At 37.9% G+C, this 72089-nt stretch overlaps 1 protein-coding gene and 2 pseudogenes across 1 annotated transcript; 2 read left to right on the forward strand and 1 right to left on the reverse strand.

Annotated features, from left to right (window-relative positions):
* The first annotated feature begins 18591 nt into the window (after nucleotides 1-18591).
* LOC124985308 (tyrosine-protein phosphatase non-receptor type 21-like) lies at nucleotides 18592-21149 on the forward strand (annotated as a pseudogene).
* LOC124985665 (tyrosine-protein phosphatase non-receptor type 21-like) lies at nucleotides 20972-21748 on the forward strand. The gene has a single exon (XM_047554341.1). It carries the CDS (start codon nucleotides 21158-21160, stop codon nucleotides 21746-21748), a length of 591 nt encoding a protein of 196 aa, XP_047410297.1. The 5' UTR covers nucleotides 20972-21157.
* Nucleotides 21749-34657: 12909 nt separating this feature from the next.
* On the reverse strand, nucleotides 34658-55496 carry LOC124985666 (putative taurine up-regulated 1 protein; annotated as a pseudogene).
* Nucleotides 55497-72089: the final 16593 nt, after the last annotated feature.

The following is a 72089-nucleotide window of genomic DNA, read 5'->3' on the forward strand; positions in this document are numbered from 1 at the left end:
TTTAACATTTCTATTTTTTTTTTATTGTAAACAAATGGGATACATGTTGTTTCTCTACCTGTACATGGCGTAAAGGCATACCATTTGTGTAATCATAAATTTACATAGGGTAATGTTGTTTGATTCATTCTGCCATTTTTCCCTTCTCCTCCACCCCTCCCACCCCTCCCCTCCCTGTATACAGTTCTTCCTTCTTCCATTCCTGCCCCCCTCCCTAAACCCCACTCTAACCCCAACACTAACCCCTCCCACCCCCCATTATGTGTCATCATCCACTTATTAGCGATATCATTCTTCCTTTGGTTTTTTGAGATTGGCTTATCTCACTTAGCATGATATTCTCCAGTTTCATCCATTTGCCTACAAATGCCATAATTTTATCATTTTTTATGGCTGAGTAATATTCCATTGTATATATATATGCCACAGTTTCTTTATCCATTCATCAATTGAAGGACATCTAGGTTGGTTCCACAATCTGGCTATTGTGAGCTGAGCAGCTATGAACATTGATGTGGCTGTATCTCTGTAATATGCTGATTTTAAGTCCTTTGGGTATAGGCCAAGGAGTGAGATAGCTGGGTCAAATGGTGGTTCCATTCCAAGTTTTCCAAGGAGTCTCCATACTGCTTTCCAGAGTGGCTGCACTAGTTTGCAGCCCCACCAGCAATGTATGAGTGTACCTTTCTCCCCACATCCTCGCCAACACCTGTTGTTGCTTGTATTCTTGATAATCGCCATTCTAATTGGGGTGAGATGGAATCTTAGGGTGGTTTTGATTTGCATTTCTCTTATTACTAGAGATGTTGAACATTTTTCCATATGTTTGTTGATTGCTTGTACATCTTCTTCTGTGAAGTGTCTATTCATTTCCTTAGCCCATTTGTCGATTGGATTATTTGCATTCTTGGTGTAGAGTTTTTTGAGTTCTTTATAGATTCTGGAGATTAGTGCTCTATCTGAAGTATGATTGGCAAAGATTTTCTCCCACTCTGTAGGCTCTTTCTTTGCATTGCTGATAGTTTCCTTTGCTGAGAGAAAACTTTTTAGTTTGACTCTATCCCAGTTATTAATTCTTGCTTTTATTTCTTGATACTAGACAAAGGTGCCAAAAATATGCAATGGAGAAAAGATAGCCTCTTCAACAAATGGTGCTGGGAGAATTGGAAATCCATATGCAACAGAATGAAACTAAACCCATATCTTTCACCATGCACGAAACTAAACTCAAAATGGATTAAGGATCTCGGAATCAGACCAGAGACCTTGCATCTTATAGAAGAAAAAGTAGGTCCAGAGCTTCAACATGTCGGCTTAGGACCAGACTTCCTCAACCGGACTCCCATAGCACAAGAAACATTTCTATCTTAAAACAGTGAAAATATCTCTTTGATCTACATGTAAAACTCTTCTATAAAAGGTGCTGTAACAGTTGAAAGAGACTTCTTTTAAATTGTCTTCATACTTTTAATTACTACCAAAAATTAATGAACATATTTTATATCATAAAGACAGGTCTCTCCTATGGAGCAATTACATTTGTTCAGAGAATAAAGATACCTGAGGGAAACATCAGTCATCTATATGAATTACTGCAAGGAATGTGACAACTTTATTAAGAGCAATGACTGTGATGTGGATGATGATGATAATATGAAAAATAATAAAGAATATTGATCACTAATATGTGCTATATGTTCTGCTTTGTATTTTATATACATCAATACATTCAATCACCAAAGCAACTTGTTGGGTTGTTACTATTGTATTTGTCCATATTCTCTAGAGAAACAGAACCAATTGGGTATATGTGTCTATGTGTGTGCATAGAGAGATAGACAGAGATTAATTATGAGGAATTGGCCTCATGTAATTATAGAGGCCAACTAGTCCTACATTATGTTTTCTTCAGGAGGAGACCCAGAAAAGTCAGTAATATCTTTCCAGTCTGAGTCCTACAAGGCCTAAGGTCCAGGGAAACCAATGGTGTAATACCAGCCCAAGGGTAGAAGAAATCTAGTGTCCCAGTCAGACAGAATGAAACAATGGGAGAATTCCTTCTCCTTCTGCCTTTTTGTTTTTATCAAATCTTCAAAAGATTGGGTTATGCTCACCCACTTTGGGAGGGACCCTCTGGTTTAGTGATCCCTTGACTCTAACGCTAATCTCATATGAAAACACCATTAAAAACATTCCCAGAAATAATGTTTGAACCTGGGCTCTCCTCAGTTTAAAAACTAAACATTACAACTATTATTTCCCCATTTTACAGATGTTGTCACTGAGGCAGAGTCTCAAAAAAGGTACAGGGATTACTCATGCTCTCAGTTTAGGGCAGTGCTTGCAGATTGCAAAGATTTTTCTTATGTAGGTTTGTTTGGTTGTTTTTGTGGATTACTAATGTATAGGATGCAATCACCAGAGTGCTTTGCATTTCTGTGACCCTCCCTAGCAACCCAAGGAATAAAGGAAGACATCCTGAACCTCTTCATACAGTGAGCATACTGCAGTATTAGTGGATACAGGCCCCATACAGTGTTTAGTAACCAATCCAACCTGGGAGACCAAGAGCCTAAGTCTTGGAGCTTTCAACTAGTAGATTCAGTCTGCCCTTAGCCTTTAAGGAAAAGAATACAATGCCAAACAAGAACAAGGTTTAGCCCAGACCTAGAATGAGAGTCTTTTGTTTCCAATCCCCAGTTACATATCAAAACATTAACCCACTTCAAGAGTGTTTATTACTCAAAAGCAAAATCCTCTACAAAATAACATGTTTCATTGATGACAAAGATAACACATGTTGACTTCAGAAACATTTGAAAAGTCCTTTAGAAAAAAACTCAAGAAACACTTGTTAGAGTTACTTTAAAATTACCCAATTTACTGTTAACTAACTTTTGGTGGTGTATCTGCTCATTGATTTGTCTCTGAATATACACAAATTTGAATTGCACTATATGGAGATAGGTTAAGAAAAAGAAAGAAAGTAAAACCAAACTATACAATGAACACATTTCCATGCTATTAAATATTTTTCTGCAGCATCATTTGTGATAGCATTAGTCCACAGATATAAACATATAATTTGAGGATATGTGTTCATTTAGCTCACCAGTTACTTACTTTGTCCTATATAGGTTCTTATTTTGAATTTTCTAGTGTTGTAAGTAATAATGAGATGAATATTCTTATTGATAACCATTTGATTGCATGTCTTATTACTTCCTTGGAGTGGATTTTGGCAATCCTGTACATTATAGCAAAAATGCATGTTTAGGGAAAAAGTGTCTCAATAATGTCCCAATTGACTTCACCAGTTTTTTCTCTGTGAGGAATGGTAAGGAAGATATTTGGGAGGTGGCAACCCCCTCAGGAAGTGAATTTTCATTCATTCCCTCTTGCTTTGAGTTCACACTTGCTCCTGTTTCAAGTGCCTCTGTTCTACAAACCCATCTGCCATCATCTTGCATGCTAAGGTCATATGAAAGCCATGAAATCTTCCTTAATGAGTTGTTCCTCAACTGGGGTTTCTTCATATTAATATACGGGACTTGAAGCTAGGGGCTGAGAATCAGTACCAACAGATTAAGGGGGCTTAATGCTATTTGGAAACTGCTGTTTATGAAGAAATTTCTTAGAAATAGTAACTAGCTAATGGAGAATGGTTATGAAAAACTAACATTTGCCACATGATATCTTTTGTTTGCTGCAGCTGGCCTGGATGTGGAAAGGAATACAGGAAATCTTGGTTCTACAGGTAGCTACTTTTGAAGTTTGAGGGCTTGATAAAATGAGGAATTGAATTAGGTTGTCCATACTTTTAGGGACTTTGAAGACCTATGATGACCAAAATCCCATTATTATACTATTACCTGTTGTATTGTCTTCCTAGCAACTGTATCTGAACTTACTCATTTAAATATTTGTTCATTTTCTCTCTCCTTTGATAGAAGATAAGCTATATCCAGCCAACACCTACTCTAATTTGTTTCTTTCTGTATACAACACCTACCATAGCTGGTTGCTGTGGCCTTAGACAAAATCTGCAAGATAAAATAATGAAAAGACTGTTATTTTTCTCTGACTCTTTGAATGTATACATTTTAAGCTATGTAATGTTTTTGCTGATTAATTAATTTGTGATATTGCCTAGGCTGTTTTCTCTGCAATATTCATCTGCATGCTGTTATGGTATGTTCTTGAATGACAAAAGGACATGTTTTAGAGAAAATTTTGCACCTACTAAATGTATATTTTATAAGCAAACACAAGTGACCATTTATCAAATAGTTTACTAAGAGGAGGCAAATTAACATTGTGTCAATTTTACTTTTAGTACCAGATAAATATTGATGAATATGATATTTTCAGAAAAGTTTTGTTGACACTTCATCTTGAAATACTCAAACTCAGCATAAACCCACGTCTATCTCAAGTTTGGTTAATCTAAGAATTAAAAAAAAAAAAACATTTGAGGGAAAAAGACTCAAAGGGTTAAAACTCAAATGTTACATTTCCATTTTGATTGAGTTGAATGGTTGGAATATGTTTTAATGGAAAAATAAACTAAATTTACTTTAAGAAATCTAATGTGGTTATATCAATAAGAAAAAGTATGGACATCCCACCTGCCCAGTCCTTCCTTAATTGAATGCATGTTTCCAAAGACTTAATATGAGAGTCACATTGCCAACTGTGTTATTTATACATGCCAAAGCCTGGAAAGTTAGAAAATCATAAATTAATGGAAGGTATAGGAAGCAGAGAGAAAATATATAATTGAGACATTAAAAAATGACTGAAAAACTATTTTCATTAAACATGACTTTACAACTTATCTACATTGAACCCATCTTAGTCTTTTTTCTGTTGTTATAACTAAATTATGACAGGATGGTTAATTTACAAAGAATAGGCATTTTTTTGGCTTACAGTTTGGAGTCTGGGAAATCCAATATCATGGTGGGGCTATGTACTCAGCTTCTGGCGAGTACCTCCTTCCTGCATTGTAAAATGGCAGAGAAAAACACATGGTGAGACAGGCCAAAGCATCTAGAGAGCTGCTTTCATAACAAAGCCACTCTTGCAATGCATTTAAGACATACATGAATGCAGAGTTCCCGTGACCCTGTTATCTCCTAGCGATCATAGTTCCAAATACCATTAATGTATGACTTTGGGGAATATGTTTCCAATACTTGAATTCTAATGGATAAACATTCAAATTATAGTAGACCTAAATGTCTTTCCAACTGAAATGTTTAATATTCTCCTTTCCCTAAATCTCCAGTAATATCAAGACTTCTCCAACAATATATCCATGTAGAGACCATTTCTCCTCCCTGATCTCTGAGAACATTGATTGTTCACTTCATGTAGCACTTTTTAACCTGTTGATCTGATGTTTTACCATATATGAACTAGGAACTGCTATTTGCTGGTCATTGTGATGTTGTTAAACCAAAGAAATCCCCAACTCATTGGACTTGCCTTCCAGTAGGGGAGTCACTAACGGAATAAGTGAAAAGATCCCTGATATGCTGTTGTAAAGAGAGAGAAATCAGAGTAAAGGAGCAGAGAATGATAGAATCGGGTATGATTTAGGACTGTCAGAATGGCATCCCTCAGAACATTTTATCAAAGACCTGAACTCAAAAAAGGAGCAAGCCATGGATATCTGAGGACAACATTGCAGACAGAAGGGTCCTGGAAAAGTGCAAAGACCCTAAAACAAAAGTATGCACCATGTATTTGAGGAAAGGTCAGAAGGCTTATATAACTACAGCAAGATGTATAAGAATCTGAGTAGAGGAAATGAAGCAGAGGAGAGAGAGAGGCAGGAGTTAGCCCTCAAACACGCATTAGTCTATGAACCTTATCCTAGGAGATGCGTCAGAGCAATCAGAGGTCCATGAACCTAGATGTAAAGAACATGCCATCTTATTTTCATCAACACTGACAAATATATAAAATTTTGACTAATTGTGAAGGTAGACAATAGTCCACAGTATTAGCAAGAGAATTTGTGATTTTATAACTAATACACTATAAATACTTTCATACCAAAATGTCATCATGCATATCTCAAAATATCCTCTATGTTTTCCACCACTTCAAAATTATAGTAGTTATTGCATCTATTGCTGTATAAGAGGTGCACATTGTGTGGCACATGGTAAACATAGCATGCACTAGGTATGAGTATTGTGAAACTTGCTCATGTGTGTGAGAGTGAGTGGGTGGTTTTGGGTCATGATATAAGACCTTCTTCTTACTATGAACCATATTCTGAAAAAAATTTGAGGGTCAATAGAGTAAGGTGAAAGCATTTTGAAGAGATAGGATTTGTGAATCTCTAAGTGAACAGCCCTGAGAAGAAATCCCTTCTTCTTTTTTGAATTTTAAACCTCTTTATGTATATATATGTAGTGTTTGTGTGTGGGTGTGGATGTGTGTGTGGATGTGTGGATGCTAAGGATAGAACCCAGGGCTCACACACACTAGTCTAGCACTCCTATTACTCAGCTATATCCCTGCCCTCTACCATTTATGACAGTGAGCCAATAAACATTCTTAGGAGTCTCCCTCAAACCATGCCCTCTCTACCAGAAGCCCTATATTCCTATATTCTTGCTTGTCTGGTATTTATGTTAAAATACTATGATTGTATCCACTAAACAGTAAGAAGTATTTACTAGGCCCCATCTGTGCCCATGTCCTGTCAGCTGGGCCTTGTTCTCCTGGGAAATACAGTCCCAGCAGTCACTGTGCTGTGACTTCAATTTCCTCCACTTCACTGAAAAAGCTGCTTCTCATATAACCAAGGACTTCCTAAGTCCCAAACTCCAGAGACCCTTTTTAGTACTTATCTTTCTTAACCCTTGCCTACTTCTCTGTTTCTAATTTTCATGTTGGTTCAGCTTACACCTTACTATCAGCATTATCAAATCCCGTAGTTACCTAATTTCCCATTTACTTTTTCTGTTTCACTGCCCACATTTCCCCACTCCCTGGAATGCTTTTGTCTCTGGTATTCCTTTAGCACATTTGTAACCACCCATGAAATCCCAGGTCAAGGGTGCCTCCTCAGTGATGTCTCCTTTCCCTCGTTGCCCTTTACAATCAGTTCTTTATTCTTCTAGAGCAGATTACTTCATTCCTTCTGCTACTCCTGTCACAGACCTTGTGTATTATACACACAGCTGTCTTGTTGCATGTTGATCAACTACTTTTTTGTGTATCATCTGCTGACCTGGGAAGTCTCCTTGTGTTAATGGAATAACTCAACACAATGTTTTGAATGAATGTGTGAATGAATGAATGAATGAATGACAAGGAAAAAACAGTTCTTCTACAATTCCATCAACCATTAATTAAACCCCAGATCTATGGAAGTGCCCAATGCAGAGTAGATTCTAATAACTTGTTCAATAAGTTATATTTAATTTAGAAGAGATGGGCATAAAAACTCTTGAATGGCATATAAAAATAATTCCTAAATTTGGCACATTTTGCTGATGTTAGACAGTTTCAATAAGCAATTATTATAATAATAATTCTTATATAATTCCTTCTATTAAATTCTTCCTTTATCTACATAATCACTCATGACAGCAATTGATAAATAGCTATTTTGCAAGTATATTAAAATGTTTATTTTTTCACTTAAACATTTGTCTTTTTTAATTAAATAAATTGATTACATATTTACTCTGTATGTATAGCACCATCTTTAGAGGAGCATTGATACTTTACTTTATTGAAGCCGATCCTTTAGTAGGGAATTTGTAGCTGTGCTTACCCAGGAAAGAACTAAAACAGTATTATCAACAGATGACAAGGTCTGAACAAAGTGGCAGTCATTCTCCCCAACAATTTGTCAGTAGTCACAAACCAAGGCCCTCTGTCAAAAACAACAATGGGGCAACGAACAGGTGATTGCACCCCTCAGAAGGGAACGTTGTTAACCTGCTCATGCTCCCTATGTGTGCCCTTATCTCTTGGCCAGCTTCTTTTTTTCTTATGATCGAGTGCATGTGCTTATCCATGTCTTGACATTGACCAAAAATTGGGAAAGTCAGGCATTTGTGCAACAAGTTCTAAACATTAGTGATACATAGTCTTGTGTTTCCACAAATTATTGATCTTATTTCAGCTTCAAGTGCCACTCACCTTCTTCCTTGCCTCCTGACACATGGCTTCCACCTTTGTCAAAGGAAGTGGTGGCTGAAGTATTATTCTCAAGAAAGAATAGCAATGTGCCTGCAAATGCACATGGCGAGCCCACTGAGCAAAACTCGATGGCCTCCCTTCACTGCCAGAAAGAGGAGAAATAACAAGTTCTTTTTCACCAAAAAGCAACCAAATATTGAGACAAAGTCCTCTCAAATATTCCAACATTAGAACTTTCATCTTTATCCAAAATGTACATTCCTCAAATGTTTCATATTCACAGGCTTGGCTATTTTGCCTATAAAGTAAATACCTTTTCTCAGTTAATTAAGCATTATGATTTAGGAAATGGCACCTTGGGTAAAATTTAATAAATGTATACTGAATCTAGAACTACTTTGTGTAATGAAGATACATTGAGTCAAAGAACTTAGTAGTTCAGCACTTGTAAAACTACCATGAAACTCAAGTTTATTTAAACTTAAATGAGGTTAATGTACCTAATTTTAATGTACTAAGTGAACAAGGATAAATTTATAGTCCTGTAAGAGAATATTGTCATGCCTCCAATTTGTGAAATTCAGCAGAGCACCCTGTGGAAATTAAGCCTTCCAAGAAGATGAGGCAGGAGGCATTTCTTTTTTCTTTTTTTTTTATTGTAAACAAATGGGATACATGTTGTTTCTCTGTTTGTACATGGCGTAAAGGCGTACCATTTGTGTAATCATAAATTTACATAGGGTAATGTTGTTTGATTCATTCTGTTATTTTTTCCCTTCCCTCCTACCACTCCCACCCCTCTTTTCCCTCTATACAGTCCTTCCTTCCTCCATTCTTGCCCCCCTCCCTAACCCTAACTCTAACCCTAACACTAACCCCTCCCACCCCCCATTATGTGTCATCATCCACTTATGAGCGATATCATTCGTCCATTGGTTTTTTGAGATTGGCTTATCTCACTTAGCATGATATTCTCCAATTTCATCCATTTGCCTGCAAATGCCATAATTTTGTCATTCTTTATGGCTGAGTAATATTCCATTGTATATATATACCACAGTTTCTTTATCCATTCATCAATTGAAGGACATCTAGCTTGGATCCACAATCTGGCTATTGTGAACTGAGCAGCTATGAACATTGATGTGGCTGTATCTCTGTAATATGCTGATTTTAAGTCCTTTGGGTATAGGCCAAGAGTGGAATAGCTGGGTCAAATGGTGGTTCCATTCCAAGCTTTCTGAGGAATCTCCATACTGCTTTCCAGAGTGGCTGCACTAGTTTGCAGCCCCACCAGCAACGTATGAATGTACCTTTCTCCCCACATCCTTGCCAACACCTGTTGTTGCTTGTATTCTTGATAATCGCCATTCTAATTGGGGTGAGATGGAATCTTAGGGTGGTTTTGATTTGCATTTCTCTTATTACTAGAGATGTTGAACATTTTTCCATATGTTTGTTGATTGCTTGTAGATCTTCTTCTGTGAAGTGTCTATTCATTTCCTTAGCCCATTTGTCGATTGGATTATTTGCATTCTTGATGTAGAGTTTTTTGAGTTCTTTATAGATTCTGGAGATTAGTGCTCTATCTGAAGTATGATTGGCAAAGATTTTCTCCCACTCTGTAGGCTCTTTCTTTGCATTGCTGATAGTTTCCTTTGCTGAGAGAAAGCTTTTTAGTTTGAATCTATCCCAGTTATTGATTCTTCCTTTTATTTCTTGTGCTATGGGAGTCCTGTTGAGGAAGTCTGGTCCTAAGCCGACATGTTGAAGCTCTGGACCTACTTTTTCTTCTATAAGATGCAGGGTCTCTGGTCTGATTCCGAGGTCCTTAATCCATTTTGAGTTTAGTTTCGTGCATGGTGAGAGATATGGGTTTAGTTTCATTCTGTTGCATATGGATTTCCAATTCTCCCAGCACCATTTGTTGAAGAGGCTATCTTTTCTCCATTGCATATTTTTGGCCCCTTTGTCTAGTATGAGAAAATTGTATTTATTTGGGTTTGTGTCCGTGTCCTCTATTCTGTACCATTGATCCACCTTTCTATTTTGGTACCAATACCATGCCGTTTTTGTTACTATTGCTTTGTAGTAGAGTTGAAGATCTGGTATTGCGATACCCCCTACTTCGTTCTTTCTGCCAAGGATTGCTTTAGCTATTCTGGGTTTTTTATTCTTCCAGATGAATTTCATAATTGCTTGCGCTATTTCTGTAAGGTACATCATTGGGATTTTAATTGGAATTGCATTGAATCTGTATAGCACTTTTGGTAGTATGGCCATTTTGACAATATTAATTCTTCCTATCCAAGAACATGGGAGATCTTTCCATCTTCTAAGGTTTTCTTTAATTTCTTTCTTTAGTGTTCTGTAGTTCTCATTGTTGAGGTCTTTCACCTCTTTTGTGAGATTGATTCCCAAGTATTTTTTTTTTTTTGATGCTATTGTGAATGGGGTAGTTTTCCTAATTTCTCTTTCTGAAGATTCATCACTTATGTATAAAAATGCCTTAGATTTATATGCATTGATCTTATATCCCGATACATTACTGAATTCACTTATGAGATCTAAAAGTTTTCTGGTGGAATTTCCTGGTTCCTCTAAGTATATAATCATATCATCAGCAAATAGGGAATCATATCATCAGCAAATAGGGAGGCAGGGGGCATTTCTAAGATTATTAGCCAAATTAAGAGAGTGTTCACACCTGATCTGTGTAAACTGCTATATTTTTTCTTAGTTTTCTGTTACAGATTAGTACACAGTGTGTGGCCAAAGACTATAGAAATTTATTCTGTTCCATTCTGGAAGCTATGAGCTTTAATCTGATGTGTCAGGTGGGACTCTTGCTCTGTGAGGTCTCCAGGAAAGAACTCTTCCCTTGCTGCCCAGCTTCTGGAGTTTACTAGCAATCCTTGACATTTCTTGGCTTGTAACTTGATGATACCAGTCTCTGCCTCCATCTTCACATGGCTCCATTCCTTCTGTTTGTCTTCAAATCTTTCTCTCTCATAAGGACACCAGGCATCGGATTTGGGACCTATCCTAATTTAGCATGAGTTCATCTTAACTCTTTCATTTGAAAAGACTCTATTTCCAAATAAGATCACATTCTGAGATTTTCAGTAGCTCTATATTTTGGGGGGGAAACTACTCAACCCAGGGGAGTTGCTATACTGCTTTATTTTAATCAGTGCTTTCTTTGATGGTGACTCAAAACTATATGCGATAACTAGACTACAAATAACTGTGTGTTTGTGTGATGAACACCCAGAAGAGTCCACATTTAGACACTCTGAACTGTGCCAGAGAGTAGAATGAAGTGGAAGAAGCAGTCAGAGAGGTGTAAAGTACCAAGAAGTCACTCTGGCCACTTAAGAATTAACATTCTGTGCCATTCTCCATTTACTTTTTTTAATATCATGGGTTCCTCTGTTTGATTATTACACTATTTCATTTATTTGCAAGAAGGATTACCTCTTCACCCAGGCTAAGTTATATGTCTTTCTCTCCTGAGTAACCACCCCTGCTCTAGAACTTTATCTCCTGCCCCTCCCCTGCAGATGTTTCCTGCTGTGGCATCATTGTCCAAGCTGCCCTCTCTGTCCGGACTCTTCCTACTGGCCCCCTCTTGTAGTCTTGCTTATCTTTTTATTTTTACCTCCATTGACACCTCCTAAAGGACTCCCAGAGCACAGTGCTCACCTTTGTTCTGGACTGTGGGTCCTTTCTACAACCCTGAATTACATGGTGGAGACACTCTTGGCATTTGGCAAACAGTGTGGTAATCGACTTTATGTTTATTCGTTTTGTTTACTAGGTAATGAGTTCTTGTAAGCCTGGGAAAGTATGGACAGCACAAAATAAGCCTAGATAACTGCAGGCAAAAGAATGAGTCAACAACTGAGTGAGAGTCAAAGCAAGACAGTCCTAGATATTAAGTAGACAGTAAAGCACTGATTTTGACCACAAAGAGTTTCTATGTATGAAATGTGATGTGTCTGCCAAGCAACATATTTTGAGACAGTCACTTTCTAATGCTTGAAGTAAAGTCAAAGATAGGGTTTCCTGACAGATGTGGCATTACAAATACAATTAAATGATTGTGGTGAAAACCAGCCAGGAAATTAGATGGGAACAAGATCCTAGAGGCCTCAAGCAATGGCACCAACAGGAGACATCACAAAGCAAGAGCATCACAGAGGAATGGGTACTCAGAGCTGTTGTCCATTATGTGGAAGCCCTGACTGCCTGGGCAAGAGAAGCTCTGAGGATACCTGGGAGGGAGGCATTGCAGAGCCAAAGGACAGCACATGGCTGAGGAGCCAACCAAAATTGGGCCATGAACAGGAGGAAAGAACAATATGCACAAGAGAATCATGTGATTTAGGAGGGCAGGGGTGACCAGATTGAGTATGATTGGATAGAAACAAAGAAAAACCAGACTTAAATATGGAAAAAGATTCCTGGAGCTTCTCTGTGAGATTGCTTTCAAACCCAGGCTGAATGAACTATGTACTCCTTAGAATTCCAAAAGCATTTTACTGAAGTTGTTTGAATAGACTGCTCATATGTTCCTTTGTAGGAAGGGGCTGTTTTGAACACTGTTGCTTACCCATTAATGATGACAAAATAGGGCAATTGTATGTAAGCATTTCAAGAGAGCAATCTGATATGGTCACAATATCCATATGTGGTATTATGTTGCAAACATGTCATTGTGCAATGCATTGGAAAGAGAGGAGAAAAATACAGAACAAATTGGGTCACTCACATGTGCAATTTACAAAGCTCTGTTCTATTAAAACAGTGTCTTACAGAAGCAAAGGAGAGTTGATTCATCTGCTTGTATAGCCTGCTGGTCAGTGGTACATGGGAAGTGGGAGGGAAATAACTTCAAGCAAGGGGGCAGAGAACACCACATGTGATCAATAATTAGAATGAAATTGATGTTAATAACTACTGGTCATTTTTTAACTGTTGAGAGAGCAGTTTTAAGTTGACCATTTGGGTGAAGGTCAAAGAACAAGCACTTTAGAGATGAACAGACACAGACAGACAATAGCACAAACAAACATAAGAAAGCAAGAGATAAGCCTCATTCAATGCCACAGAAGAGAGTCATAAAAGGGAGCTGGATTGGGGAGGTCATATGTGCACTTCAAAAGTGGAGAAAGAAGTTCTTGGAGATGAAGTTTCTCAAGATGCAGACACAGCAGAGATAAAACTGAGTCTTCAAAATTGGAGGACATATCTGGTAAGGTCCTCCTGATTAGCGCATGTCTTATCTGGAGCTACTGCTTCTGACCTGGAGCAAATGACATATCCATAACAACAGAATTGGAAAAGGACTTCCAGTTTGCAAGATCCTAGGCATGATCTTTACTCTGATCTACCTAAAGAATTTCAATAGGTTTCCATCTGTGAAATATAAAATTGAATCCTTCTGAATGCCCTGAGCTCTTTCTAAGCATGAGCTGTGTTGCCAAACTGACAATTTGCAAAGAATCTAGGCCATATTTCAGAGGATCAGAGTCTGGTCAAATTTGAAAGGATGTTAGTGATAACTTAGCCAAGCTTCCGTGTGATAGAAAGTCATTCAGTAGTAAAGTAGCTAGTTGCAGCTCACATAATGTGCTACTTTATATGCATGAGAGTGAAGTTTTCCTGGACATGAAATCCTGAGCACTTTATACTGCACCCTGATGTTTCTTCCATCACCTATCCATTCATTACATTGTGAATTTCCTAACAGAAAATGACTCCACCTAACCCCCGAAACCAGTTGGTGTTTCTATAAAAATAAAATTTCAATATGTCCTTTATATCATTCTCCAGTAACTATAGGGGACATCCCTGTTTCACCATTGATGGTGATTATGAAATGAACTACGAACCAAGAGGAGTAAAACTTTGTCAAAAGAGAGTCATAAAATGAAGCAGCCTTCACAGTGAAGAAACTCTTGTAAATTATTTAGAAGCTTTAAGGGCATTTTACACTCCCCAGATACACATTTTAGGGTTTTAATTGTCTCACCCAAATCCTATACAGAGTGAATTCTGACTACATGAACTTGCAGATCTCCTGGCACCACATGTCAGTTTCTGAATCTTCACATGAAGTAGTCACAGTACCTACCACACAGAGCTTCTTCAAAGACCATTTAATATATCGCATGGAAGGGTCTCAGTGCATGCATGCCCTGGGCATGGTAAGTTCCCCTGGGTGTGAGCCATTAACACTAATAGTTAGGGGATGGCTCTGCCAGAGATTGTTGTAGGTTCCTGCATGAGCAAGGAGGGTAGACTTGAAAACCAGTAAGGTCTTCTTCAATTCTGCATCTATGATTCTAAGGTCCTTCCTGATATTAAGCCAATAACCAGTATACAGTCTCTATCTCTGTCTGTCTCTAAACCCTGCTTTTAAATATCTTCTTACAACACAAAGTTAGTGATGGCTGTAAGTCTGGCTGCATTTCTTTCTCTGATTTTAGAAAGCTCAATTGTTATTTAAAAGGAGGAAACAATCCAGAGTGAGATTCTGCACTGTGCCATGGTCATTGCTCATGTTACTCACTGCGGCCAGCATCCTATGACAAAGGCATTGTCATTATTTTTTGTAAGGCAACATGTTCAAGGTTCTGGGGATTAGTACATGGACATTTTGGGGAGGCCTTCCACAGAGGATTTGAGCCCAGGAAGTTTGGGTGCAAAGCTTGCAATCTTAAACCACTGCAGCAGAGTGTCTGAGAATATATTTAAATAATCAACCTTCAGTTTGTGTTTTTTTCTTTAAAACCAAGCCAACTATATTCAGAATCATAGATTTTGTAAGCAACTCCCAAATGTGAGAATCGACATGATGTCTATCATATATTCAATTACATCCTTTTAGATTTTATTTTAAATATAGATTTTTACTTGCATATTTTAAGTAATTTATATTAACTTCTATTAGTAACAGTTTCTAGTTGCATACTTTCAAATAAAGTTCACTTTTTCATCTTCATACACTAGCATTCAGTTGTGTACAACTGTATTTACTAAAAGACCATTCCTTTATCAAACACAAAAGCTTATATACAGCAAATATCAAAACACAAAAGGGATTTTAAAATATAATATGAAAAATATTTTTTTCTCCAAATACTGCACTGATTATTTTTCCTTGATTGGTTTGTTCTATATTTTGCATTTCTACACATCTTGAATTTTATTAGTTAGACTCATTCTGAATTTATTACAGAAAAAAAACTATAAAAGTAGCCAAAGTATATTTTGTTATATTTTATTAAACTCTAGAGTATACATTAAAATCATATTTAGGAAATAACCATTATACCACAAAATAGATATTTTATGTTTTAGAATCACAAATCAAAAATACTTAAGACTTTCAAAGTGTTCAACGCTGCACATTTAACACAGTTTGTGCTATTTGTCCAGCACCTGTCTCCTAGTTTATGTTCAGTGTGTGCTATATGACAAGTACTTACCTCATGATCAGTGTGCTGGATAGCATAAAACCATGATCCTGCTCTCATGGAATGCAGGCATGAGAAATATACAGTCACTGTTTAAATCCATGCTAAATTTTACAAAGCAAAGAACAATGTACAATGGAAAATGGTAGGAACAGTGAAGGAACAAAATTACACCTTAGAGGTCCAGGAAGACTTCTCTAAGCAAAGACGTGAATGATGAACTATTTCATTCAATTGTGTTGATATTAATAAATAATACTCAAATGAAAATATTTAAAAGGGTATTGACCATATTTATATGAAGAGATTGTATCATAAGTGATTCCATACTTACTTCATTTTTTTTTGTATTTTCTAAGCTTTCAAAAGAAATATTACCTTGACATGAGAAAATGAAAGACTATTTTATGAAATAGGTAAGGTATATATTGCTTTCAAGATCAAATCTATAGACATTTCGCAGTTCAAATCAACTGTGAAAATGGATACTGGACCTGTTTTGGAAGTTTGCTCTAGAAGGTATTATGTCTCATTCAAATGCATTAGAAACCACCACTTCCTTACATTCCTCTTTAGACTCAGCATCATGTTACTATGGGAGAAAGAGTAAGGCAATACTTTAAACTACAATAAAAACTGGAAAATATTCAGGATATTTTAAACATTTCCCTCTTTCAGGCTATACTATGCTTGATTTCACATTTGCTTACCTTGTGGCCTGAGTACATTGTCAATCCTGTAATTCACTTCTAGTCTCTCCTGTTGCACTATGGAACCATTCAGTCTATATTTAGAACAATTGACTCAGTTGAAAAAAAGAAGCATCAGGGCCCTTTCATCAGTGTTTGATCTGATAGGTGCATCCAAATGCTGGTCAGCTTTCCTCTGAGAGTCACCATGGGCAACGGTTTTAAGAATGTCCTATGAATAAAAGAGGACAGGAGAGAGCAACATTGTGAGAACACTTATCTGTGTGACCATGTCCATATTCATGTGGCTGTCTAGATTTAGATCTTACCAATTTGTTGATTTATTTTTCTGAGCTCTTATCCATTTCCTCCTGAAACACTGAAATGCATAATTAGCTTTCCTCCTCGTTCATTATTATCCCATCCTTGTCTTTCAAACCACTGCTGCCAGAGCGATATTGTCAAAATGATGCTTTCATCACATCCTTCCTGTGTTAGAAGCCAACACAATGCTACAACTATTGCTAAGTGTCAGGAATTATGCTAGGGCACATGGGGTTATCAGTGTAAGTAAGAAATAGACTTCCCACAAGAAAAGCCTAGGAGTTCTCATTTACAATCCAGTGGCAAAAGAAACCTTTAAATAATGAGCTGTAATTCAGGCCTGTATGACATCAGTGACCACCAGAGGTCTAAAGAGTCAGAATTAAGAGCACAGAGGGATAAACAATGGATTATTCAAAAGTCCAATTCCTAGGCAATTAAGATACCTTCGAGGGCTATTTGTTTCTGATTTTAATCTATTTTTTCTAGATTTAGCCCCTTTCATTTCTTACTTACCCTTTTCAGTAAGCTAATAAAGAATGTTCTCCATCAGGACTTTTTTTAAAATGTCAAGTTTAAGAAAAGTCAAATCAAACTGGTTTAAAGAATAATGGGAATGTATTAATTTATGTACCTGAAAAGTTTAAAGATATTCCTAAACTTTTAGAAACTCTCTAAAAAGGAAACTTCAGGCGAGGTTTAATTCACAACTAATATGATGTTCTTTAATTCCTGTTTTCCCTTTTCCTTGATTCCATGTTTTCCATGCTGAACAAAATAGTTTAGGTGTGGATCCTAAATCCTCCTATCAACTGCTAAAAAAGTAACTTCTATTCCCTAGGTATGTAACAAAACCAGTGAGTCTTATTCTTATTGCCCTGGATTGAGGCACAGCCCCATCAATGAGTCTGATATTGTCAGTAGAACATTATATTAATTGCCCCAACCCATTCGGGCCCATCCCTAAAGCTGATGGTGACAATGTGTCATTAGCTGCATAGTGAAGATGGGAGAAGAATTCTTAGGTGAAGGGAGAGCATGGCATTATGTTACCCAAAGATGGGTGAATCATCTAGGTGAAAAATAAGAAAGGAATGAATGAGCAACCAAATAATTTTTACAGTCTTATTCTTCCTAAACAATATTTTTCATAGCATCTCTTTATGCTGTTGAAGGAATCTCCAGCTTAAACATTGTTTAAATTCAGAAAATCTGTGCTGTAGATTATGTCTTCCCTGCAAAACCCATAGTATTTTGCACACAGAAACACTAAATTTTTAATCATTCCTAATTCACCAGATTCCACCATTCTAGTAACATTCTTTTTCTTGAAAGTAATGAATGTTCTCTCTAATTTGAAAACTAAAGTCCTCTGAGTTTTTGTTCTTTTCTTATCTGAAGCATTGGATAGTCAGTGTCATGGAGCACCTCCCCTCTCCACATCTTCTTGCTCTCTGTTCATGCTGTGGCACTCTCCTGTCTCTGCTCCCATTTTCCTGCTTCTCCTTCCACTTAAAATTAGCATCTCAACCAACTGTAAATGGTCTTGACTTTGAATTTCATGATTGCCAGGCATTGGTGAACCTTAACCATCAGTGGGTGCTGGGATATGTGACCTCCCTCTTTGTTCTATTTTTCTTCTTTCCTTTTTTCCTTGCAATGAAAGCAAATCTCGCCAAGACCAGAGTTACCGTGTTTGGTGTAACTGGGGTTCCTGTTTCCTCAGCGCTGGCGTGGATGCTCCCCTCTCTTGGCCTTTGGAGACTGTTGCTTTTTAATGGCGGCGGCCGCTGCTGGCTGAGCGGCGCAGAAGTGGACAGTGTTCATCCCTTCAGAAGAGGGCCCCTTTCTCCCGGAGTCATCGCTGCTGGATCGGTGGGGGTGCTTTTCCTTCCTTGCCCCTCCATTCTTGAAGGGAGAAGATGCCACTGTCATTTGGATTGAAATTGAAACGCACCCGGCGCTAGACGGTGTCCAGCAAGAGCTGCCTGGTTGCGCGGATCCAGCTACTCAATAACGAGTTTGTGGAGTTCACGTTGTCTGTGGAGAGCACTGGCCAGGAGAGCCTGGAAGCTGTGGCCCAGAGAGGCTGGAGCTGCGGGAGGTCACTTACTTCAGCCTCTGGTACTACAACAAGCAGAATCAGCGCCGATGGGTAGATTTGGAAAAACCTCTGAAGAAGCAGCTGGATAAATATGCGCTGAAACCTACCATCTATTTTGGAGTGGTGTTTTACGTGCCTTCAGTTTTACAGCTACAGCAGGAGATTACCAGGTATCAGTATTACTTGCAGCTGAAGAAAGATATCTTGGAAGGAAACATTCCTTGTACATTGGAACAAGCAATTCAGCTATCAGGTTTAGCCGTTCAAGTTGATTTTGATCAGTATGAATCCCAAGACTTTCTTCAGAAATTTGCCTTGTTTCCTGTGGGAAGGTTACAAGATGAAAAAGTATTGGAAGAAGCAACCCAAAAAGTGGCCTTACTACATCAAAAATACAGAGGGCTCACAGCTCCTGATGCTGAAATGCTCTACATGCAGGAGGTGGAGAGGATGGATGACTATGGAGAAGAGAGCTACCCTGCCAAGGACAGCCAAGGGAGTGACATAGCCATTGGAGCATGTCTTGAAGATATCTTTGTGAAACACAAGAATGGAAGGCCTCCTGTGATATTTAGGTGGCAGGATATTGCTAACGTGTCCCACAACAAGTCCTTTTTTGCATTAGAGCTGGCAAATAAAGAGGAGACCATCCAGTTTCAAACTGCAAACTCAGACTATCACAGTGAACCCAATCAGGAGGAGGTCATCTTCAAGGTTGTCTTTGCCTAAACCCCAGCCCTATGTGATGCCTCCCCCGCCCCAGCTGCATTATAATGGACATTATACAGCCATATGCTTCTTCCCAAGATAGCCTCTTTGTGCCCAACCAGAATGGATACTATTGTCACTCCCAGACAAGTTTGGATAGAGCTCAAATGGACCTCAATGGCCGAATCCTTAATGGTAGTGTCTACATCGCACATAGCACCAACTCCTTAAATAACCCTTAGGCATACTTGCAGCCCTCCCCTATGTCCTCCAACCCAAGTATTACTGGAAGCGACGTCATGAGACCCGACTACATCCCCACTCATCGGCACAGTGCCCTGATACCCCCGTCCTACCGCCCCACCCTAGACTACGAGACTGTGATGAAGCAGCTCAATAGAGGCCTGGTGCATGCTGACAGGCAGAGCCACTCGCTGAGAAACCTCAACACTGGCAATTCCTATGCATACAGTAGACCAGATGCCCTGGTCTACAGCCAGCCCGAAATTCGGGAGACCGCGCACTTTGCTTCTCCGCAGTCGGCCCACTACCCATTCAACTTGAACTACAGTTTCCACAGCCAGTCTCCCTACCCCTACCCTGCCGAGAGGCGGCCGGTGGTGGGTGCTGTCAGCGTGCCGGAGCTGACCAACCTGCAGCTCCAGGCGCAGGAGTACCCGGCTCCCAACATCAGGAAAACCCAGTGTACCGCCCGCCCCCGCCCTACCCGTACCCGAGGCCCGCCAACAGCACCCCGGACCTGTCGCGCCACCTCTACATAAGCAGTAGCAACCCGGACCTCATCACCAGGCGCGTCCACCACTCGGTGCAGACGTTCCAGGAGGACAGCTTGCCGGTGGCCCATTCCCTGCAGGAGGTCAGCGAGCCCCTGACGGCCGCCCGGCACGCGCAGCTGCAGAAGAGGAACAGCATCGAGATCGCGGGGCTCACGCACAGCCTCGAAGGCCTGCGGCTCAAGGAGCGGACCCTGTCGGCCTCGGCGGCCGACGTGGCGCCGCGCCCGTAGGCCCAGGCCGGCGTCCTCGCCGAGCGGACCAAGCCCGAGGAGCCCGAGGAGCAGGAAGGCGTGAGGTGTGGCCACAAGAAGTCTCTCTCGGACGCCACCATGCTGATATACAGCAGCGAGGAGGAGGAGGAGCCCGAGGAGGACGGCGCGCGTGCCCTCCCGGCGCGGCGCTAGCCCGGGCAGCCCGCGGCCTTTGCCCACGAGCCGCCGCCCGGCTGCCCTTACCCCTGCACATCTTCGAGCCCAAGCCCCACGGCGCAGAGGCAGAGCAGAGGGCGAGGGAAGGCGTCCCCGTCCACGCGACCGCGGAAGCCCGGCGGCCCCGACGGGACGGGCTGCTGACACCCTCCATGTCCGAGTCCGACCTGACCACGTCCGGACGGTACAGCGCCAGGAGGGACTCCCTGAAGAAGAGGCTGGTGTCAGATCTGCTCTCTGGGAAGAAGAACGCGGTGCAAGGGCTCCCGCCCCTGGGGGGAATGAAAAAGACTCGAGTAGATGCAAAAAAAAAATTGGTCCCCTTAAATTGGCTGCTCTCAATGGACTCTCCTTGTCTCGACTGCCTCTGCCTAATGAAGGAAAGGAAGTATCCACCAGAGCGACAAATGATGAAAGGTGTAAAATTCTGGAACAGCGGTTAGAACAGGGAATGGTATTCACAGAATATGAAAGAATTCTTAAAAAGTGGCTAGTTGATGGAGAGTGCTCAATAGCCCGACTCCCTGAAAACGCAGAAAGAAATCGATTCCAGGATGTCCTTCCCTATGACGATGCAAGAGTGGAGCTCGTCCCAACCAAGGAGAACAACACTGGTTACATCAATGCATCACATATCAAGGTCTCTGTCAGTGGAATTGAATGGGATTATATTGCCACACAGGGACCGTTACAGAATACCTGTCAGGATTTTTGGCAGATGGTATGGGAACAGGGAATTGCAATTATAGCAATGGTGACAGCAGAAGAGGAAGGTGGAAGGGAGAAGAGCTTTAGATATTGGCCACGACTTGGTTCCAGGCACAACACTGTCACCTATGGAAGGTTTAAGATCACAACCCGGTTCCGCACAGACTCTGGCTGCTATTCCACCACAGGTTTGAAGATGAAGCACCTTCTCACGGGGCAGGAGAGGACAGTTTGGCATCTCCAGTACACAGACTGGCCTGAGCATGGCTGTCCTGAAGACCTCAAGGGATTTTTATCATACCTTGAAAAGATCCAATCTGTTCCATACAAATAGTACAAGTGAACCAAAAAGCCCCAACCCTCCACTGCTGGTCCACTGCAGTGCTGGCGTAGGAAGAACTGTTGTCGTCATTTTGTCAGAGATCATGATTGCTTGTCTGGAACACAATGAGGTGCTGGACATCCCGAGAGTGCTGGACATGCTGAGGCAACAGCGGATGATGCTGGTGCAGACCCTCTGCCAGTACACCTTTGTGTACCGAGTTCTTATTCAGTTCCTGAAAAAGCTCCAGGCTCATCTAAGCTCCCAGACCTTCTTATGGGGACCCATCACGTGAAGCGTTTACAGCTAAAACAAAGTGCTTGCCTAACTCCTACTTTCTCCTGGACACCCACCTGCACCGAGATCCATCACAACACGCGGTGCAGTGTGAATAGTGGCATGCGGAAGGAAAACCACAGAGCACGAGGCCGCCGCTGGGGCTTGGGACCTGGGGAAGGTGCGGAAGAACGAGGACTGGGTGTGAGGGCGTTGCCCAGCCCTGGTCTGTCCAGTTTTCAGTACTTGCACACATTTTGGAGATTTGTCTAAAAAATACATTCTCTATTTTACTGAAGCTATGCTGGGCAATTCTGGCAATCATTAAGACACATAGATTTCTATCTTGTAGATTTCTATCTTAAACTAGTTTTTGATAATGGAATCTTATGTAATGACTGAAATATTTAGGGGTTTTCTTAGCAAGAAACTGAACTTTCTGTGGGGATGATCCACAGACTTGAGTGGTTCTTGTATAACTTTGTATTTAAACCATGTTACTACCTTTGTTATTTAAAACAACAACAACAAAACCTTGGGTACTTAATGGGTTAGTCACTAAACCCAAACTCAAAGGAAAATCTAAAAGTGTTATTTTGAAACATAGAAAGCATTTTTATATTCAAAAAGTTTTTTTATCATAAAAGTTCTATATATTTGTACCTTCTATATTTTCCAAATGAGCTCAACTCATGAAGACACTGCAGGAGTCAGTTAATATAAAGGAGAGTTGGGAATGAAGGCATATTTTGAATGTAAGAGAATCAGATTATTTTTTTCAGTATTATTCATAAACCTAAATGAGTTTGATTTTATTGGTTAAAAATGAAGTGAAAAGCAATTGCATTGGATGGTTTTAAGCACTTTTGTTAAAGATAAAATCTGTTCTAATATATGTGTGGTTTATATTTGAAACATAACAATGGGTGTTGTTGCAAAAGTGTTTCTAAGAGAAGGATTAAGAGTATGTAGGCTGACCTGGACAAGAGTAAGTGGCATGTGATGGTACAAAATACAGTATTATCTATACTCAGACCAAGATGCCAGGGTTTAGCGTAGGAACTGGTAAGAGTGGACACCCATCCTGTCCTGTCCCCAGTGAAGTCAAGGCCTGTTGCTGTCAACAACTTACTGTTTCCTTGGAGTTCTTCCACCTAAATCTATATTTTTTCCCCCACAAATAATTCAGATTTATATTTCATTAAAAGAGGGCTTCAAGAGGCTTTCTTTTGGTTCAAAGTAGGGATTATTAATAATAGTTTTACCTTTTCTTCCAAAACCACAGCCCAAACTTGAGGGCCACCAGAAATTGCTGTGGTGTTCAGAAGGTACTTGAATTGTAGCTCCCTAATCCCCTAACTTCAGCCCTGTGGTCAGTGTTAGGTACTTATTGCTCCACCCTTCCCATGTAGACACCTCCCACTGGACAGCCAGCTGAGCTGAAGGGGAGAACACTGACCTGGGCCCTGGCTGAAGTGACCTCACTCAGTTGCTGTTGAGTAGGTGAGGGCAAATCGGTACAATTAGCTGAAGAGCCATCTCCTTTTCCCTGAGGCTGATTCCTCACTGTGGAGAGACCCAAAATGTCAGATCTAGGGTTATTTCCCCAAATTACAATATTCTGCGCATTGTTCTAAGTCTCAACTCCCTCCTGAAGTGTTCAACTTACTGTTGTAAATGTCATGAGACAGGACTTCCCACATGAGTGTGCACCAGTCTAACTGATTGATCCAGAAACCAGCCACCTATGGGAGGCATTCAGAAGGTACTGCAGACAGTGGATATTGAAAGTGGACATGCTTCTTTCTTAGGAATGAGAGATCAATTTTTTAAATCTCAAATTGTTTTAAAAGTTGTGGTTAAAGAATAATAGACTGAAGTGAAAATATTCAGAAAGAGCTCCCCAGATGATCTTACCAAGATTTGCCTTTCTTTACCTATGTAGGGAAGGATTACTGCTTACAAATTATAACTCCTTTTCAAAATATTTATTTTTTTCCTTTCAAGGTTTCCTTATGAAACCTTTGAAACTCACAAATAAATGCTGTGAGGAAAGAGCATCAGAGCAGCTGTGTCATCTAAATGTAATAACACATTTAATTTGCATGGGCTTGGGAGGTGGAAGGAAATGTAAATAGAGTCTTATCCCTATTGGCCATCAGGGTTTCTTTTTCCTTGTCTTTTTTCTTTTCTTTTTTTAAGGATGGCGAATAAAGCGCAGCGCCTCTGGATTTGCCTTTAAAGTCTGTGGAGTTAAGAATGTTGATTGATAACTGTTTGCTAACCTTTGTCTTTCAGTTTGCGGGTTTTGTTCAACTCTCCTGGTTTATCATTTAGTCTCTACCACCTGATCCCATGTCTGGAACATAGAAGTTCCTCTACCACTCCCACACTCCAAGGGAATACAAAAATGAAAACAAAGACAAAGAAATGGCACTTGCTTCAAGATGGAAAGAGGTGTTGTGGGCACCACTCTCATTAGGTGACACCCTCTTTCACTTGTGTGTAACACTACTGTCCATGGTTAGGGGACAGAGATCATGCTTGGTGTTTTCACAGTTACTTGAAGATTAGAGTTGAGGTTTACAAATATCAGCAAGGACCAGGGGCTGGATATGGATTTGAAAAAGGCATATGGAGCAAGGTAATCCTCTTGGGAAGGATGCCTCTGAAAGGCTTCAATAGACCAAGGCCTGATCCTTATCATCAGATTAAAAATTAGCATTACATATACCCAGTATATAGAAATTGTGGTAATAATAGCAGCCAGTACTTATATGTCAGGTACAATCATATGTGATTTATATGATTCATTATTGTAAACTTTACAATAGCTCTACAGCATAATTATTCTCTTCATTTAAAAAAAAAAAAAAAAACAGACTATGGAACTTAATTTTGCCCTCTACACAGAATTCACAAGTTTTTATCCAGATTCATATCCAGGCCTTTCTATTTCCAGGGCTATTTGCTCATAATAAATTGTTATGCCTCTCCAAAAAAAAAATTTAGGGCCTACTCTGTGCCCAACTCCTTTATAGATTCTAATGATGAGATAGTAAACAGGCATATCTCCTGCCCTTAAAAATCTTACCATCTTGTTAATGAGTTAGGTCATAAACAAATAATGACATTAGAAATGAATCCATTACCATGATAGGTAAGGCTATGAAGGGAAAATCCAGGTGATGTTGTGGGTAGAGGGTCGATACTCAAAATAGAAAGAAATCCTAATCCATATATGAAGGGGAGGAAGTTAATATATCAATAAACTTATTTTTAGTTTAATTTCAAAAATCATTTATTTAAAGTTTTCTTTTCCAATGTGTTAAAATTGCCAAACACTGTACTGAATATCTCAGAAAAATTTTCTATATAGTACAAAATCATATTTTTAGAAACAAAATAACAAAAAAAGTGAAGATATTACTACTGTCATCATCTTTAATGTTTTTCATAACAGGTGGTGAGAAGGGATAGAAGCCTGAGTTTGAATCAATACCTCACTTGATTCAGGTACAAGTGAATCGGGACTTGTGGTCTATGCATTTAGTGGTATAAGCGCCTAAAGTTAAGAATATCGCTAGTCAAGAGGTTTCTGTTTTTAAGATTTGCATTCCCCTGCAAGATTTTCCTTCAATTCAACACAAAATTCCCTCTTAGAAGATAGCACCTCCATGACAATTATAAGAACTCTTTGAAACAATGTCACCAATCAAAAATCATGATCAAGACAAATATCTAAAAAATTGTATCATATAGCCAAACTTTCTTCTCCTTAGAGAAGTAAAATTTCTTGTCAACTATGGGTCAAGTGCTACACATGTATGAAGATTTTCTTCTTCTCCTGTTATACCTACTTGATGAACTGGGAATTAGAGTCACTTAACATCAGCACTGAATTTTAAAAGTCATTTGACAGATGACAAAACTAAGGTTTAGAAAAATTGAGTGTCTCTACAAAATTCATCTGGCTAGTGAAGTACATAGTTTCCAGTCCTGGGGCTGCTGGGATAGATAGCCTGTGCTCATGCCATTCTAAGCCAGTGTTTATCTCTATTTTGTCTCAGGCCAATTAGAATAGTGCAGTATTTTGTCATAATATGTGAAGCATTGTGGGTGCACAACCTGCAGGAAGAGCTGAAAACCTGCTGAAGGAAGGATAGTACTAGAAAATGAATAAGAAGGCTCTAACCGCCAGCATGCTGTAGGGCCCTAATGCAGCCAGACTGACTTATAGGCATTGTGTTCCTAACAAGTGCTTCCCTATTCATTCAAGAAATCAAAACTCCATTAAACTTCCCACTTAGTGTCCTCTGTCCCTAGCAAGGGAGAGTATGCATATTTAAAGTAAACAGAAATGAATTTCAATGAATTAGGTCAGAATCTCAATGAGTAGGCATGTGCAGACCTCAAGAGATTACAGTCCTTTGCTACTTGACCAGATGTCTTGAATGCTCTTTTCCCCTTATTAATAGCAATGATCAGATTTTATATTTCTTTCCCCAGCCAGTAGAAAGAAAACCCATTTGAATTCCTGTGTCTGTTCGTTAGCTTCCTTGGAATTCTGTAGTTGCTTAGTTTACAATGAGAACCTTAAATATACATATAAAACAGCTGTACTGTTTTTTTTTAAATAAGTGTCATTCTGCTCTGCTCTTGAGAATTATCATAAATACACCATAAATTCATGTGAGTGGTAAATTTAATTTTTGACTTCAGCAGAGTTATCCCTTAGAGGTTTAACAAAAATGAATTACTTCTTGCCATATTTCCCTGAAATAAAATGAAATAAAAAATACCATCATTGCCTTAAGTCAAACATATGGATTCAAGAAAAAATAAAAAGTTCATACTATCATAAAATATGATGTTTGGTGGTTGCTTTTGTTAATTTTGGGCTATTTAAAAAATGTGTTGAAAAAGAAAGGCAGGAAGAAAAATTATTTAAATGCATAAAGTGATACTTATTTGAATATTATTAAAATCCTTTGATTGTATGATAGGGAATTTGAACCAATTTCACTTACAGTTGCTTGATAAGGTCATCTATACTCTTCAGCAAATTTTTACCTGCAGGTATATCTCCTTTAACCCACCTCTGCTTTGGTTGTCTTCCCACTTCCCCAGGGTAAGATTTTAAAAACCCTCTGATACTATCAAGTAGTAGTTTCAGGTCCACAGCAGGAGCAACAACTGGAAATGTTTGTAGCGTTGCCACATATGTGTGAGTACAAAGAATTGGGCTTTGAATTCTATTTCTCTCAGGTCACTGATTCTTATAACAATTTGTGAATAATCATTAATAAAGATTTAGAAGAGAAATTTCCTAAAATAGAATGAAAGAGTGAGGGTAAAAGGGAGTAATTTTAAAAAAGATATTGATGATAAGCTTGGAAAAGTATCTATGTATGCAGAAAGTATGCATATCTATTGTTATGGTTTAGATCTGGAATAGTTTCATAGAGCTAATGTGTTGAAGTCTTGGTTCCCAATGCAGTTGTGCTCCTAGGTAAGGCTTTTAGGGAATGATTGGATAATGCAAGCTCTAAATTAATCAGTGGATTAATCAATAACTTGAATGGATTACTGGGAAGTGGTATAAACTAAAGGAGGTAGGACCTACTTGAAGGAAGTGGGTCTTTGGAGGCACGTCTTTGGGGATTGTATCTTGTCCCCAACCCATCTTTCTCTCCTTTCTGGTCAACATGAGGTGAGCCTCTCTGATAACACCTTCTCTGCTGTGATGTTCTGCATCATCACCAATCGATAGCAATGGATCCAGCTGACCATGGACTGAAACCATGAGCCCAAGTATATCTTTCCTTCTTCTAAACTATATTTCTCAGGTATTTTGTCACAGAGATGAAAAGCTGACTAACAAATCTAGCAAAGACAGATTGACAGCTATTTACTTGAAGTAAGGATTAGGTTATTTATGATTGAGAGTGAAGAAAGGAGATAACTCTCAATAATCTAGAAGAGAGAAAAATCACTATTTCAAACCTGTATTGAAAGATGTACTCAGTGTTGAACAAGCAACAGTGTGATGAAGGAGTTGGGAACAAAAAGAACAGTTAAGTAAAGTAGCTGAAAGATTGTGTCCATCCAGTAGAAACTGTTCTTTCCAAGGTGCTTCTCAGAGCTGTATGCTGGTGTGGTAGATCCCAGTGTGGATACGTTGTGGAAATGGGTGAAAGGAATTGAAAACCTTCTCAAATGATGAATTTAAACTGGAAGAATTTTCTCTGCAAGAATAAGTTTAAAAGTTCCATCAGAATAATGATGATAATGACTAGTTAAGTTTTACCCATTCTTCCTCAGATTGTTGGCATAATTTCACATTTTCAGAACCTGTTGGGTTGTGCGTGTCTTGCTCATATGAATAGACTGAGGTAGGCAAAAGCCTGTAACCATGCACCAGGGAAGAAGAGTAGGCAAAGAAAGTGGGAGGAAGTGAGATGGAGGAGAGCAGGAGATTGAGGAAGAGTCGGGGAGGAAGGAGAAACAGAAACTTCTGAATCTCTTAGAGACCCAAAATCACCAAGAGGAGGGTCTCTTTCATATGAAAGATAAAAACGACTCTGAAATGAAAGCCATATTCACAGAATGATGAAGATTTCTCCCCAATCTGGGTTCAATATGAATTAAAAAAAAAAAAAAGCATTGCTTTAAAAGTCAAATCAAGAGTCATGTATATTCTGTCTTACTCAGTGTTTTCATTTCTCACAATTATACTAAAGAAAAACATTTTTACAATTTTTGGCAATTTCATGTATTAGAAAGTTCCACTCTCCTGTTTGGATGTGCTAACTTAGTACCTTAGTACCTGGTGGCAGCCAAAAGTATTTCAGGAAAGGAGATAACTAAGCTTTCTCAGTTCCTTCAATCCCAGGCTCTGTCTCATGTGGCATTGTTAAGCATTGGAAATACTGCTGAAATGGGATCAAGTGTACTAGGTAGGTTGAACTCAGTGGAGAACTGACACTGAAATACATGATGTTGTCAATGCCAAGAATCACGTCACTCTTTATTAGGAATACACCTCCACATGCATTTTCCTTATCCATAAATGATAGATTTTCTTTGTTCTCTGTCTCTCTGATTCCAGGCATCGATGCATGAGACCACTGACTCGCTATAGGCATGTTGAGTGCATGACCCCAGCATAGAACACACCTACATGCAGCACACAAAGGTGCCAAACCTATCTTCTTGGCCTCATTAATATTAGGTCACAGCAAATGGTGCTAACAATATGCCTCTCACCTGCTTCATTATGTAATAGTGACTTTCTTTTCATCTCTGGCCTAAATTGCTTTTTTAGATCTATTACCCTATAAATTTTTATCTTCCCATGGGCCCTCTCCTATAAAACATTTATTTAAAAAATATTGATTAAATATCCACTATTGTGAAATCTGTAATAGTTACTAGGGATTCAGCAATGAACTAGAGAGCTAAGATTCTTAGAGCTAAGATTCTGACCATTATCATTCTAATGGAGGAGACAAATAACAATAATAATTATGACTTTAACACACTCATTTTGATTGATTTAATTCTCATAACAACCTTATGATGTAAGACTTCTCCCCACCCCATTTTTGCCAGTGATGAAATTGAAGCTCAGGTTATCATGCCATGGTCACCCAAACAATAACCGATAGAAATGGGATTCAAACCCAAGTAAACTCCAGAGCAACAACAGAGAAAAAAACTATTAATTAGAATAATTTACAATAACAAAACTTACTGTAAGAAAAAGTAAAATGAACCAGTGGGGTCAAGACTGGTGACCTAAAAGGAGAGAAATGAATAGAAGGGAGGGGGCTCTTTGAACCAGATGCTGAGAGATCTTTCTGAGTAGATGACATTTCTCTGAGATCTGAGTGATAAGAGAATCCCTTCTGCAAAGAGCAAATAGGAAGAGCCTCCTGGGAAGAAGGAACTGTAAGTGTGAAGATAAGAGGCGTGTGGGAAGATTCCAGGAGCCAAAGATGTCTTCTGCACCACAGGACAGGGAGATGTCACCTCACACCCGCAAGCAGCTACCTCCAAAAGATGAAAGGCAATGGAGCCTGGAAGAGAATGTGGGGAGGACAGAACCCTGCAAATTACCACAGCCTGCATGGAAAAGGGTGTGGAAGCTTATCAAAAAGTTAAACCTAGAATTGCTGTGTGACCTAGCAGCCCCCCTGCTATGTACACATCCAACAGAAATGCTGAGGAGACATTTGCACTTTCACATTCATGGCAGGCTATTCAGAAAGCCAAGAGGGGAAACAACCTGGGTCCCTCTATGGAGGAACGGATAAAGCAAATGTGGCACTTGGACACAGGGAAATAATATTCAGCTTAAAAACAATAAAGGGAAGTCTGTCATGTGGAATGACATAGACGAATCTGGAAATTATGTTAAGCCAGGCACAGAAAGAAAAGTACAAGATCACACATAGGTAAAACTTGATCTCATAGAACGAAAGAGTAGAATGGTGGCTGCTAGGGAATGGGATGGAGGAGATATTGGTCAAAGCACAGGAAATTTCAGTTAGCCAGGGGGATAAATAAGTTCAAGAGCTCTATTGTACAACAGGGTGACTAGTTAGTAACAATGTTTCTGTTCTTAAAGATTGCTGAGAGGACACTTTAAATATTCTCACCACAAAAATCATTACACAAATGATATGAATCTACCTTGGGCACAACCATAGAAACAAAAAGTTGTATACCATTTGTATACAATGAATCATAATGCAGTCTGTAAAAATAAAATAAAAAATAAAATATGTATATGTACATGAGTATATTCATGTGAGTTACCTCCATTGAGCCATTGTATACATACTTCAAAAGATCATGTTGCATGTGATAAATTATACATTTTTGTCCATGAAAACTTTTTTGTTTCTTCTTTTAAAATTTTTTATGTGTTCTAATTTGTTGTACATGATAGTTGGATGCCTTTATACATTTTGATAGGTCATACATAAAAGAAGTGTAAGCTTTTGATTTTAAAGAATTTAGGAATTGAAAAGAAGAATATGAAAGAGATGGAGTTAAGAAGGCAGGGTAAGCACCTGATCTTGTAAAGGTTTGGAAATGAAGGAAAGGAACAAGAAAACCTATGATCCTGGACCATAAAGACACTGCTGGTGCCCCTGAAGAGAACCATTTAAATGCAATCAGAAGCCACTGGGTGACTTTGAGCAAAGGAGTGATAGAATTGCTAGCATCATCCAGGTTGCTTCTGCTGGAAAGTTTTCTCCTATTAATAGTTTCCACAATATTTCTCAAAATATTTTTGCCACAAACATAGATGACCTGCAGCTAACATCCCAAATGTCCTTAGATGGTTCTTTTGTTGGAGGGCAACAGTTTTTCTTCTCTTGACTATCCTCTTCTGGACATCCCTCTTTCTAATTGGTCTGAGTGTCCATGGATGACATTTGATTTTACTGAAGGTGGAGTCATAATTATGCCTCTGCTGCCTAAGGGCTACTGTAGAGGCATTCCAACAGCACTGAAGACAAATGAAATCATGTTTTATTGCTAGAAACTGGAGACTGCTTGGCATTTAGTAAAGCAAATGTTTGACCCAAGGGCACTACTGTACCAGTGTTAATCGTGAACCGCCTCTGTGTTTGCTTTATTAAGTTTCAAAATTTTACTCTTTGATAAATAATGTTCCCACAATAAATGTTAAATACCAAAAGGAAAGAATTATAGTATCTGTAGTAATGGCATGTAATGAATGCTGCAAGGTCAGAAGACAAACTGCCTCCTAAAGTGGAGGCAGGGCATGTGCTGCTTCAAAAACATGGTGTCTTTGAACTACTCCAGCATTATATGTGACCCACCACGTGTTCTTGACATAGGCCTCCCTATTAGATTTTTTAAATCCATAAACAGTGAAGTTTTCCAGCTTTTTATCATCATGTCATCAAGCACAACAACTTAAGTTACCAATGGTTAGTTTGGATAGAAGGGTAGATGAATGATGGAAGGATGGAAGGATGGATAGATGGACGGATGAGAATTCAAATGTTCTCAGAGTCCCCACCTATAAGGGAACCTTGATGATGACCAGACCAGATGAGCTAACATGATCAGGAACTGAAATATCACTGGTAATCTGGTTCAAGTGAAGCTTCACTTTGAGGTCTAGAGAATGATTGTTTTTTAGCTTTCCTGTTTCCAGGAGTGCAGCCAGGCAAGTCAAGGGCTATTAGAGTTTGGATGTGAAATATATCCCAAAAACGCATGTGTGGAAAACATGCTCTCCAGTGCAGTGATGTTCAGGTAGGGCTTTTGGCAAAAGATTCTATCATGAGGGCTGTGACCTCATCAGTGAATTAATCCACCAAATGAATTAATCTACTAATGACTGAATCGTCTATGGGAGGTGGGAACTAATGACAGGAAGTAGGACACTAGGGGCATGCCCTGGAAGACTATCTTCTCTCTGGCCCTGCCCTCTCTCCCTCTCTCCATCCCTATCCCTCTCCTCCCTCTCCCTCCCTCCCTCCCTCTCTCTCTCTCTCTCTCTCTCTCTCTCTCATTCTCATTCTCCCTCTTGCTCTCTGCTTCCTGGTTGCCATGGGCTGAGAATCTCTTCTCCACTATGTCCTTTCACTATGATGTCTGCCTCCCCTTGTGTCCATGGGAATAGAACCAGTTGACCATGGACTCAAACCTCAGTAACCGTGAGCCAAAATAAATCTTTCCTCCTCGAAGTTGTCAGGAATTTTGATCACAGAGATGAAAAACTGACTAACACAAGAACACTTAATTAACTGAGAATAAAACTCAGCACCCTGTTGTGATTCTGTCTTATACTGGCTAACTCTGTAGATCTCAGCTTAGATCTTTTTGTCACTTCCTTCAGGAGGCTATTCCTGGACTCCCCCAGTGCAGATTATATGCTCATTCAGGTGTCTCCATTGCATATGAATAAGCTGTAACTTCTAAGAAAGTGTTCATGTTTTCCAAGTTATATCCCCAATCTTTCAAAGCTAATATGTACTAAAACTAGTAAAAATGTTGAAGTTTTGACCCTTATTCAGGGAGGTCACCCTTTGCCTGAAGTCCAAATTTAAGACAGATTAACAGATACTTCCTTGCAAATAAACTTCTAAATATATCCTTGTGATCAGGATATTAGAATAAGCATGAAATAGTTTCTCCTTATTCACAGAGTATATACACCAAGCCCTCAGCAGAGGCCTGGAATCCTTGAGAGTAATTAGCCTTGTATCTTCTAACAAACTGTGGCTGTAAATTTTGCAGTTTGCAGTGTGACAGAAAAAACAGCACATATTTATCTTTCTTCTTCAAAATTTCATGGATAGAAGATTCCTTCTTACTGTAGGTTTTAGCAACTTCAGTACATCACTTTTAAATTTTCTTCTTTCCTTAAGTTGGTTAATCCCAAAGAAGATGCTATAAGGAATTCACTGTGCCTTCTTTTGATCCCAACTGGTCAAGAGTATCTGCTTTCTCATCTAGTAGGCTACTATAGATTTGAAGTAGAAAAAGAACAGAGTCCAGAGACCTTGATGGGATCCCAAGACAGTTCATGAACTTCAGCCTTTTGAGATTGTAAGGACACGGTCTAATGCTGTTCTCAAAGAGGTGTTTTCTTTCTTTAGACAGAGTCGACAATTATAAATCCCCTGGTCCAAGTTTATTGTGTATCTCTGAAGGATTTAACTGAAGAAATGACATGTACATTCATGGAAAAAAGTGGGCCTTTGTGATAAAATAGCCTCAGTCATTTGGCTTGAGGACTCTGACTATACTATAAAGGGTTGTGCTGAATCTGGGTACAACAGGAAAGGAGTGGAGGTAAAGGCAACATCATGATGGCTGGATGCCTCTTGGGTCACAGTGTCCACTGGAATGACGCCTTCTTCAGTAGTAAGGTGGTAGGAATCACCATGAGCAAAAATCCAGTACCAGGTCTGTAGGCAGATGGACTAGCAGAAGGAAGGTGGTCAGAAGGTCCAGGTGAACACTCAGCAGTCAGGAGGCACAGGACGTAATTCACTTTGGATGGAGTGTTGTCAGTTTGCACTGAAGGCCTGAAGAGAAACTCAGGTCTTCTAATTCCCAGTAACATAGCTGGTGGCAGTGCTTGCTTAGTAGTTACCTCTTTCCTCACAGCAAGGTCAACAGTCCCAAAATTAAAAACAAAACAAAATGAAACCAAACAAAAAAACTATCTCCAGAGTTCCTGCCACATTCTGACAAGCTCTTCTGGGTTGCAGGTCCAGTTCTTGAAAATGTGGAGTCCATGGCTGCAGCTACTAAAAGTTATCTGCTTCAATGATTGCAGGACACTGTAGCAAAACTTTCAACCTCCAATCCTGGACAGTTCATGTTTTGTCACAGAATTTCAAGCTTTGAGTTCCAGTTGTTATTTTTCTCCTTTCTCTGGAGGAAAACTTCTTATCACCACAGTCTTAAGATTCTTTTGAGGTACATCCAGATTTAAGTATAAAAGAGCTAAAGACCAACACAGTTTTCTCCAAAAAAAGTCTTTTTTTTTTTTTTTTTTTCTGGAAGCGAATCATTTGTCTCTGCCCTTTAGGTAAAGGGAATAGTCAACTGATTTTTTTTTTTTTTTTTTTTTTTTGCAGACAGTTGAATGAAACAGCATAATTGGCTAAAATCTAATCAGACAAACTAAGTGTTTGAGAACATGAACTTAACAGGAACACTTAAGTGTTCATGTTCTCTTGCTTTGAGCTGTACCACTTGGTAAGCACCACTCCACAAAATTAAAATGTTTAAAATTCAACTATTCAAACATTTTTAGTGTTTGCTGGATAATGGTCTGGAATTTGATAAAAAGCAGCTGACAATGAACAAAGAAACAAAAAATGGCATTTTGACTATCTCATTATCACACTTATAAGCAAGTAGAATACATGGCAGGCCAGGAAAGTTTCAAATAGCTGATTTTTGAGTTTCAGCAGGAGTTTTAACAAAACTTTCAGAGCACATTAGCCTTCAAATAAAGAAAAAACCCAAAACATCTTCGGGAATTCCATACCTGTTCCAATGAACCTGCCTGCTAAAAATCCATGTGCACCATTAATTAGCTGGGCATGGCAGCACCATTTAAAAATAAGCCTGTTCACTACCAACTACACAAACTAGGGACACAAAGTAGGAGCAAGTGACAGAGCAAAATGGTCGTGGAAAATGGTCAAAGACAGATAGTCAGGCACCAGTATAAACAGCAGAAAACAAAGAACCGCTGGGCCAAAGATTAAATATGCTTCTTGATACTACAGAATACATCCACTCTCAATTGTAGCTGCTTTACATTGGGTGCCATTGTACCATATGCATCAGTCATCCTTCAGGTACCCCATGGTGAAAGGAAAGGATTCAGAATAGAAGCCAGCAGGGCTTGTTGTTACCCCAAATATCTATTATACATACTAACAGCTCACATATCCCAGGAACTCAAACAGGGGCTTCAAATCAGTAGTGAAGGATCCCAAACGACATCTAGGCCTCAGTTTCCTCCCCATGGCATAAAGGAAGTGGCACACAGGAATTGTTCTTAACTCTCTGGGTCACAGGCCCCTTTGAAAACTTGCTAGCGGTGGATTATCATTCCTTATAATGCACGTTCCCACAAATTTTCTGCATACAATATCTGGGAGTTTTGGCGATCTCCAACTCCAATCCAAGTTTCCCAGATCAAAATTCCACGGATGGGTAACTGTTAAGTTTTCTTACAACTCAAAAAAATTACAATAATCATCCTTTACGTATACCAACGCTGTATAGTTTACAAAGCGCTTTTCAACCCCACACACAACGACAGGCAGAGGAGGAAACTGAGGCGCAGATAAATTACAGAGTGACTTGCCTAAGATCACTAGGCCAGCTGATGTCTAGGCCCCGAAGCAAACCCAGCTCTTCTACTCCGGAGCAACTATCCCCAGCCCGGAGCTGCTGCCAGAGATCCCGCATCTCACTAATGCAGCATGAGGAGGAAAAGGCAAAGTAGAAAGCCCACCACCACCATCCTCCAGCTCCCTCCTGCCCCCAAAGCTGGGTTCTTGCAGGCCCTGAAGGGTGGCGCCAGGCCTCCAGGCCGGCCCGGCCACCCCCGCCTCCCCGGCTGCGCCAAATCCCGCCTCTGCCGCCGCCTCCCCGGAAGCTGGGCGGAGCAGTTGCCCGCCGCCACCGACCACCCGGACGACTCCTCGTCGAATCACAAACGCATAGGCCGCCGCCGGAGTTCTGCGTACAAGAAAGAAGCGCCGCGGCGACCAGGCCTGCGCCCCAAGAGCTGGATGCCAGAGCAGGAGAAAGAGCCGCCAACCGATCGCTCGATCGAGCGCGCGCCCGCTCCTTCGCCCTACAAGACCGCGGAGGTGGGGAGGGCACGACGGGGCTTCTTCGAGTTCGGGGCCTGACTCCCCGGCGATGAGAGAAGATCCTGTCACAAACCTTTGTGGAAGAAAAATGTATTGCCTCTATGGTCTCCTCAGCTACTACCCTCCTTATATCCTTGCTCAGTGGGATTTGGTTAACTGGCATTAGTTTGAGGTGTAAATAATGAGTAAGTGGAGCACGCTGATATAAGATAAAGGATAAAAATGTCTAAAAGAAAGAAATTGGGTGTTATTTAGAAGAATTTATAAGAGGAAAGAAACATTTTAAAAGTCTTTTTTTGCGACTATTATAAAAGCAACATACTTGTTGGATGAAATTTAGAAAATTTAGATAAGCCCAGATAATTAAAGTTCACTTAAATTTCATAAGCTATAAATAAGACTGCAATCTTTTTAGTGTGTATACCCACAGATATAACACACTCATGCAGGAACACACATTTATGATTCTTAAAGTTGACATTTACTGAACTAAATAAATTACTATAATATTTAATTTTCCCTCAAATATTCCATCATATATGTTCCCTAATTTACCAAACTAAACTAGATTTCTGGTCATTTGGGCATATTTCAGTGCTTTCCACTGTATTTCTGAAATGGTTATCCTTGAGCAAACATCGTAAGGTACATCTTTATTATTTATTTAGGGCAAATTTAAGTGAAGGATACTTTGTGATTTGAATATTGCTGCTATGGTCTGAGTGTTGGTGTCCTTCCCCAAATTCTTATATTTAGATTCTAATCCCCAATGTAATATATCAGGAGGTGATGAATTTAGAAGAACATTAGTTCATAAAGTCAGTCTTCCTGAATGGATTGGTGCTCTTATAGAAGACCCAAGGGAGCTAGTATTTCAGGCCTAGTATTTCATTTAATATTACCCTCAACCCTGAAAAACAATAAAAAGGATTACAGATGTTACAGATAAGGAAATTAAATTCATAGGGTTTAAATATTAAGGCTCTATGGTTACTATACCTGGAAACAAACCTATGTGTATGATTTCACTCTCCTCATGTGAATTCCAGTAGAAACAATGGAACTGCTGTCAGATGACACCAAGTGACACCCAGAAGTCCCATCCTCAAATTTGCAAAGAGCAATGCTCTGGACAAGAAGTAAAATAGCAACAATAAAATCTTCATACAATGAATATTTGTTTTCCAAGTATCTAAATAGGTGAAAGAACTTTCATTGACTTTCAAGGATATTTTGTAACTTACAATTGTACGTATAATCATAATTAAGCCTTGAGAATGCCTTACACCCTTTGAAGTTCCAAGAATAACCATTGTTAAGAGATAAAACCTTATTTCTAAGGCAGATAATTGAAATATTTTGTAATGAAGATGGAAATGATACTGTGTTATTCAAAGTAAGACCACAGGGATTTGTAGCTGAAGTAGGCTGAGGTTTTAGTAGCGAGAAGATGTTTTTGATAAACCTGCCTGGGGCATGCTAATACATGGGTCTCACTGAAGCTAAGTTTAAAAATTGAATGCTAAAATTTTTAAAAGTGTAATAACCCATGAAATGTGAGAAAATAAATAATTGGAAATATTTTTTAAAGCTTGCGCTTTAGATTTGCTATAATTTTAATACAGAAAGTAGTTTTATTTTTAAAATATTCACTCATGAATTAACTAGCTATGTATTAACCCCTACTCTGTACAAGTTTCAATTGAAAAGTAGATCAGAGAAAAGACTTAAAATGATAAATGGAATCTTCTCCATCTTTGGGACTTTCATAATCTCTTGACCCTCAGGATATATGGTTTGATAAGACACCTTTAGCATGGTTTGTGCTTAAAAAATTATGATTGAATTGGAATGACAAGGAACTTGATCAGCAGGGTATTTTGTTTGTTTATTTTCATTTTAGGAGGGTTGGAGTATAGAAAATCACTTAATGAGGTCAGGGGCTACCTTTTTAAAAAGAAAAGTAAAAATTGTCCATATTGAAATCCCTGAGGATTTCATACATGGGGACATCTGATACTGCTTAAAGGAATGAGCCAACTGTACCAGTCTTCCTGGTCCAGGGATCTGAAATTCCACCAATGAATTAATTTTTTTTTCTTCGATTTAGAAAGGATGTCCAAAGTATGGCCTATTAAATAAAAATGTAAATTTTTTTTTCTGAGTAGTGTCTATTCACTGAGTATCTGTTTCTCAGCAACAGTAGGAGATAAAGATATGGGATAGATTAAATTTTGAAAACAGAACCTGAAGGAAAGAGAGGAAAGCTGAATTTTTTTTTTTAAGTCCTTGGAGATAGCTTGAATTTTTAAAAAGAACTTCAAAATGTTAGAACTAAGAAAATTCATATAAATGTCAAATCCAGTGACTTATTTTTTTTCACCAGCAGCAGCACCTACCCTTTTTACAGGAAGTCAACACATGACCTCTGTTTATTTATTTAGAGTGAACAAACTTGATGCCCTCACTGAAGGTCCTCTTAGTCTCCTCTTCCCTTGTTTATTGAGGCTTATGAGGGCTCTCCCAGGTCCGAGGGTGAGCACAGAATCGAATCCCACATCCTCACTTTTCAGAAGAGAAAACAAAGGCCATTTGAGTTAGACTTCGACTACAATGTTCATTATAAAATAAGAGTTCAGGCTGCCATCTTCATCTTAAATCCCAACTCAAATCCATGTGAAAAGAGCACAAAAGATCTGAATTCAAATTCCAGCTTTGTTTTGTTTAATTAGGTAATTTGGGGGCCTATGTAAGACAAATTATATCAGATAAGGCAAACAGGGAAGGAAGACTTTATTCAAGAAACTATCAGTAGAGTTCAAGAATATTGCAACAGTGTAGAGAGGCTGAACTCAACTCCTCTGGCCAGGAATGAGTTATCCAGAGTCTCTAATGGAAAAAGTACCAGAGGACTGGGAAAGACTGGCTGCTGAATGAGATGAGGTCATCTGTGTTTGCCGACTGTGGTCACCTCAGTTGGGCCCTTACCCTACCACAGAGATAGGGACATAGATGTCTCAACTTCTATGATGATGGACAAATCCCAAATCCTTGAGAAAGATATTTTTGATTTGTAGAAGACTGATATCTCAAATATCAGAGAAAAGAACAATTGAAAGTTTTCAAAGTAAAGTACTAGTAGTAGAGCTAAGGGGCACATAAAAGTTATCTTGACTTCAGTCATTTAAAAATTCATCAATTCAGTGCCTTTGTCTTTAAAAAGGAGGTAATAAAATCTTATCTTTGAGAGGTTGCTGAATATTACATGGATTAACATTACCAGTGTGTTTATACATAACATGCAAATATAGGAGTCTGAAGATCCCAGCAGATGAGGTCAGCTTCAGTTAAATGAGTAAATAAGGAGGGAAACCTATGATATATAACAGGTCCCTAATAAGATCAAGTCCCTGCATCATCTCCAATCCCCTAAAAATTTATCATTATTCTCATCTTACCAAGAAGCAAACTGAATCAGAAACATTCCATCCTTTGTCCAAGGCCACACATCAGCAGGACCTGCTGAGCTGTGATTCAACACAGGCCTGTGTAACCACCAAGCCCTTGGTTTTAATCATACAATACCATACTTCTCAGAAGCTATATCAGGCCCGAGACCAAAAATACACACTATAAAGTCACTGTGACCAGAGAACTGAAAGTCGACCTTTCTGTTATTATTTTTCTAGTTTTGTTGACTTTGGACATTAAAATCAGAGGCAGAAATTAAGTGGACCCATGGGCTGGACAATAGAGCTATTCAGCTAACATCCAATGAAAAGTTACATGGGTGCAATTTGACGTTTTCTAGAAAAGACCCTGTGAACTCTTAAGAACATCAGTGCTCCATTAGGAGGAAGGCAGGCAACCTTTTCTTTCCCCTTCTATACTTGACATTAGCAGGAAAGGAGCTGGGTGAGTGCTTTCTGTCATAAACAAGACCTTTTACCTCCTTGGAGACAGCTGGGCAAAAAGCATTCTGTGAGAAGCTAAACACTAAATAAATGTTTTTCTTTTTTGCTTAGACTGTAGCATGTGACTTTCTCTCTGGCTCTTCTTATCAATGCAAAGTCTATTCAACACTCCTGCTGGAGGTATGATTTAGCTGGTGAACTCATTCAGCTGGGGTCATTAGCTCTCTGCAGAGTAGGTGGGACTCAGGACCACAGACTTGAGTTTTAAGCTACTTTCCATCAAGGGACCTTGAGAAGAGCAGTTCTTTTCTCTGAGTCTTAGTTTCCTTCTCTGTGTATTGAAGGATGTCATTTACATAGATTAGAGTTTTAGTCTTGTTATTGGGAGTCTAGGGAGTCAACCAAGTACTGTTTCTTTCCAAGAGGCCTTTGGGGATCACCCAGCCACAATAGAGCCTTTCTCCCTTGAACTTCCATTCCTTCAACTGTGGAGAATTCTCAAATAGGTAGTATTCTTCTTTGTCTGTAGGGAAGCACCCTTGGGTGATGAAACAGCACCTGAAGGACACACTGCTTAATCTGTTGCTTACTACTTAGGTGATGTAGAGCAATTCATCCAGACTCTGAGCCGTGGTCACTTCATCTGTAAACTGGAGGTAGAGTGGATACTTGCCAATTCTTTGTTTTTCTTCCCTAGCACTTGTCTGATGGATTTTCTGGAACTAGGGAATTCCTTACCTGATAAAACTTGAATTGCTTTGTTTCAATCCTTGCACTCACTTTTCTTGTTCAGAAACCTTACCTGAGTATCTACCAGTCAGATGTCCTGATTTCAATTTGAATATGAGGAAGGTGGTTTCATTAAGAATCATTTCCAGCAAGGGTAGGGGTAAAGCCAGCAGGTCTCAAGGAGAGCAGTGGAGCACTGTTGGTGATTTAAGCATCCAGCATTGATGCCAGCAGCAGTGTGGGCTTTGTGGCTGAGCAGTGAACCTAACTGAGAGTTATCCAAGAATGGATGATCCTCTAGCTCCCAGAAATTCTCAGAGCTGCCTTTAGGGACAGCTTTAATGAATTCTGTTTCCACTCAAGTGTGGGGTCTGTGCTATACTTGGGAAGCCTGCCTGACTGATCCATGAGGGCAAGAAAACCCATGGTGCAAAGTTGGTTTGAGGATTAAATAAGGTCAGTACCTGGAACACAGTAGGTACTTTATAGATGGTGTTAGGTTTTACTGTGTTGGAACATTCAATCTTCTCAAAGATCATCATGCGTCCATGGCCAGGACACTATGTTGAGAGTTTAGAGGGAACCCCTGCCCCCCCAAAAAACATTCTTGGTTATCCCTCCCTTAAGGACATTTGTTATATCTCAGTAAGAGAGGCAGTACAGTAGAGATGGCAGTATAGCTTCTGTGTGAGGTTATCTGCAGTTCAGTCCCCTCTCTTCCTCTCACTGATTTTCTTATTGCCAGGCAATTCTGTATCTCAGTTTTGTTGTTCTATGTAAATTAACATTTTAGTTTCTACCTCATACAGTTTTATGTGAATAATAAATGATCTAATTCAAAAGAAAATATTCAGAATAGAGCTTGATACACACACAGTATGTGCTCATTCGATAGTGACTCTTTGTAACTGTGCTAAGTGAAGTTATAGTGATCAAAGAATTTCCACAGCTCATGTTTCCAATTGACTCAAGCACTGGGATCAGTCCTTATGGAAATGTCAGCTACCTCCCTGTGTTTTGAATGGTAGTGACAGCTACCAAGGACAGAGCAAAGGCTGAGGGCCAAGGACTCCATTAAACACATCGCCCACATATTGCTGCTGGTATTCTTCCCAGGAAACATGCAGTTATATCAATCCCTCTTTTACAAAGAAAGATTTTCTTGATGACTTGGTCACAGTCATCAGACTAGAAAGAAGGAATCCCCTTTTTTGGGGATTGAACCCAGGGCCTTGTGCTTGCAAGGCAAGCACTCTACCAACTGAGCTATCTCCCCAGCCCAGAATCCCAACTTTCTGATTCTAAGTCCATCATCCTAATGAATACACCAAGACTTTGTGAGTCCTGATTGTCCTGACAGTGAATCTGGGGAAGTTTGTTTTACTTATTTTGTGACAACACATCAGGTCTATTATTTCAGAATGCAAAATGATTTGGAAACTGTACACTGAAAGGATTTTGCTTGGGTATAGCTATCCAAGATCAGCACAGATTTATCACTCTGTTTCTAAGAAAGAGACTGAATCCTCTTTATCAGCTCAGGGATACCATCTAATTTTGCAGGATCTCCTTATATTGAGTCTGTATCAGAGCTTGTTAACAGTTGTTTTAGGAAAGCAGGTTGACAATTCCCTCCAGGATAAGACTCATTTTCTCCTTTACCTCAGTGGTTTAGATAAGGCTCACTTTTTCCTAGGTGCAGTTGGAGTTGGCCATTTAACTATAGTAATGCATAATTAGAATTTTGCAAAAGAAATCAATAGGGAAAATGGAAGTGTTTATGTAGATTTTGTGTATCTGAAACCTGAACCAGTCCATACCTTAGTTTTTGAGGGCAACTGAGTTGAAAATACCACCAACCCTCAGAATACAAATTAAAGTTAAGAAAAGCTGAATAACTGCAATCTTAAGGCAAAACTTGTTCTTATCTTACAATTCATTTTCTACTTAAAATTTAATCCACTCATGACTAAATACAGTACTTGAAGATATAGGAAAATTCTGAAATTTCTAATTAGAGAAAATTAGAATCAAACTTCTCTATTTTAAAAGAAGGAATATTACCTTTTACATATAAAACATGGCATTCAGATGATATAGTAGCAACAGATACTGTACTGTAAATGTTATAAATATATTTGAAAATTAATTTCCATTGCTGAGGTTTCCATGTTTTAAGTAAAATCCCAGGAATCCACTTTGTGGTATACACTGAGTAATCATAATGCTGTTCAATTCTGGTTTCACTAAACTTTTTGGCTACATTTATTATAATATTGCTTGTTGAGGACATACTACCAAAAGCTTTTTACAAATTCATTGCAGACCTATCAAGATACCAATGATATTCCTCACAGAACTCAAAAAATACAGTTCTAATATTCAATTGGAGGAAAAGAGATCCAGAATAGCCAAAGTAAAATACAGAGCAAAAAGAGAAATATTGGAGGCAGCACAGTACATGATTGTAAATTATATTACAGAGCTATAATTACAAAAAAAGCATCGTATTGGCACCAAAACAGTCATGAAGACACAGACAATACCACATAAGTATAGCCATCTGATAGTTGACAAAGGTGCCAAAACATACCTTGGAGAAAAGAAAACTTTTTCAACAAATGATCTTGGGAAACTGGATATCCACATTTAGAAGAACAAAACTATATCCCTGTCTCTCACCCTGTACACAACTCAACTTAAAATGGACCACAGACCTACAAATTAGACCAGAAACTTTGCAAGGTCTAGAAGGAAACAGGATCAATCCTTCAACATATTGACACAGGCACTGAATTCTTTAATGAGAACCCTAAAATTCAAGATATGAAACCAAAATCAATAAGTGGAATGGCATGAAATTCAAAAGCTTCTGCAGATTAAAAGAAACAAGAATGTGAAGAGAGAGCCTGCAGAATGGGCGAAGATCATGGTCAGTTGCTCCTCTGACAGGGGATTATATCCAGAATATAAAAGTAACTAAAGAGCACAACATAAAAAAAAAAAAAGAAAAAGAAAAAGAAAAAGAAAAAAAAGAAAGAAGGAAAAGCAAAGAAAATGAATAAATGACCAATTTGTTCTTTAAAGCAGTTGATCTTATCTCAAATCCCAGGGATTAATGGTTAAAAATTAAAACATGGGTGATTCATATTTTAGTATAAAGCTTTCATGTTTGTTGTTGATCCCAAATAGTTTTAGTGCTTATCTGAATTTTTTCAAGAGAATTCTAACAGCTTATATTAAATGGTTCACCACAAAGTTAAAATTTCTTCAATGATTTCTGTTACAAACTCAAATTGTATTTCCTACCTTATAATATGTTTATATTAAATGCTTATAATAAAGTACTTCCCTTGATTGTGTCAAATTGGCTTGATAAATCTGATACCCTGTGATTAAGAATTTCCACAGAGAGCTCTGTGTCTTAATTGAACAACAGGACAATGACCAAAAAATAAATCTCAGTGGTAAAGTGTCACTAAATATAATTTATGTTCCTGAAAGTACTTTATTCTCAAGATTCCCTCTTCCTTCAAAAATTCTGCTTATTTGAGCTAGTAACTTGGACTCTAAATAGCAGAAGTTTCATTTTCCTCTCTGTAGGAACAAGATAACAAGATAGGAATGTTATTTGGTGTTTGACGGAATGTTTGCAGGCATTTTCAAATAAGCCTAAAAGAAGTCCAATAGCCTAAGAAAACAAGGAATCTTCTGGAAAATAAATTTTTAAAGGTAAGACAGAATAAAGATGCATGAAAACCTTTGAAAATTAGAGAAAAAAAATCTGGACAGAGGCTGAGGGAGTTTTCAAGTATTACATGGGACCAGACATTCTGGTATCCTTCCAGTCAGCCCAAGCTTCTTGTATCAAAGTCTAAGAAGAAAGGGTTACATTTAAAAAGCAAATGCAGTGATATTGACCAAGATATATTGTTACCTCATGTGCATGTATGAATATGTAACAATAAATCCCACCATTACATATAATTATAATGCAACAGTTAAAATATGGGGGAAATAAATATAAAAGCAAATACAAACTGTAGGAATTAGAGAAAAATGTGAAGAGAGCTGAAGAAAATCCTTCCAAGACATTGACCAAATTTGGTACATTGGGTCCTTATGTACCCTTTGAAAATTTATTTCTAATAACTTTTTTTTATTTTAAATTGGCTGTATTAGAAATTGAATCCAGGACGTTGAGCTATTTCTAATACATTTTGCCAGTAGACCCTATGGTGCAGATTTTGGTAAACCATTTAAAGTATTTAAGTAATCACCTCTGAGGCTTTAATTCCAGATTAGAGTGCCACAGGTGTACAAAATTATAGATATGGTTTGATTTACATGTAAACACATCAACTCTTTATAAAGAAGAGTTTTTAAATGAACATATGTTTGTTTGTAAAATTCTTGGCGCTATTGGCAGGGTAGAAGTCAGTTAGCTGCATTTTATGATTATCAGCAGTTCTAATAGTAGCCAAAAATCAAATAGAGACTAAGAAAAGAGAAACAAATCGCAGATGCTTCATAGTACTTGAAAAGATTATTTATTGGAGCAAAGGTGAGATATACCATAGAACTCCCATAAATACTTGCAAATCTTGTCTAAAAGTGGTGGTGTAGAGATCCTACAAGGGACAGTGAAGACAGGTGGGCAAGTTGTTTGGTTATTCTCGTCTTGACCCCACTTTATTTTTTACAGTCAGACATGGTCTTGAGTCAGAAGGGTTACAAATATAAAATCCTTAACTGTTGTGTATACAATGGGGACTCAATAGATACCATTAACTTCCCAACCTATCGGGGTTCATTGAGTTCATTTCTGAGAATGTTGGCACTTAAAAACTTTATGTACTTGAAGACAACAGGACTGCATTTAGGAATAATTCTAGGAGGTTTCTGTTAAGCTGTCTTGTGTTTACTTTCATATTATGGCTACAGTCTACCTAGATTATGGGTAAAAAGAAACCCTGAATACTTGTGCCTCTCGTAGTTTTCTTTATGGTACACACCAAGAATAAAATCCAACCATTGCTATCAAGAAGCAGAAGGTATGGGATAGAACCAAATGCTCCCTGTAGAAAGCTATTAAGGTCAGAAATTTTTGCTTCTCTGCACTACTTCTTAGCCTATGTTTTTGATCATTGCTTGAGGAATAATGATCTCTGTTAATATCATCTCACGAACTACCTCTCTGGGCTAAGGAAAATGGTAAAAATCAGGTGAGATGGAATGCAACAAGCCTCTCTATTTCTCTTTCTTCACATCTTTTCTTCCTTAAGAAAAAAAGAAAAATCACTCTTCTGATCAATCAAGTGGACAACTGAATCATTTTTAAGAACAGCTTTTATTTAGAAAAAAAAAAAGAAATGTGCTATCTGGAAGGCAAGGTGGCTTAAAGCAGATCAGCTTTGTAACAATGCAGAGAGAGGACACTGATTTTTTGAGGACGTTGAGGTGGCTTCATCAAAATATCAGCAGTTTTTCTTGAGACCATGAATCAATGCATAATTTCTTCCCAAGTAAGTACTTTCCTGTTCACAAAAGAAAGTGAACGCAATCTGCAGTAAAGATTGGAAATGGCATCTCATCATCTTGTCATCCTCTTCTCATTGTTAATCATGAAGAAATATTTAGAAGTGGGGGGATATGCACGAGGACTTTCATTTTTCATTCTGCATCGTGGGTATAATTTGAAATTTTCTTAGACGTGAGCACATAATTCATTTAGAATTTTCTAAGTATACATTAAATGAAAGTGATTACTGATGGTCAGGGTCTGACTATGTTGAAGGAGCAATGTATCAGCAGAAAAACTTTCAGCATATAATCTACTTCTATCCCCACAAAATTTTTAAAGTAATTTTGAGTTCTGGTAAATGAAAAGACACCAGTTTTTGCATGCCAAATCTACTTCCACACCTGTTGCAAGTGGTTGAGTGTATGAAGGGAAACAACAAACTTGAAAAATCTACAACATCTTTGGATTTTGGAAAATTCTTATGGGATGATTATTTTATATTTTTATATTTTAAAATTAAGGTACACTTGACATACAATAAACTAAGTATATGATGATAAACAATATACATACATAAACTAAATGTTTATATAATTACACAAATTATATAATATGCTGAATTTTATCACTTTAAATTGTTGTGATTTTTATTATCTAATTTAAATATTTAAGACATATAGTGTGATGATATACCCATGAAATGATTCTAATCAAAATAGCAAATTTATTTATTATTTTTTTTCATCTCCAAAGTTTTTTGTATCCATTCTGCCCTTCCTCCCAACCTTTCTTAGGCAACCATAGGTCTGTTTTCTATATGAGTTTACTATTATATGATTTCATATATAAGTACATAGCTCTTTTATCTAGAGTCTTACATTCTGTGTAATTCTTTAGAGATGATTTGTCCATGTTTCCATAGTTTATTTCTATGGAAACATAGATACATAACAGTTTGCTCTCCATTCACTTCCTGTTGGACATTTGACATGTTCCTGTGGGGCTGGCATGGATAATGCTCATGTGAATACTTGGGAGCCTTTGTATGCCTCTGTGCTTTCTTTCCTCACATGCAAATCCCCAGGAGTGGACTGGCTGGTTTATGTGGTAGGTGCACATTTAACCTTCTAAGAAACAGTTAAATTGTTTTCCATAGAAGTTGAACAAGTTTTTCACTAGACACAAGAGTTCCTGTTGCTGTACCCCCTCACCATTCTGGATATGTTCAGAATTTTAATATTAGCCAATTTAAGAGGAGAATAAGGATATGTCATTATAGTGTGAATTTTCACCTTCCTAAAGACTAATGGTACTGAGGGTCTTTCCATGTGCTTGTCATCTGTATATTTTTTGCTGGTGAAGTGTCTATGCAGAGATTTGCCCATTCTTTTAATGATTTGTTTATAGTTTTAGTTTGGATATGAAGCGTCCCCTGAGAACTCACGTGTGAGATGAGGCAGGACTGTTCAGAGATAAAATGATTCTATTATAAGAGTTTTAACCTCACTGGTAGATTAATCCATTTGATGGGTTAATAATTGGAAAGGCAAGTAGAGTGTGGATGGAGGAGGTAGGCTACTGTAGACATGCTTTGGGGGTTTACACTTAGCCTCAGATTCCTTACTTGCTCTTTCTCTGCTCTGTGGTGCTATCAGCTGAGAAGCTTTCCTCCACTGCTCCCTTTACCATGATGTTCTGTCTGACCTCAGGTCCAGAGGAATGAAATCAGCCAACTGCAAACTGAGATCTCTGAAACCATGAGGTTTCCTTTTCTAAGTTGTTCTTTAAAAAAAAAAAAAAAGACATTAGAATGTATTTTGACATATTATACATATATGGAGTGTAACTTCCCATTCTTCTGGTTGTACACAGCACAGAATTACATTGGGCATGAATTCATATATGCATATAGGAAAGTGATGTCTGATTCATTCTAATGTCTTTCCTATTCCCATTCCCCTTCCCTTTCCTTTATTTCCCTTTATTTAGTCCAAAGTACTTCTATTCTTCTATACCCCACCCCTCATTGTGAGTTAACATCTGCATATCATATTTGTCTTTATTTTTGGGGATTGACTTATTTCTCTTAGCATAATATTCTCCAATTCCATTCATTCATTGGCAAATGCTGTAATTTCATTCTTCTTTATGGCTGAGTAATATTCCATTGTGTATATATACCACATTTTTTTAGACATTCATCTGTTGAAGGGCACCTAGGCTGGTTCCATAGGAGACCCAGCATAGACAAAGCAGTCCTTAGTAGGAAAAGCAAAGCAGGTAACATCACAATACTAGAACTTAAACTATACTACAGAGCTAGTAGTATAAAAACAGCATGGTATTGGCACTAAAACAGACATGTAGACCAATGGTACATAATAAAAGACACAAGAAAACCCACATAAATACAATTGTCTCACACTAGACAAAGGCCACAAAAACATATATTGGAGAAAAGATAGCCTATTCAACAAATGATGTTGGGAAAACTGGGAATCCATATGTAGCAAAATGAAATTGCACCCCTATCTCTTATCCTGCATAAAACTTAACACAAGTGGGATCAAGGACGTAGGCAATAGATCAGGGACCCTGTGCCTAATGGAAGAAAAGAGTAGGTCCAAATCTACATCACGTCAACATAGGAACCAACTTCCTTAACGACACTACTAAAGCACAAGAAGTAAAATCAAGAATCAACAAATGGGATGGAATCAAACTAAAAAGCTTCTTCACAGCAAAGTAAACAATCAAGAAAATGAAGAGAGGGCCTACAGAATGGGAAAAAATCTTTACCATCTCAAATAGAGCTTTGATCTCCAGGATATATAAAGAACTCAAAAAACTTAACACCAAGTCAAACAAAAACAAAACAAAACAAACACATAAATGAACAAACAAACAAAAAACCAAATAACCCAATTCATAAATGAGCAAAGAATTAACCAGGCTATTCACAGATGAAGAATTGTGATTAGTCAACAAATATATGAAAAAAAGTTCAACATCTCTAACAATTAGAGCAATGCAATTTAAAATTACACTGAGATTTCATCTCACTCCAGTCAGAATGGCAATTATTAAGAATACAAGTAATAATTGTTAGTGAGGATGTGGGTACACTCATTATTGCAGGTGGGACTACCAATTGTTGCAACCATTCTGGAAAGCAGTATGGAGATTCCTCAGAAAGCTTCCAATGTAGCCACCATTTGACCCAGCTATCCCACTCCTAGGCATATACCCAAAGGACTTAAAATCAGCATACTACAGTGATGCAGCCACATCAATGTTTATAGCAGCCCAGTTTACAATAGCTAAACTATGGAATCTAAATTGTTCTTCTTGGATATTTTGGTCACAGTGACAAAAAGCAGACTAACATGTTTACTTTCTTATTCTTGAATTATGAGAGTTCTTTACATATAATGGGAACAAGCCCCCCACCACATGCATGTGCACACACATACACACACACATATCCTCCTGTTCTTATCTTAGTGCTTTTGTGCTACTATAACAAAATACCTTAGAGTGGGTAATTTATAAACAATGTAAATTTATTGCTGGGAGACTGGGAAACCTATGATCGTGGTGTCATAGTTTCTATATCTAGTGGGGTTGCTCTCTGCTTCCATGTTAGTATTTTTTGTTTCATTCTCAGGAGTGGACAAACACCATCATCACATTCACCCTCTAATTAGTGATTATAAGGCACTAATCCAGTCATGGGGGCAGAGCACTGATGAGGGCAGAGCCCTTATGGTAAATTCCTTCCTAAATGCTACAACTTTTAATACCTCTGCATTGGGAATTACCTTTTGCAAATTTTGTGAGGCATACAAGCATTAATATCATAACACTTTCACAAACATGTATGCTTTATATGTAAATAAATATACATAATGTTTGCTTCTGTTGATCTTTCAAAGACTAGAAGTTTAAGATTTGATGAAATACAACATGAAGTATTTTTATTTCATAAATTATGCTTTTGGTTTCCAATCTGGAAAAATCTTTGCCTAATCCAAGATCACTAAGTTTTTTCACCCTTGTTTTCTTTAAATGTTTTAGAGTTAAGTTTTAAATTTAGATCTATGACACATTTTGAGACAAATTTTTTGTTTGTTTTTCTTAATTATTTTTTTTTATTTTTACAGACTGCCTTTTGATTCATTGTACACAAATGGGGTACATCTTTTCATTTCTATGGTTGTGCACAATGTAGATTTATAGCATTCATGTAATCATACATGTACATAGGGTAGTGATGTCTGTCTCATTCCACCATTTTTCCTGGGTAAATTTCATATATAGTGTGAAGTTAAGGATTGAAGATGCATTCCTTTTTAAAGATAGTCAACTATTTTAGCAACACTTGTTGAAAATACTACCATTTATCAATTGATTTCCCTCTACGATATTTAAATATCAGTTTTCCATTTGTTCAGGGGTCTATTTATCTTCCACTGATCAATTTCTCAATTGTCACATCCATCACCATATTATATTGATAATTGTAGCTTTATAATTAATTTTGAAATCTGCTAGTGCTATTTCTACACCTTTGATTGTTTTTTGGTTGTTTGGTTTGGTTTTATTTATTTTCTTTAAAATGCCCTTGACTCTTCTAGAATCATTGAATTTCTACCTGAATTTAGAAACTATTTATTTCTACTCAAAAGATAAATACCTGCTGAGAATATTATTTGGATTATGTTGAATCTGTAAGTCAATTTGTGGAAATTTAATACTGAATTTTCAGTTTATGAAGCTATTCATGTTAGTTTATTTTGTGTTTCTATGAGAAAATACTTGAGACTTGGTGCTATATAGGGAAAAAGGGGTGTTTTATCACAATTTTGGAGTAAGGTCCAACATTGACCTTTTCAATCTGCTCAACCTTTGTGAAATCTCCTTCAGTTGTGCCACAACAAGGCAGAGAAGTGAAGTTGCACATGGCCACATGCAGGAGAAGGCATATATTAGGTAGAGATGGCACACATTAGGTGAACCACTACCTGTTCTTGCAAGAACTAAATCACTCCATGAGATCAGCAAGAATCCTTTCTGAGGGTGGTACCTCCAAGGCCTAAAGCAACTTCTACCAGGACACACCTCTATTTAAAAAAAATTATTTGTATTGTAAACAAATGGGATACATCTTGTTTCTCTGTTTGTACATGAAATACAGGTATACCATTTGTGTAATCATATATTTACCTAGGGTAATAGTTTTTGATTCATTCTGTTAATTTTTTTTTACTTCCCCCTCACCCCTCCCACACCTCTTTTTCCTCTATACAGTCCCCCCTTCCTCCATTCTTGCCCCCCATACCCTATTATGTGTCATCATTTACTTATCAGCGAGATCATATGTCCTTTGGGTTTTTGAGATTGGCTTATCTCACTTAGCATGATATTCTCCAATTTCATCCATATGCCTCCAAATGCTATAATTTTATTTTATTTTATTTTTTATGGCTGAGTAATATTCCATTGTATCAGTGTGGAGATTCCTTAGAAAACTTGGAATGGAATCACCATTTGACCCAGTTATTCCACTCCTTGGCCTATACCCAAAGGACTTAAAACCATCATACTACAGAGATACAGTCACATCAATGTTCATAGCTGCTCAATTCACAATAGCCAGATTGTGAAACCAACCTAGATACCCTTCAATTGATGAATGGATAAAGGACCCACCTCTTAAAACTTCCAGGACCTCATCACTGTCACCCTGGAGACCAAGCTTCCAATACATAAGGCTCCATGAATGATGGATTTTTCAAATCTCTTAAGTGAAAGAACTCACTATTTTAGTTTTTTATGAGGTCTGAATCTCTAATCTTTGGGAATGGTTCTTCCCCTACCTTTGGATTGTTTCTCCACATGTCTGATCAGAACTTTGGTCAATAATCAGGGGGACTTCTTTGCAGATTCCTGCAGATTCTTTCTATGCATTTCCTTTTCTCTAGTAGTTTGTCCAGTGAATACTTGCCTGGGTCTCCAAGACTCTCCTGTCTCCTCAGTGCACCAAAGCCACCTGAATTCCTTCCTCTGCCTAAAGCTTCTTTCAAGGTAGTAAGCTGGGACAATTGCAAGACTCATCTCATTCATTCTTGATGTCTCAGAGATCACTATCCATTGCTATCTGAGGCTCAGTGTTTTCCAAACCGTTGTCTAATACAATTTTCCTGTTTGATTGTTCTTATTGTCTTACATGGGAGTATAAATTTTGTTCCTGTTACTGTGTGTGTTAGAACAGGAAATTACTAAATATTGGTTTATTTTACTATGGATTTCTGAGAAAAATATAATAATAGAATATATTGAATGCAAATAGGCAGGGATTTTTGTCTGTTTCGTTAATTGTATCTCCAATGTCATAATTAATGTCTGGCACAAAGTAGGCATTAAGTAGTTCTGGATTTAATTAATAGATAGCCATGTACTGAATACCAAGTAATTTATTCAAGTTTCCATCATATTTTGAATATTTAGACTCATCCTGAAAAACTCTTGATTTTATCTGTCTTTTGGAGATGAATAACAACAACAACAACAATAATAATAATAATAATAAAATAACAAATATTCAGAGAGTGTGTTTGTCTTATTCAAGGTCCTACAGATCATGTCCTGGTCCAGGTAGTTCTGACTACTCAGCCCTTGTACTTTCCTATAAGACATATTAGACCCCAATGAGAAAAATTGATTGGAAGGTATTGTCAGAATTATAATAGAATATTCAAATTTCAGATCACTGAATCCATCAAAGCAGCTGTTACTTTTTAAGTTAAATGTGCATAACCTTTAGCAATGCATGTTACCATACTGCTTAGCTATGGGGCTTTATAAACAAGATCAACATATCTCAAAATGTAAGTTATAATTTCCTCCTGGTTTACCAAAAATGTAGCACCAAACTTTCACAAATTTATATAAAAAAGGTTATAGTATTGGGTAATATGTGAGAAAAAAGGCTCTGAGTTTTAGTACTCTCAATTCAAATCTCAGTCCTACCACTTAATATCTTAGGTGAATCTCCCTAAGTCTTATTTCAGTATATATAATGTTAATAATGGCTACTGTGTTAGTTAGAGTAGGCCACGTTTAGCTCACAAATTGCAATGACTTAGGATAATTAATGTGTATTTCTCATTCTTGTCATGACTGGTGACTCTCCTCGGTAGCTCTTTTCCATGCAATGACTCAGGGATCCAGGTTGTCCCCCACTCACCATTTCTGCTCCTAGAGCTTCATTGGAGTCCACTTCTAGAGCCTCTAGAGTTGACTGACTGGTGAGCAAAGAAAGACAGTATAGCGTATGATCTGCACTTCATCACCACATTGACACAGGATGTGATATAGCAATTTTTCATCCTTTTACTTGCAAACTGTTCATATCAGTCCATGTAAAGTGTGTTTTGTAAGTGACGTATTATGAACTCCTGCTGAAGTTCATTGGTAGTATACACTCTGATGCTTCGACAAATGTGATAGGAATCAGGAATGCCGTTCCTGGTTAGACAGGTTTCCCCAGCAGCCATGCTACATGTTGAAGGTAAGAATGCATCATTGTATGTAACCCCTACACCTGCCTTTTGGGATTGTTATGAGGATTCAAAAGAAGATACATAACACCCTTAGCATCTGGCAAATATGCTGCTAAAAATTGGTAGCGATTGTTATTGCTATTGAATAACTATATTGATCTAGATAAATTCAATAATATTTAGCTATGAATTGAGCTCTATTCTAAATTATTTATTGGAAGAAGTTAGGAAACTCAATTTTCTAGTGTTGGAACATTAATCATTCTGTTGAAATAATTGTACAATATTAGAAATTACACATGAGTGAGCATGGCAGAAAAATAGTTATCTAACATAAGACTAGAAGTTTATTAAGTTTATTACCTGTAGATATGCTGGATTCCTCTCTCCTCTTCCAAATCTTATGGGCATTTAACAAATATTGGTTCACTGTTTCTGCCCCTGCGTTTGTTACATTGCTCAAAATCACCTTTTTCTTTCCATTATCATTTCAGACTTTCAAGGTTCAGTCTTCCAGGGTTATCAGCACGTAACTTCCATTTTTCAGTACAGAATACATCACTAACAAATGATTCCTTATAAAACATGGTTTCCTTTTGTCCTCCCATTATTAATAACCTACAATAGGTCTTTATTACCTATTGAATCAAGTTTGAATTGCTCATCCTGACTCTCAGGACTGCAGTTAACTGGCTTTACCTGACAAATCAGTGAAATAATATTTATCTAAATGCTCTTCCATATTCTTCACAGCAGATCCTTCATTTCAATTTTCTCTTCTTAGTGTGCTCTTGAACTTTTTTCTTCTATTTGCTTTTATTAATAGTATTCCTCCTCCTCAAAAAAAAAAAAAAAAGAAAGAAAAGAAAAGAAAAGAAAGTTTGAGACAATAGGTACACTTCCTTCAAGGGAAATTTATCAATTAGATAATTTATCATTTGCATATAGTAGAAAAAACAAGGCAATGGTATCTCCAGTAGATGGATATTAAATTTTCTTTATGTGAAGTAAGCCTGGAGGCATATGAAATAGAGTTGGCATCCTAATTTTGTTTTTGTGAGTGACTCTCTAATCTTTCTCTTCCACTTTCCTAGAGCAGGAGGTCAGTAAATAATGATGCAGAGTGCTCTTGCATGGCCTATATCTAAGAATGGGTTTTATTAGTGAAGAAGTATACAAGCAAAACCAAATACAAACAAACAAACAAACAAACAAAATGAAACAGAAAACAAGTGTGGCCCACAAGGTGTAAAGTATTTACCTTTCCTGTTTCAGAGAATGCTGCCCTAGACCATGACTTTCATTCACAAGCTCATAATCAAATTCAGAGGTTGGAGCTCTAGCAATCATGCATGTTTCTAGTAACAGAAAGGAGATTCAAGACAAAAATTGGAATGACTTGCCTCTAAGCTGTTGGAAGTTCCTCTTGGGAACTTTTCCAAAGTCTCATATGTCACTTCTTATAATAAATGAGATTATACTTTACCACAGGGACAAATTCTCATGTGTCAAATCTGAAAATATGGAGTCTTTTAGTTAGGATCATTATCACACATAAAAAATTTTGGCATTCCATGTTTAGCAAACATGGTTAAAGAATAGGAAAGTGTCCCTCACTCTTGCAGTTCTAATGTAAACTAATGTAAACTCTGTAGGTTCCTGCTCCAACACCAATAAGAATCCTAGCTGTTGTGGGTCATAAAGGGTCATACAACTAAATCTCACTGTAACATAAAGGGCTAGCTGTGATTCTGAAATAGGTTGAAAGTATGTAAATAATGACTGTTTAGCGTATGGCCTGGGAATCAATGACTTTTAACTTCTTCAGTACTCCTCCATAAACATGCATTTATTTTGCCAAATAACTCCATTTTAGTTTGAGCAGGATCATGTCTTGTTTATCTTGGTGGAAGTTCCCATCAACTATTGTAAAGGCAAAACTGACATTTGAGCAGGATCATGTCTTGTTTATCTTGGTGGAAGTTCCCATCAACTATTGTAAAGGCAAAACTGACATTTGACTTTTTGTTTCAAAGTAGATCTACTTGAATTACCTTATTTAAGTCTAAAATCTATTCCATAAAAAAGAATATTCCTCATCACTAATAAATAGTTCCTGGAATGGTAAGCTTTCTGTTTCTTCAACAAATACCTGAGATAACTTGCAAAGAATAAAGCTTTTTTTCCTAACAGTGTTGGGGGTTTCAGTTCACGATTCATTGGCCCATTACTTTGGGTCTGAGGTAAGACAGCACATCATGGCAGGAGTGTTTGGAGGAACAAAACCACTCACCCAATGACCTGGAAGAATAACAAAGGAAGAGGAAATGGTTGGGTTCCTGGTATCCTCTTTCCAATGACCTGAAGACCTCCCACTAGGCTCTACCTCTTAAAGGTCTTACAGTCTCCTAGTAGTGCCACAGGCTGTGTAACAAGACTTTAAAACAAGGACCTTTGTGAGACAATAATCCAAACTATAGCAATTCTGAGTGCATTGTGTGACTACTAGTCACAAGATATATGATAATGAATAAAACAGACCCATTTGCCCTCCTGGAGCATATGTCCTACCAAAGTGACAGAAACAAAAATGAATAAATGAACTATATAAAGACAGCAAAAACTTCAAGTTCAAGGCCCTAAACAAGCATGTGCAGAGTGGGCACCTTTAAGTGGCATCAAGGAAACTACTAGCATAATTAGAGTATGCAGGGAAGAACACATGAGAAATCAGGAGTTGATGTATAACGTTACAAATGATTACAAGGACTTTGGCTTCTACTCAGAGTGAAAGGGGGCAGCATTGCACAGAACCACATGACCTCAATGACATTTCAGAAGAATTACTCTGACATGGTGACTAGATAGAGGAGGGGTGACTGTCTCAACAAGGGAGATCAGTTAGGAGTCATTGCAGTGATATGGGAGGGGATCATAGATGTCTGAGAGAGGGTGAGTCTACTTTTCCTTGCTGTATCCAAAATACCTGAAATAAACAATGGGGAAAACATATTTGGGTTTATGGTTCAAAGTATTCAGGAAGTGGTCAGAAGATTCATTGCTTTGGACCTAAGGTGAGGTAGAATCATGGCAAAATGGTGTGGTAAGGGAAAACTGCTCACTTAAGCCACTAAAAATATGTACATCCTGATAGAGGAAAAATCTCCAGGTTATGCCTTTGATTAATAGCAAGTTGAATGCAAAAAAACCTTTTTGATATGCTTACTTTCACATAAGGAAAGAGTAGAAAATTCACAATTAGAATCTAATAAAATGGTTCGATATTTGAGGAGACATGACAGAAGCAAGACCTGTCTGTACTTTTCTATTTTGTTTGAATTTTGAATCATAGTGTTATTTTTCTTAAATGAGATAAAGGGGAAAAAAGGAGTAAGAGACATGAGCACAGACAGGTAGGGAGTGAAGAAGTGAGACAGGGAGTGGAGGGGAATGGCAGCTCCAAACAATCCACAGCTCTTATTTTGTTTGTGTGTTTATTTTAGAGATAAGACAGTCACAGTATTGTGTGGGTTGATGAGACTGACCCACAGCAAATGAGAAAACAGAGGAGAAAAAGACACAAGTCATCACAATGATGTCTCTTGGCAGGGAGGCCTCCTTAGAGCCAGTATTCAAGGTGAGAGGGTGACCTGGGATGGGAGACCACCCTACTCATCTGAGGAAGGGATGAGAAGGCAGTCACAGCAGAGAAGGGATGCCATGGACAGAATTCTGTTCCCCAAAATTCACATCTTAAAGCCTAAATCTCCAAAAGGGTGATGTTTGGAGATGGGAACTTCAGGTACTAGTTAGGTTTGGATGATGTAACTGGGTGGGGCCCTCATGATGGGATTGGCACCGTTATTTACACCACAGAGCTTGGTCTCCATCTCTTTCACCATAGGAGGACACAGTCAGAAGGCAGCCTTTGCAAGAGATTCATCACCAGAACCTAGTGCTGCTGGGACCCTGACTGGGGCTTTCCAGCCTCCAGAACTCCAAAAATAAACTTCTATTGTTGAAGCCAACCTGTCTATGGCATTTTGTTTAGGGTAACCCAAACTAAGACAGGAAGGTAAGGAGTGGAAGTGATTGCAGGAACCTGTGGAATTTGTTGAAATTTTAAAAATATAGGTTGAGTTACACAGAGCTTGATTAATGATGTCCATGTTTCTAGGATTCATAGTTAAAATCCACCTCTTATAATTAACTATATTTTAAGCCTTTAAGGAGCAAAGGTTTCCATCACAATTGTTCTAGCAAAGGTACTTCCTTTCACAAGATTACTGATCTCAAATTCATGGTTCAGAACCTTTGAACTTAATAAAAGGAGTCCTTCCAAGGTTATAGAAAGTCTCTTTGACCTTTGTAGCACATAGATTTTTAGCAAAAAAATAAAAAATCTACAATGACAAGATTCAGAATAGGTTGAAAAATGTCACTTAAATGCCTGATGACAGGGATGCAATTTTATATCCATTAACTTCTCTGCTGATTAACAAGAAGGAATGGTTAGCTTCAGGCTTCTCTTCTAAGCACCCAAGTCAACAGATAGCCTTTCTTTCAAGCTTCTTCATTAATTAGTTATTAAGACTGATAGTTTAAATTTAGACCTACTTTTCTTCCAGGCAGAATTATATAGAGAGAAGGGACTTATACATTTCAGCTGATTCAATTAAGTTCTCAATTTTCTTATTGAAGTGGTATGCCTGCCCTCACTTTTATGCTTTCAAATTCTCTTCTAGTTATAAAAGTTAACATCACGTTATTTCCTTTTTCTTTTTCTTTTTGGTACCATGCATTTATTTTCCTTTTTCTTTTTGAACCCAGGAATGCTTAACCCCTGAACCACATCTCCAGCCCTTTTTAAAGATATTTTATTTAGAGACAAGTTTTCACTAAGTTGCTTAGGACCTCAATAAATTGCTGAGGCTGGCTTTGAACTCATATCTCCTGCCCAGACAGGCCATCTTGTCCATCTCTATCCTCATATTATAACAGATGTAGAGCTTGGACTCTGATTACCACAAATACAAAAAAAAGACACCACAAATCCATTTATCTCTTTGTCTTTATGGTAGTACTGAATATTTTAGAGGATGATAAAAGAGTATTTTCCACACAGCGAAGCAATTACAAATCCCTTTTCTTATAATTTGTCTCCCCCCTTCATGTTTCTCCTCCTGATATTTTTGCCCTCTCCTCATCTTTCCCCAAATTATAAATTCCCATTCAGTTCCAGTGCTGTGCAATTCCTCCTTCTCTACTGTTGACCATTGCTACAACCTTCCTCACTCTTACCACTGGACTCAAAGTTAGGATGGATTCCAAACCACAGCTGTCTCTTTCCTGTCCTAACTTGGTGTTAGGACCAAGTACAGATAAGATACACTTTTTTCAGTGCAACATTCTAAAACCTCCTTCCTGATCTTACTTTATATCAATAATGTCATTTCTGAAACTCATGTTTGCGTCCACCCATTCAATGTATTGGGCCACCTGAAATGGTCTATGCTCCTTAATCTAGGCTTCCACCTCTCCTGGGAACCTCTTTCACTTAAGACCCATCCTGTTCACCTAGATAACTCCTAACCATCTTTCAGACTCAGCCAAGAACTCAGTTACCAGGATTCTCAAGACTGGGATCAAGGATCCTGGCCTGTGTTTCTGGAACAGTGACCAAGTGCTTTTTCAAATACTGGTCATTACAGTTACTCAGATGAAATTCTCTGATTACTTTGCTCTTCCTTGACAATAGGAAGATTTCAATATTTAATCCTCACTTCCTGGGATAAACTTTGCACATAAGAGAATTTCTGTAACTACTAAAATGCATAAATGCATGAAGGAAGAAAGCAAAGACAAAATTTCAAGGTTTTACTAAATTGTTTAGTCTAAAACGATAAAACCCATTCTCATTCACAGCTGATGTCTTTGATAAAACTCGATCTTTCTCTTTGTATAATCTTCTTAGCCTTTGCAACATTTAGAATTTTGAGGGATCAAGAAATAATCAATTACTATTTAATTTGCACACTTATGTAATTCCTCTTAAGGAAAATATTGTACTTATAATAAGGCTACTGGGGAGATATATCTAAGCTGGCAATTCATCTTTTCATGCAGTACACTCAAAGTCAATTTAATTCACATCTTCTTTTGCTGTAAAATTTGATGTTAGAAGCAGTTCAGTTTTCCATTTTGCAAAGTTTGAGTGATCATTAAAAGAGATCATTCAGATTGCTAAATAAAATAATTTAGCAAATCGAATTGTGCTCTTTCTCAAATAAATTGTCTGCTATTTGCTGTGATTTGTCACTTTACTCGAGTTTTTCTTAATGTTGTTTACTTCCACTTCTTTCTTTTTTCTTTCTTTTTTCTCCAGGAGGATCACATTTTGAATTTGATCCAGTTCTCTTTTAGGAACTTTTTGAACTGAAAAAGAATAAATCAATGAATAATGCTTCTTGACACTAGAAGTTTTCCATTTGGCATATGGTGATGGTAACATGTGGTGAAATGGTGTAAACATGTCTTGATATTGGATAAACCATGACTTCAGTGAATGCGTAGCTGTAATAGCAGCATCAGTATGGCCTTAATTTAGTCATCCAAATACAGTTAGGTAGTGTCAGTATTCCATATTCCCAGATTATTAACTCCATTACTCACTTTTGTTGTATAATGTTTTAGCAGTTGTCCACCCAAGCATATTCTGTTTTAACTCTCTGAAAGGAAATTTTGGGATAAGTTTTTCTCTTATGATAAGCAATATTCACTAATGCATAGTCCCTTAGCCTGAAGGCAGACAGTATGATGGCACAAATATAAGTATCTTGGTGGATTTAAGCTACCAAACAGAAGGCATTACCTCCAAAATTTAGCCAGTAGGCAGCAATGTCTCAGTCTGCACACTATGGCAAGAGTAAAATTTAATAAAATTTAGTCCATGGTTTGGAAGGAAAGATTGGTAATAATTTTTGTGAGAACAAACCTACATAAATACTCAAGTTCAGAAAAATAGTACTAGATTGCCTGACATCTTTTTTTAAGTGATCTAACCTATAACCTTAAACGTATTTTCAAAACAAATCATGAATAAATAAATTTCTAAAAGCTTTGCTGATAAACAAAGACAAATTGTGTGTTGGGTGCTGAACAACTCTGAGGCAATTCATAAGCAATATACCTATAGGGGTAATGATAATAAATATGCCAATAAGGTCCAGTAAATATTACAATCAGGGTCCAGGTCATGAAGAGGTAGAGCACCAAAGAATTTAATAAAAGTACTGATTACAAAGGTATAGGGAAACCATAATATAATACAGTTTTTCATGCTAGTAAAGTACAGCAAACTAGACACTCTGAGACCTGAAAGAGAGAACAATGAAAGATTATTAGAACCCACAAGGACCAGGGTGGTTGGTGATACAGAGTGTATTTGAAGACACAAACAGGGGACCACTCAGAGGTCATTAAAAAACAACAACAAAAAAAATCTGTATATTTTGATAGAGCAAATAAAGAAGTGTCTATTTACAAAGTCCATTGTGTTTAGTACTGAATCATTCCCTATTTTATCCTGACATAAAGTTAGTTTTTATTCAGCTGTATTTTAATGCCATACCTTAGTTTCAAAAGGAAGAACATCCTTTATGCAGCAATATATTTATTTCCCAGAGACTTGCCAGGTGTACACACATTAACAAAGTTACCACAGGTTCTATCTATGGATTGCTATTTCGGGACTGTGTGACTGTGCCATTAAATGGTAGGAAGATTTATTCTCATCATTTTAGATGGACACATTAGAGCCTTTAACCTGCATTTCATTTAGGGCAGACACTGTGGTAAGAAAATGAACTCAATGCTTTTAGCTGAGCTTCTCATTCTGGCTCATAGAATCTGGTTTCTTCATGTCACTTTCCCACTTTTAAGGAATTTTCTCGTTAACAGAATAGAGATTCAAAGACTCTGAAACAGTTCTTTTAGTGATGGACTTTGTAAACCCAGTGTGTAATAAAGAATGACAAAATTCACACTTTAAAGTAGATTGCATGTACTGAATTTAATAGCATTTAATCATAATATAAGGAATAAATTACAAATAGTGTTCATATATGTTTGTAGTGTGGTCCTGAGGATTAAGTATAAGTCCTTCTAGCTAAGGACTTAGTGAGACCTTCATTTGGGTGTGGCCATTGGGCATTCTTGTTTTCTGGTCCTGTGTGACTCTTTCTATGTTTGACGCTCATTTGTTCATTTCCTTTGAGAATCAGGCCATTTTCTATGCCATGATGATCCTCATCAGGGTAATTGCTTTACTTGAATCAAGAGCAATATAGTGACTGATGAGAGAAAAGCCATTGCAGCAGTTTCAGACTTTAATCAGAGTCCTTTCACCTGCAGTTTTTATAGTTTCTGCACTTATCACTGAATAGACCCTGGTGCCCAGGAAATGTCGGAGGACTCCATTGGCCCTTTGAGAGCTTCAGTCCTCAGAGGCAGTGGATCAGGCCACTTTCCAGAGAGCTGAACTAGATTAGTGGTTTTCAAACTGTTAATACATAGGTCAGCTGCTTCTATTTCACCTTGGGATCCTTGTAAAAGCAGAGATGCCCTGAAAGATTTATTGAGGAGTTTGGATTGCACTTCAGTTGGCTGAATGTTTACAATCTTCCAGGTGTGTAACCTTTCGCCATCTCTAAAAGCTCTGAATAATTTTTTTAACTTCTCATTGCATAATTTATCTCCTTCACTAATAAAGTGGAAAGAATTGATTGGGCCTCTAAGACTCTAAAGCTAAGGAAGTCTGAGGTTTAGAGTTCCTCATTTTCATCTCTTATGAATATTTGGAACTTCAGGGAGTTTAGAATGGCAGGGGTGCCAAGTTATGCTTAGGAATTATTTTTATAAAAATTCATATGAAATCGACCTAAGAGATCTCAAAACAAAGGAAGATGAAGCTCCAAGATCATCAGTTTCTTGTGTTTTCTTTTCTTATCCTGGATAAATGTTTGATTTTTCACTCATAGTGTGTTACTATTTTTTCTCTAAAAATTGCCCTCCAAAAAATAAAAGTGCCAGGCATCCAAAATGTGGATCTGATCCTCTTTGCCTTTTGGGCTGCAACTAGTGTGAGAAGAAATGAGAATAGTGGGAGAAAGAGGGAGAGGCTGCAGAAAGAGTGCAGAAGTTGACTTCAGAGCATCAGATGACCAGCTGGGTAAGGGAAAGGGGACATGATCAGGAATTGTTGGCTACAAGAAAAGACTAAGGATGTAAGAAGAAAGCGTTGGATGAGGGTCTGAGGAAATGAACTCCATTTTACATAAGAAAGTCATATGACAGAATGAAAATAGTAATACCCTTAGATTTCAGTATGTTAAATCCTTGGCTCCAAGAGTCCAATGCTGTAATTTTCAGTAACTTTCGTGGTATGCCTGAGTTGTTTTTCTGTTTGTTTGCTTGTTTGTTTATTGTTTTTTTCTCATTTCAAATAGAAATCCTTATTACCAGGCTCAGGGGTTTGGTGAGGAATAAGATGGCATGAATATTTGTCCCTGCCCTGTAAATCTTAAAAATTCCTGAACGAATCCCTATTAAATGGCAAACTTCAAAAGAAAAAAAAAAGATAAAATCATGATCATATACAAATATAAGATGAAACCTTGTCACAGATTTTATTTAATTAGTGAGGGAACTAGTAAAAGTTATAAACTGTTCAGAGGTGAATTTAAAGTACGTCTCATACATTGACATACAAGCAATGCTGACATGAATTTACAAATAGATGAAATACTGGTTTATTCCACAGGACAGAGGGGAATTTGGATAAATTTGTCTACATATCTATGGACAATATTTTTTTAAAAATTTGTCTGTTATAGTTTACAGAGCTGCATAATGACTGACGGAAAATAGAAGACACAGAAACTCCATAGAATAAACACAGTCTGGCTGTCCATTAAAGATGTCAAACTTAAAACAATGTCTGTGTATTAGCTCATAATCCCATGAATCAGTAAACCAGTGTGGTTCAGGAGAATTTTCAGCCTAGGATTAGGCTAGTCTTCTATCTGAAAGCTCTGGGAAAGACTCTCCATCCAAGCCCTTTCAAGTCACTCATGGACAGTTTAGTTCTGTGTGGTTGTAGGTTTGAAGTCCCTATTTCCTGGCTGGCTGTGGGCTGGTGGTTACTCTCAACTTCCAGAGACTTCTAGACTCCATTTCATGAACTCTTTTCCAGCCTCAAACCAGCAATGACACTCAAGTTCATCTCCTCCTTTGGATATTTCTGCTTTCTTTTGCTTCTACTAGATGGAGAAAGTTCTCTCCTTTTAATGGTTTGTGTAATTAGATTAGGGCCCTATGGATAATTTTGATATTTTAATAACAGCTAACTTAAATGCATTATACAGGAAAAACCTCTTTGCAGCAATATCTAAATTAATGTTTTGATTCAAGAAGACACAACATTGGGGAAACCATCTTTGTAATTCTTCTTACCATCTAGCAATCTTTTTGGTTGATGTCAATATTTTTTCATAATTTTTCTTCCACAGAAGTATAACGAAATTCCTTTCAGTGGTTCAATTTGCAAGATTCACTCACATGTGTATTGTAGATATGAACTAAACCTATCTATAATTATTTACAGTGCTGTTCTTCACTTTTTGGCAAATGGTTATATGCCATGCATAAGATTCACTTTTCTCTCTTAATCCTCAAACCTTTACAGGGCATTATGATTATTATCACTTTATAAATAGCTACCACATTTCACAGGAGTCTGGTATTCCATTTGCATCAGTTCCTGCTCAGAAATAACAAAGAAGGAAAAGGATCCTGGTGGGAAAGCCAGAGCAGGAGAAGTACAAGAAGAGACCCTGGCAACTCTGAACCCAGATCCTCACTGTTACCTGCAGCTAGCAAGACAGGAACCCTGGGCACCCTGGGAGTACTGGTTTTAAATTGCATTTTTTGAAGGAGCTAGTTGGAGATGATTGGCGATAATCTTTCCTACGCTGTCTCCAAAATAGGACAGCTGAAGCTGAAGAACATTCTTAAGCCTAGACTGTCCTCTGCCAGGAGTATAATGTCCTAAGGTTTGTGGGTTTGCCTTGCCCTTCCCATCTTGTAATGCTCAATTCTAAGTATTCTCCAAAACAGTTAATTCAACACCCCTCCCCTGACTCTTCTGGAACCTAAGCTTGTTTGTGTTTAAGACCAAGTTATTCACCAAGGAAACTGTACAGAAACTCTTTTAGTGTTTACTTCTGGCCTTCCTCCAAGTGAAGCATGTTCTAATATCCTCCGCCCATAACCCCCTATATTTCATTTAGCTCAGTTTTTTTTTTGTATAGTTTAGTTTCTTCTGTTTTGTTTCCTTCTGTCCTATTATCCTAAAACACTCTACACAAATGCACATAACACCTTGTTTCAACTCAGTTTTAATACCCAAATAGAAGATTTTTTTGTTGAAACAATGTAGATTCGTTGGAATCATTTATTACATATTGAAATAATTGTTATGGAACTAAAGTATGCATTTCAATTTAAAAAATTGGTCATAATTTCCCTATATTTTCACTATCTGGATTTGTTTATGGTAATTATATACTCAAATATTCAGCCGGCATGGTAGAATAATCAAATTCCTACATAAATTGAGAGATTTAATTCTCTGCACTAAAGAGGGAAATTTTCCTTCTTCATAGCTGATAGTTTTTCTCAGTTAAAACAAATAACAAAAATCATTATTATGTAAATTTACCATTCAATAGAAAGCTATTGAGAGCTAGAGTTGTGGCTCAGTGGCACAGCACTTTCCTTGCACATGTGGGGCACTGGGTTCTATCTTAAGCACCACATAAAAATAAATGAAATGAAGATATTGTGTCCATCTACAACTAAAAAAATATTAAAAAAAAGAAATAGCTATTGAATGTCTGCTCTACAGATAAAAATGAGAACATAAACTATATATGCTGGTGGGATACTGAGGAAGGTTAAACTAAGTAGTTCATGTGAAGTTCTTTGAAAAACATTTGGTACATGTCAAGTGTTAGATAAGTGTGTACAATATACTCCTTCCCACATAAAGGGAGGGAACACAGATGTCCTATCCTTAAGGCACACTCAGTCTATTTGTATAGACATGTGCCTCTTGACCAAAATGCAGTGATTGACAGCAAAGAATGTGATTGTTCCAGACATGCTAGCTGGGACAGAAATTGGCAGAAGGGGGCAGGCAGAACAACTTCCCAAAGATACTGGGACTTAACACTGATAAACAAGAGTGGACAGAGGCTTTCCCAGCTAACTTAAGCAAGTGCACCCTTGGACAAAGGAAGAGGTCAGGAGCTTGCATGGCTTTCATCATAGGGGAAAATTCAGAAAATGACTGGAAAAGTGGGCAAGGTGGGACCATAGATGTCACTGGACAGCAGCCTGCAGAATTTGGACTTGATTTCTTATATGATAAGAGCAATTGAAGGTTTATTTGTTATTAAATTCAAGTTGGATTTTAGAGTAGCAGGTGGACATTGAAGAAGACAGAAAATTATTAAAGTGAAGTTACAAATTAAAATCAAGGCACAGAGGAAGTGCATTATGTTGACAAGTAATATATTCAGATGTATTACTTAATTACTTAATTAAGCACTCTAAGTACAAAGGGGACTTATCCTTGGGCTTTAATAATATTGTACACACTTATCTAACACTTGACATGTACCAGATATTTTTCAAAGAACTTCACATGAACTACTTAGTTTAACCTTCCTCAGTATCCCAACAGCATATATAGTTTATGCTCTCATTTTTATATGGAGAAACTGAGGCACAAAACAGTGACCAAGTTGATCAAGGTCCTGTAGTTACAAACTGGAAAAATATGTATGCAAACCCAGGAAGTCTGGTGCTTGTGATAAAGCAGCTTGGTGTAAGTAAGAGTTTATTTTACAAAAGGTCATGCTTTACCTTAAGAACTCATTGAATTTTTCATTCAACTCACATCTTTTTAATATAGTGTTTGAAAACTGTAGTAATTGGGCAAAATTGACTCAGGAATATTTGTCCTGTGACTTTGACTTGACATATAGCCTAGTGTGAGAAGCTCAGGGTATTAGAATAAGCGTGAACTCAGGGGCAGATATACTGACCTACAAGTTTGTATAAATTAGTTAAACTTTTTACCCTTTCATTTGCCTCACTCTAAAAATAGTTGGAATTCCTGGGGAACAGCCCCTGAGAGGGTATTCAGTGTGTAGAGTATTTATTATGGGAAGTCCTTGAAATATAGATGTGCATCTGTAGAAGGAGAAGGTATAAATAAGAGAGGACAAAATATGTTGAGCTGTGGTACAATGTACTTTCAAGATGCTTCAGCCAAGGCCATGGGTGAGCACGTAAGCTGGAACCTTCCTCTAGAGCTGTCCTGAGCTGGGTTGATGGAGAGTGCAGGGATCATTGGTTGAGGGCCGTGAAGGGCACCATCTTGGGCATGATGACTGTCTGCAACTGCGGCCATCCGAGAAAGAACAGACAACTGATGGTTGTCTACTGACAGTACCCTAAAAGGACAAGAAGTGAGGGAATGAGGGAACATCTGGACCCTCCATCTGGACCCATTCTTTTTTTCAAGTGATAGTTTTACATACTAGGTATTCAAAACATTGTTGGTCTTTTTCTCATCTTGCCTGAAATACTTCTGATTGGTATAATAAAACTGAATGAGTTTGTTCTATGTACTTTCACTTTCTTATTTTCATTTCTTTTTATTTTCTTCTCTTCAGATAACAAAGGGAATAATTAAAACAGATAATATATCTATATCAGCTTTTAACGAAGTTTTCAGTTTATCAGTTTTTGCTCTAGAGACTACTCATAATCAATTTTATTGTCATATGGGCTACTTTATTTGAAGAAAAATCACAACACAGCAAAATGAAAATCCAAGTTAAGACTAGAGTGATGATACTAGTTTCTTAGGATCACTGAAACAAATTATCAGAAACTTGGTGTCTTGAAACAACACAAATTTGCTGTCATAGAAATAAGATAGTGTTCTGTCTGGAGGTCGGAAGTCCAAAATGAGTTTTACTAAGCTTAAATCAAGTCATTGGCAGGTCAGTATTTGTTTTTAGAGAGTGAGAAGCATATTCAAATTGAACTTTATCACTGTCCCTCACTAATGAATCTATCCTAGGCTGCCAATGAGTACAGTAAAATGCAAATATGATTTTGTCACTGCCTTAGAAATATTTCAGCGGTTTCTCATGGTTCTCAGGAAAAAAAAAAAAAATGTTTACAATCACGACTTGGTATCTATTTATCTCCCCAGACTCATTTTTTTGCCCAATAATAATCTTTCTCCAGTTACACAGAAATGCCTTCTCTTGACTTACAGATTTGATAGTGACACTGCAATGGCTGCCAGGAAGTAGGAAAATGTGGCAGATAAAGTCACCATGAGTATGTAACAATGTGTAGTATAAAAATCTTACCAGGGAGGTTTTTCTTTTAAAATAAATTTTTAAATTTAGAGCAGTTTCATATTTAATGAAAAACTGATAGAGTTCCCAGATGCTCCACATATAGCAAATGCCCCCCCCCATTAATAGTATCTTACAATGGTGAGACACATTTGTCAGAACTAGTGAGCCAACACTGACAGAGCATTATTAACTAAATGTACACTGTATTCAAAGCATCTTAGTTTTGATTTAATGTCCTTTTTCTGTTCCAGCGTCTCAGAGGCCACACTACATGTAGTTATGTGTCCTTTGGCTCCTCTGGGCTGTGACAGTTTCTTAGGCACCCCTCTATTTTTGATGACCTTGACAGTTTTGAAGAGTGTTGTTCACGTGTTTTCTAGAATGTCCTCAATTTGTTTCATCTGATGGTTTTCTCATGATTAAACTGTGGCCTTTGGGTTTTGGGTGGGAAGACCAGAGAGGAGAAGTACTCTTGTCATCAGAGCACAAGAGTAGCTACTATACATTTGACTGACTATTGTTGATACTGACCTTGACCACATAACACAGGCAGCCTCTATTAGACTTCTCCAGTGTAAGGTGCCTTCTTTTCTCCCCATTCCACACTCGTTCTTTGAAGGAAGATACTCTGCACAGCCCATACTTCAGTGGTGGAGATTAATGCTCATTTCCTTGAGGCAGAAGAATTTATATAAATTATTTAGAGTTCCTCTCCATGGGAAATTTAACTATTTCCCACATTAATTTATTCATTCATTTATATCAGTATGGATCTATATTTTATATTCTGGGTTATATGCCAATATTGCACAATTGATTGCTCAAATTCTCCCAGCTTTTGCCACTGGGAGTTCTGTCAGTGGGCTCCTCCTGACTGCCTATGACCTATGCAGCATGTGTTTCTGAGAAATTCTCATTTCCTGGCACTACATGGCACTATAGGATCATTTTGCATCTTCCCTGATCCAGGCCTAGAATTGACCATTTCTCAAGGATCCCTGGTTCCTTTTACTGGAACATAGCATGAACTCAACTGGGCACACTCAATGCTACTAGAAACAAGGTTTTTAAAGAAGGAGGAAATGTCTTTATAAATCGCTTGTATTAATCTCCTTGTGGTATGGGTGTGACATTTTGAAGTATAAGCCACAATATTCTAGTTTGTGAACAAAAATAATATTTAATGAGCTAGAAGAGACAATGTAGGGTAATCATGGCAAAAATAAATGTTTGGGCAACTATATAGCTCTGCATAAATGTAAAATATTAAATAATTTTATTCAGCTTAAGGTAAGGCCCTGAGGGCTTTAGATATTCATTCTGTGAGTCAGATTGGAAGGGAGTTTCAATATGTTGGAAAATTTCATTTACCTACTATTTCTTCTCATCTTATCTGATCTTTTCTTTTTAAAACTCTGTCAAGTTATTACTTTGTATTTCTACTTGGAAACTGTTTTTGGATAGAGACATAAAATTAAAAATTTTATGAAAGAAGCTAAGAGATTCTTTCTGGAAAGGAGCACCAAAATAAAGGTGTTTAATATTTACAAATAGATACTGGAATACTAACATATTTACAAAGAGATCCTAGAATTCTAAAATCCCTAACCTTCCCATTCCCTCTCAAACATCTTTATGTCAGGGCTGAGGGAAAGAGGATCAGGACTGCTGCAGTCAGAGGCAGAACTCTGAAACCTGGGATGTGCTGAGAATCTTTCCCCAGGGTCACAGGGTTAGAAATCTATTGGCTAGCAAAAAGTAATAATAAAATAAAACAAATAAATAAAATACTTGGAAATCAATCTAACAAAATAGGTGAAAGAAATCTACAATGAAAATTACAGAACATGGAAGAAATTAAATAAAACCTTAGAAGATGGACAGATCTCTCAGGTTCTTGGACAGGCAGAATTAATATTGTCAAAATGGCTATACTACCAAAGTGCTATACAGATTCAATGCAATTTCAATTAAAATCCCAATGATGTAACTCATAGAAAATGAGAAAGCAATCATAAATTCATTTGGAAAAATAAGAGTCCCAGAATAGCCAAAGCAATTCTGAGCAGGAAGGGTAAAGCAGGAGGAATCACAATACCAGAGCTTAAATTATACCACAGAGCAATCATAACAAAAACAGCATGGTATGGGCACCAAAACAGACATGTAGACCACTGGTACAGAATAGAAGACACAGAGACAAACTCACATAAATAGTTACCTCATACTAGACAAAGGTGCCAAAAACATACAATGGAGAAAAGACAGCCTCTTGAACAAATGGTACTGGGAAAACTGGAAATCCATATGCAGCAAAATGAAATTAAACCCCTATCTTTCACCCTGCACAAAACTCAATTCAAAGGACCTAGTATTAGACCAGAGATGCTGCACCAAATAGAATAAAAAGTAGGCCCAAATCTTCATCATGTTGGCTTAGGACTAGACATCCTTAACAAGACCCCAGAGCATAAGAAATAAAAGCAAGAGTCAATCAATGGGATGGATTCAAACTAAAAATTTTCTTCTCAGCAAAGAAAACAGTCAACAATATGAAGAGAGAGCCTACAGAGTGGGAGAAAATCTTTACTACATGCACTTCAGATAAAGCACTAATCTCCACAATTTATAAAGAATTTAAAAAACTTTACACCAAAAATACAAATAACCCAATCAATAAGTGGGCTAAGGAACTGAGCAGACATTTCACAGAAGAAGATCTATAAATGATCAACACATTTATGAAAAAAATGTTCAGTATCTCTAGTAATTAGAGAAATGCAAATCAAAACTATGCTGATTTCATCTCACCCCAATTAGAATGGCTATTATCAAGAACACAAGCAATGATAGGTGTTGGTGGGGCTACATCGCTAGTGGGGTTGCAAATTGTGCAGCCACTCCAGAAAGCAGAATGGAGATTCCTCAGAAAACTTGGAATAGAACCACCATTTGACCCAGCTATCCCACTACTTGACCTATACTCAAAGTAATTAAAATCAGCATACTACAGTGATGCAGCCACATCAATATTCATAGCAGCTCAATTCACAATAGTTAGATTGTGGAACCAACCTAGATGCCCTTCAATAGATGAATGGAAAGAAACTGTGATATATATACACAATGGAATATTATTCAGCCATAAAGATGAATAAAATTATGGCATTTGCAAGTAAGTGGATGGAGTTGGAGAATATCATGCTAAGTGAATTAAGTCAATCCCCAAATTAATGAAAGGTCAAATGTTTTCTTTGATAAGTGGATGCTGATACATAACGGGGGAGAGGATAAGGGAAGAATGGAGGAATGTTGGATTGTGTAGAGGGGAATGAGGGATGGGGAGGGGACAGGGGAAAGAAAGATAATGGAATGAGACAAACATCATTACCCTCTGTACATGAATGTTGTGACTCTACACTGTGTACAACCAGAGAAA

Source organism: Sciurus carolinensis, chromosome 5 (assembly GCF_902686445.1).
Source record: "Sciurus carolinensis chromosome 5, mSciCar1.2, whole genome shotgun sequence".
Classification (NCBI taxonomy): Eukaryota; Metazoa; Chordata; class Mammalia; order Rodentia; family Sciuridae; genus Sciurus; species Sciurus carolinensis.

Bases quoted from the DNA above. Each gene is read 5' to 3' on its own strand.
- LOC124985665 (XM_047554341.1), top strand. From the start codon at position 21,158: ATGGTATTCACAGAATATGAAAGAATTCTTAAAAAGTGGCTAGTTGAT.